At 34.9% G+C, this 58,641-nt stretch overlaps 2 protein-coding genes and 1 long non-coding RNA gene across 3 annotated transcripts in view; 1 reads left to right on the top strand and 2 right to left on the bottom strand.

Moving 5' to 3' along the window:
- Window positions 1-11,872: 11,872 nt before the first annotated feature.
- On the bottom strand, window positions 11,873-16,635 carry LOC125677749 (uncharacterized). The gene is made up of 6 exons (XM_048915924.2): window positions 16,512-16,635; window positions 14,959-15,049; window positions 13,918-14,114; window positions 12,754-12,911; window positions 12,464-12,651; window positions 11,873-11,956 (listed from the first exon to the last, which is right to left on the bottom strand). The coding sequence occupies exons 2-6, from the start codon at window positions 15,038-15,040 to the stop codon at window positions 11,910-11,912; spliced, it is 672 nt and encodes a 223-aa protein (XP_048771881.2). The 5' UTR covers window positions 15,041-15,049; window positions 16,512-16,635; the 3' UTR covers window positions 11,873-11,909.
- A 5,285-nt stretch (window positions 16,636-21,920) lies between these two features.
- On the bottom strand, window positions 21,921-28,571 carry LOC130052772 (uncharacterized). The gene is made up of 5 exons (XM_056158698.1): window positions 28,478-28,571; window positions 28,073-28,269; window positions 23,601-23,761; window positions 23,076-23,251; window positions 21,921-22,061 (listed from the first exon to the last, which is right to left on the bottom strand). The coding sequence occupies exons 1-5, from the start codon at window positions 28,557-28,559 to the stop codon at window positions 22,015-22,017; spliced, it is 663 nt and encodes a 220-aa protein (XP_056014673.1). The 5' UTR covers window positions 28,560-28,571; the 3' UTR covers window positions 21,921-22,014.
- Window positions 28,572-55,329: 26,758 nt separating this feature from the next.
- The window catches only part of LOC130052767 (uncharacterized), a 4,556-nt gene continuing 1,244 nt past the window's right edge, over window positions 55,330-58,641 (top strand). Inside the window, exon 1 of the long non-coding RNA XR_008801155.1 lies at window positions 55,330-56,211. This is a non-coding gene — a long non-coding RNA (uncharacterized LOC130052767). The remainder of the gene's footprint in view (window positions 56,212-58,641) is intronic.

The raw sequence follows: 58,641 nt of genomic DNA, 5'->3' as shown, positions 1-58,641 counted from the left end.
GTTTATCATGGAGGCGAGATGTATTGTTTGAAATGACGACGATTATCGTTGCTTTAGTGTGGAATTAAATGGTTTCAATTGTATTCCCTTGCAGAAAATTCATTCATGAATTGATTTATGTAAGTTTTCGAACGATTCACATCAAATGTAAGCTGAAATAAATTCAAACTGAAGCGCGACTGATTTCCCACATACTTTATGAAGGCTTGGACAGAAACGAGGGGGATAGGAAAGACCGAATATAAATAACCCTCTCGTTTCCACAAAAATTATGTGTCACCGTGTGCGTGGTTGTGCTTGCTTGTCTGTGATTTTCTTTGTCTGCCACTCACCTGTGAGAATATCGGATGCAGACTGATCTATAACTGCCGTTTTACTTCTAACGAATCGCCCATGTATATGTTTCTGGACTGCTTTAGAATAGACTAAATGCGACATCGTATGCAGTGTGCGTCTTCGAGCTCGAGTTTGTTTACAATCGTAACATCATCATGAATGTCGTAAAATGAGAAAATAAGTAAAAAATTGTCATGTTTTAATTAATTTTTGTTAGTTTATTAACATTACTTACAAACAAAACCAGATATTAATGTTCTTTTGTGCATACGAAATAAAACACACGCATCCCCATAGTTACGACTTTAAAAAGTATGGAGACTCACTCGCGGTAAAATTACCACGAGAGTACATCCTTAAGTCATATAATTACTCAATATTGCTTTAGGAAATATTAGACATGGAGAAAAGGAATGAAAGGAATATATGTTTAATGAACATTACAAATTGTTTTCTAAATTGTTAAATATTCTACATTTTTGGTTTTATTGACGATAAGAATTCAGTTTTGAGAAAAACTTTCTTCGTATTTATGATAGTAAAATTAAGATCAAGATACTTCTATTAGACATTTCCTGTATATGTAACGCACTGATTTTAACTGCTTGTTAATTCAAGTTCGAATACCAGTGTCTTTCGAGTGTGCTGAAATTGACGTTATTTGACGTTAACATTAATGGATTATGAAATATTGTAACGAATAAATAATGCACACTTTCTTTTTTCCGCTAGTATATATGTAAGTAAGGATTTATACACAACATGCAGTAGAGGTTAGAAGAAAAATTAATCACGAGGACATACAATGCCTACTTACATGTATACGTGCATCTATTTTCGTTTGTCCTGAGGAAGGGACAGGTAGTCCCTAGAATTCATCGAATTGCTCGTGTCGTTAGTCACATCGGGTTTTTTTAAAAAATATTTTAATGACCTTATGTTCATCCAATCCTTCTAGGTATTAATATTAGTGCTGTTTTGTATAATTATTAATCCACTGCATCATCTTGATCCGCATGCATGTATACCTATTTTATTGTTTGTTTCATAGTTTTTCTCAACTAATCTTCCTCCACTTCATTTGTTTGCCATTATTGTTTCCGTACGGAAGCCGATTGGTGCCAGGGTATAGAATCAATATTTATTTAACTGGCGGCCGCCACTTAATTTATGTGGCGGCCGCCACTTAATTTAACTGGCGGCCGCCACTTTTTTACTGGCGGTCGCTATACTTATTATCTGGCGGCCGCCATATATTATCTGGCGGCCACCATATAAATTAACTGGCGGCCGCCACTTAATTTATCTGGCGGCCGCCGCTTAATTTATCTGTCGGCCGCCACTTAATTTATGTGGCAGCCGCCACTTATTATCTGGCGGCCGCCAGTTAAATTAAGTTAACTGGCGGCCGCCATATAAATTAAGTGGCGGCCGACAGATAAATTATAACTGGCGGCCTACACTTAATTTATATGGCCACTCAATTTAAATCATTTATATGTATGGCTATTGCTAGTTATTCAACTCCTCTCTCTTTATCTCTCTCTCAAAATGAAAGAGGTGCAATCTCTCCCCAATGCTTAGTAATATGTATGTGATATATATATATATATATATATATATATATATATATATATATATATACACACACACACACACACACAATTAAGAGCATTAAATTATTGTTTTTCGGTTGTACTGTTAAATACGTAGAACCACGGGGCTGACCCTCCATTTTTTTGATAACGTTCAAATTCTGTTATTTTCACATGCAAACTTAAGTTAATTATTTTAACATGTGAAATAAGATTAATTGGCGGATTTTGGTGATAGTAATGAATGGTAAAAATGTAATAATGAATCAACTGATCAATTTAAGGATGAACGGAGCCCCCTCCCTCCAATTTAGGAGTACGAAGTTTGGGCAAAAGATACATTTTAGGCTTCTTTTCTGCTTGTCAACAATTGTAGAAGACAATTTCTCCTCCGACTGTCCCTATACACTTTGAAAAACGATGCTGCGTGTTTGCGTACTATTCTAAATCTTTCCAAAATAATCACTCAGCGATACGAATTGCATTGTATTTGCAATTGGGAGCCGCCATATATAAATTAAGTGGCGGCCGCCAGATAAAATAACTGGCGGCCGCCAGTTAATTTATATGGCGGCCGCCAGATAATAAGTGGCAGCCGCCAGTTAAATTAAGTGGCGGCCACCAGTTAAATTAAGTGGCGGCCGCCAGTTAAATAAATATTAATTATATACCCTGGCACCTATCGGCTTCCGTATTTCCGTGGGTGTGTCTTTGTCGTTTGACTGACTCATCCTATTTCATTTCCTAATGCATGGTTAAACGTACAATTTATCTTCTTTCGGCCTTGGATGTCGATCTTGAGTTTCCAAATTGTACCATCATTGTATTGTTCCACATTCTTCTAGGTAAATATATCTTCCAGAACAGTGTTTCAACGTGTAACTTAATTTACTTCGCGTCGGCCTGGAGTATCGGCATTGTGCTTCTAAATTGTACCATTTTTCACGTATTTTTGTCTTCTAAAATATCCATTCAAGCATAACTCGGTTAACTTCGTTTCGGTCTTGGGTTTTATATGCTGTCATGAAGCGTTGTACATACAGTTCAGACTTTCTATGTATTTTCAAAATTGAAATTATTTTTTTTTATATTGATAAGTTACATTCTACTTTCATTTATTTAGGGATTTTAGCCGCTAAAACAGACTTACTACATTTTATTAAAAGTCATATGCACATTATTCACATTTGCATAGCATTGATAAGGCAATGACAGTAAATAAAGATATTGAAGTCAAATGCATTGGAAATGTAAATATATAGAGATGTAGTCAGTTAAAGTAGCATGTTGAGCATGACAATAAATATATACAACAACGCTACACATTAATAGCACCGGTAAAAATATAATGGGTAGCATATATTTTTATTCAGTTTATCCAGTTTTTAGTATACATTCAAATATACAAACAGTATATATATGTAGGACTCCAAAGTGCGATGGGACTCCAAAGTGCGATGGTCACGCCAAAGTGCGATGGTCTGCGCCAAACCACGATGGTGTGACACGTCAAAGTGCGATGATCCACACTCATGCGCCAAAGTGCGATGGTCTGACACGCCAGAGTGCGATGGTGTGACACGCTGAAATCCATTCGTTTGTAAACGACACGGTGTTTTGGTACAGACTGAACTAACCGTGTGTTGTTTCACAAAATATCAGTGCAAAATCCATGTAAAAAAAAAAAAAAAGAATAAGAACTTATTTCATTACCATCTCGTTGTCGTGTTATTAAAATTTTCCAATGTGAAATCCTATAGAATGTTTTGTATCATAGCATACCCCCAGGAATCTTTAATGCGTGTACGTTAAAGTAATAAATGATCATGAATTAAAGAATGTTCGGGCGAAGTAGATAGTTCGACAACAAATGTACTTTGTCGTTCTCACTATCCTCAACAGTGTAAACCTTGCCGTTGCTGTTGTGCATGTTGCATTTTTTCGGTTTTATTTTGAAAGACGTTAAGAATGACGTCACAATGACGTGACGTCACAAACGTTACTGAACCCCGCACCATCGGACTTTGGCGTGACCATCGCACTTTGGCGTCCGTAACGTTAACAAACCATCGCACTTTGGCGCATACCATCGCACTTTGGCGTGACCATCGCACTTTGGAGCGATCATCGCACTTTAGAATCTTACATACATGTATATAACAAAACGACATATCACAGGATTTTGATGGGTAGAACATGTCTCCATTTACGTGGGTACATACAATGTATGTAGCAAGTCTAGAGGTAAAATAAGGAGGTGCCCCCTTTATACGGAAAACCAGCGTTGGGTGTCTACAGACCCGCACTTACGGTAGCCCTAGAAGGGCTCAATAAAACAGTCCAATATGCTACTCTGCCTAAAATCCAATACTCTTTAGAAAAAAATCAGTATTGCTCTATCTAGCTCTGTATAGGTTGCAGGACATGAATGCAGGACCACCTGCGGCGCATTAGGCGATTTTCTGTATTTGTGGTAGATACGGTAAATTGAAAAGCTTTTTCTGGCTCGTAAAGTTACATAATCGACTTGAAATTATGTTTACCACTTAGGTACATTATCGAGCAATGTAGTGGTGGGTAGAACACTTTTCTACATACCTGGGTAGTGACAGTACAAGGGAAATACGGAAGACTACCTTTATACGGAAAACCAGCCTTGGGTGTATTTAGAGTCGTCCTTCTTTTGACCCTGGAAAGGGTGAATAAAAAATCAAATATGTTAGCCTGCTTGATTTTTAATACTTTTTACAACGAAAATATCAGCATTGCTCTATCTACTTCTTTATAGGTTCAAGGACGCAAATACGGGACCACCTGCGGTGCATGAGGCGAATTCCCGTACTTGCGATAGAGACGGTAAATTGAAAGGCTTTTTCTGCCCCGGTGAGCTTAATGATGGACTACAAATCAGGTTTACTAAATAGATACATTATTTAACATTTAATGGGTAGCACATATTTCAATCTACCTGGGTAATAGATCAACCCCTAAAATACGGAAAGCTACCCCTTTTATACGGAAATCCGGCGTTGGGTGTCTATAGAGCCGCTCTTCCTGTGGTCCTAGAGAAGCTGAATAAAACGATCCAATATGCTACCCTCCTTAGAATTGAATGCTCTTTATACAAAAAATGCCAGCATTACTTTATCTACCTCTACATAAGTACCAGGACGCGAATGCGGAACCACCTGCGGCCCAGGAAGCGATTTTCCATATTCCCGGTAAACACGGCAAATTGAAAGGTTTTGTCTGTCTCATAGAGTTAAATAATTGACTTTGAATTATTTTTTTTCACATAGATACAGTATGTATAAATATTTTCATGGGTAGAACAGGTCTCTACCTACCTTGATAGTTGTGCTACATTTAACATACGGAGGGCTACCCATAAATATTATTCAAATTTCTCCTTATTTTGAACGGCGATGAAGATCTAATTTGTGATAATTACTCTCTGGAATTCTCCTAATTTGTAAAAATCTACCCCTTCTTTCCGACACTGTTTAAATGATTTGTGTGATTACATGACTTTGTTGTATACCTCACGTCAGACCTGCATTAAATATCCCTTTTTCCTGTGGTGTGTGAAGTTTTCCTTGGCACGTGCCCCTGTGTATTCGTAAATTGTTCAGTAGAATAAATTTTAGAACTGCTATATCGTCGTAAATCATATGCTCTTTCCATTAGAATTTTTAGAATAATGATTTTTTGATTGGTATTGGCACCAGTATGGATTAAATATGGCACTGTCCGGAAATTCCAGGGGTTTTCGATTTTTCGGTGTTTTTTTTCCTGTAATGAATTTCATTTTGTTCCTTTATTTCTTAATTTATTTCAAAAACAATAATATATTATTGGGTTACAATTGTATATAATGTGATTTTGAATTTGATGTCAAACATCGGACAGAGATCCGATTTATATAGGCCACCCCCTTTTTTCTAAAATTCCAATTTTCAATCCTTTATGAAATACATGTATTTATTTGCCATTGGAATTGTATAAACTTGGTGTCGAATTGTAGACATAGAACAAGGCTTTTACAATGATATTAGATTTAACAAAATTGAACCAGCAAAGGTCAAATTGTAGGCCGTCAAACGAAATACATATATGAAAATTGAGGGTACCAAGTATGTTATTTTAGCGACCGACAGGAAGATGTATGCGCGCCAATTTGGAAAATTGACGAAGAACTGCTTTCTCTATGGAAACGCGAAATCGCGTTATCTATGCATCGAAATCAACAAACACGATGTCAATCGATAGGTATTGAATTGATCAATATGATTATGAAAAAACAAATCGCAACATTTCACACGACAAGATAGTTAGGTTTGATCAAAAGACGAAAATATGGGAAACAAATGGGAGTAGGGGTAAAAACTTTTCGGCATAAGGTTGCGTCCAGTGGTTATGCAGCCTTCAAATTTCAACACAAATAATCCCAAGGATGTATCTGTACTGGGAAAAAGCAGTTTGGTTCCATCATATCGGAGTGCTGAGATACAGCCACAAAAAATCAAGAAACATAATCTTTCTCGGATATCGTTAAAATCTAGACTTATTGGTACTGTAACTTTCGCATTTATTAGTCGATCTTTACAAACTTGGTGTTGGTGGATAGGTATTTTAATTATCACCCTACGAAACTAAACCTTTATTGTATCATACCAGTTGACAAAGTTATTGGCTGTCAAACATGTTATTTTTTTTAAAGGGGGTTGATGTTAGAAATATATAGAAATCGCCCGCGTCCTACCATAAATGTTATTGGACTTACAACTAATACACAGCAAATACATTTACCGATATCTTAACACTAAGTTTGTTAAAATATGATGCGTAATGAAGTTTTTACGGCCGGTTGAAAATGGTAAATATTTGGCGAAAACCCGGAATTTTCAACAAAATTTGGACCCCAGGCGAAAAATTTGATTTTTTTTCTTTAAGTAAAATCGTTCTATGGGAGTTTAATTCGCCCGCAGACCAAACATATTAGGTTCGAAATCATCCGATTTCACCAGTCGTATTTTGTATTCCTTGTGGGAATTTTAAGATTAATCCCTGTTTGTTATCTTCGCCTTTCATACAGATAAAATCCCTTAATTTCTATAGTTCCCGCCCACTGACAAGTCATGACAAGTTACTGACTTCCATGGGGTACGAAACTTACATGATGATATAGTGTACATAGAAAATAAAGTTATCACAGAAAAGCAGGTAGAAATGTAAATATTTGTTTTTGTCGTGAATCATGTTAAAACTTAATGTATGCGGATATAGAATTTTCGATATGATTTTTGAAGATTGCAAAGAGGTCACGTAGAATGTTGCCATACGGAACGTTTGTTTCTGAATAATATTTTGGGCCAAGATGGAATAAATATGCAATTAAAATACAAAACAAAATGCAAGTGAACGTTTACCAGACACATGTTCTAAAATTCCATTAGTGGAATTTTTAAAGTGTTGTTTATAACCTAGAGTTCCAACAAAGATAAGGCACTTTCATTAAGTAAACATTTAGCTATCGATCTTAATTATAGTGTTTTATTTTGATAATTTTACAGATATAAGATATTGCGTCATATTGTCATTTAATTGTTTTTTATTTTTTCGTTACATTTCTCTTCTCGCCCTTGCAAAGCGCCTTTGGGTAATTTCTTTCATAGAAGGTGATAGATAAATTTTATTACTATTATTATCATCATTATTGTGAAGAACTAGAGAGTACATTTATGAATCTCCATTATATATACTAGCGGAAAAAAGAAACTGTGCATTATTTAATATATAAAAAAAAATAACAATGAACACATTTTATTTTTTGTAATACTGTTAACAAATGTATTCGTTAAAACATTTCATAATTGATTAATGTTAACATCGAATAATTTCAGCAGACTCGAAAGACACTGGTATTCGAATTTGCATTCATGCATGCTTGACAACGGCGCCTCATTGATGCCACTAACGTGTTCAGAAATGCTGGAGGGATATTGTTCCAAATGCTGGTTAAAGCCTGGCCTAAATCAACCAATGTCACTGGCTGATTTGGTAAACGGGGTAAATGTCGTTCCATTTCATCCCAGACGTGTTCGATCGGCGATAAATCGGGGAAAACAGCTGACCAAGGCAAGAAATCGACATTATGTTGAAAACAAACGTTCTTGACTACACGTGCAACATGCGGCCTTGCGTTGTCTTGTTGCGGAGTGATGTGATTTTGCTGTCTCTGTATGGAGGGTATCACATGGCGCTGAATAATTTCGTCTCGATAGCGTACGCTGGTGAGATTTCCATTGACAATTTGTAGAGGGGTCCTTCCACATACTGTTATTCCACCCCACACCTTAACGCTACCTCCACAGAATTGTCGACGTTGCACAACACAAGCGTCCTGGTAGCGCTCCCCAACGCGACGATACACTCTACAACGGCCGTCACTGCTATTCAAATGAAATCTGGATTCATCAGCGAACAGAATATTGGCCCACTCCTGTATTCTGAATCGCAGATGCCGTCTGCACCACGCTAGTCTAGCGATACGATGACGTTGAAGCAGTATTGGGCGCACCGCTGGACGTCTTGGTCTGATACTGTGCTCGCGCAGACGATTACGCACAGTTCTTGGACTGATTGGCCGAAGTCCAGAATGCTACGAGCAGTCAAACTTGCTGTCTGGAAACGATTTCTCAAGTGCACAAGTTTAATGTGGTTGTCCTGTCGGCGTGACGTCACACGAGGAAGCCCAGAACGTGGTCAATCCCGAGTGTTAACAGATTGTTGGAAACGTCTCCATAATGACTGGATGGTGTCCCGATGAACTCCAAAGTGTCTTGCTATGATATGTTGTGCCATTCCAGCTTGAAGCATCCAACAGCACGATTACGTTGGTTTTCGCTGAGTCGTGGCATGCCAGAAGGGTAGTGCTTTCTTTAACGAATAGTGTCAAAACCAACCTTTTACACTTCTTACTCCAAACAGTATTGACCAGTAAAACTCGTGCGTACGAACACTTCAATAAACAACATGTGTTCATTAACCATGAAAAAGTCCGTGCATCTGAGTCGGGTACTATCCGATATTGTTCACAAACATCACTTTATCGATTGTTTGTATTTTATAAATATCAACAATAAATATAGAAAAATTATACTAAATTTCATAATGGACAGTTTCTTTTTTCCGCTAGTATACATGAAGGGTATACATGTATATCATTTTCAAAAAAATGCTACTGTTTATGTCTTATGTTATAATAGGTTGTTTTTTTTCACATTCAGTAATAATAGATAATTTAAAAAATACGACGATACTAGTTCGTGTTGACCGAAGAGACAGAGTTTGACCGATCTCACGCTGCTGCATATAAGAATTTGGGTCGGATGATGGTTGGTTGAATATTGTTTAACGTCTCTCTCGAGAATGTTTCACTCATATGGAGACGTTATTACTGCCGGTGAAGGGCTGCAAAACTTAGCCCTATGTTCGGCGCTAACGACCCTTGAGCTGGGAAGGATCTTTATTGTGCAACACCTGTTATGACACGGGACCTTAGATTCTACGGCTTTATCCGAAGAACAGCCCAATTTAGCCGCCTCTTGCGACAAGGAAGGGATACTAAAGACCTAACTTAACCCTAATCCCCACGGGATTCGGTCGAAAGTCGAAGGCCGAGGTCAGTATACCGATACATAGACTAAGCATTTCCGTGGAACCCGATCGATATATACATGTAGTTACATGTAGATAGCTTCGCTCACGTATAGACTTCTACTGAATGCATTCTATCAGCTATGCAATGCAATACATCGCGATGACAATACAATACAATACATGTAACCTAAAGTACGCCCAAATGAGGCAAACCTATACACATCGCACTTGTTAGCTTTAGCTAAGGGTATGTAGTGGTAGTGGAACAAATTATATAGCAATTTTCACTAAAAATATTTTCCAAATATGTATGGACATTATCTATTTATCGATGTCCCTTTTACAGCCACTTATCAGATAAAATGGTTCCAGTATTGGGGTATGCATGTATTTTCACTAAGCAATTACAGATGTATGATTAGTTGCTTATCTGATTCATAACTCTTTGTTGTTAAATGTTTGGAAGCCGACACGTATCAAACATTCATGTCATAAAGAGGATCTAATGCGGCATAAGCAAAATAATATTTTATCTGTGGTACAATCGAACATAAAAGTATTTAGCAGGTATACAGGTGAAGTCAAATCTTACTTCATTATACCATAGCAGCACTCATAAGACAATAATCGGATAATTTAAACCTAGCATTGTATAATCTAGCATCAGCAAGTCTGCTAAGTTTGCAAAACAGGAAGTGTTGATCAAAAGGGGGGAGGGGACTGAATACTTTATATACTTTCAGAATACTTTTAAAACAGAGACATTTGTCACCCAAATTCCTTATTTAAGTAGACCCAACTCTAACCACTACCTAGATTGAGTTAGAAAAAGAACCAAGGGAAACATTTGTGTTTCGTGTTTATATTTCTATCTTGACAATTTACGCTCAAAATACAAAGGCAAAGGAAATCCAGGCTGAAATGTTTCAAATATGTGTTCATGCTATCTAAAATATTTTCAAATATGTATCACTAGTAGTAATATCAATATCTAAACGCTAAATTTTAATTGACAGGTCTGAAATCCTCCACACCAGTCTGAATGTCGATGCTGTCACAGCCGAGAAACCATCCGGTGACCTGGACCGGTAAATGTCCTAGTAAAAATAAACAACTGAAATTGAGAAAACAATGACGTATATCTCTGTTATTTGAAGAACCTGTGGCTTGAAATTTGGCATGCAGGTTGTTAAAACATTAATATATGCACAGAAAACGTCAGATTACGCATACCACACCTATCTTTTGATGTATTCATTTTTTTTTTGGCATTTCAAGTGAGTATGTAGTTTTTTATGTGGGTCAGAGTTAGACCCCTTTTCTATATTTATGATACATGTATCACATATTTCGGACCCAAATCGGGATTTAGACCCTGTGGTATCTAGGGATTTGTGCTTGCCCTACTCTACTTTTGTATTTTTTATAGTTTATTGTTATGATTACCTTATTAGTAATGGCTGTTTCTTATTAGACAAAATCTTGTTTGACGTGTTCTGTACATATTATTATACCTTCCAATTCATACTCATTTTGACGGTTGTCTTCGTTTACTAAGACAATGAGTTCACAGCTTGTGTTTTTGTCAAAGAGTGATATTTATTCCTCCTAGACACGTGATCCCACCCATTTACAGGGAACAAAGTTTGTATTGCTTTCAATTTCATAAAGATTGTGGTAATTACTGATCGAATTAATTTTTGTTTTCTGCACTTGTTTTAGCTTTTTACATTACCATTGTCACACTGATTTTGACTACGGATAAGTCCGTTTACCAGATCAAGATATGGGGCTCACGGTGGGTGTGACCGGTCGACAGGGGATGCTTTCTCCTCCTAGGCATCTGATCCCACCTCTGGTGTGTCCAGGGATCCGTGTTTGCCCAACTATCTATTTTGTATTGCTTATAGGAGTTATGAGATTGATCACTGTTTGTTATCTTCACCTTTCATCCATAAAAAATGTAAAACCAGTGTCAATTGTTGTAATTCAATAATTAATAGTTTATCACCATTGATTAAACGTAATGGACCTAAATGAAAATGTGTTGCATATAAAGCACATATAAGTATATCTGAACACTCGTTTTCATCCACGTCAGTGGTTAAACTTGGGATCTGTGGAATCGAAGCTTCGAGTAGCATTTAACCAGCAAGCTAGATTGTTTGACCATCTAGGAAAGTTATCAAAACGGGCGTTCGATGACATTTAAATTAGCCAATGCAAACACACACTATACGACGAGTTACAAAACGAAAGAGCATAATAAGTAAAACACATTACATTTGAAACATATTTATTGCAATTTTCTCTTCACTACAGTGCTTGGATATATACGTTCATCACATCGGCAACTCCTGGACCTGAAAAAAAAGCAAATTAAATAAAGTTATACTGTTACATTGTGTGCGAAAATATATTAAGACATGATAGTACCGTCAATACCAATTCGAAATACAAAGGGATGCTGGGGTTTGAATAGAACTACATTATAACGTAATGAAATAGAGAAACGAACGGTAATCAGTATCAAAATTCCTATATACCAAATTATCGGCAACAGTAATCCAACATACCAAATTATTGATAAAACTTACTTGATTCCTAATCATGGCTGTGTATTTTTGAATATTGACAGTATTCTTTGGTTTTATTATTATCCTTTAATCATCATGTTCATTGATATTGTAATTGATCAGAAACACTAATTCGAATGATCAACAGAATAAAATCCTGATATCCGAGGAAATAAAAAGACGTATTACACCACGAATCCACGAATATAACAACGGCTGTTCCTCTTTGATACATTCACAAAAGTTAACAGCAATGGAATTTAATGAAACCATAATATTTGAAGAATCACTTACTTTGGTTCCAATTTGCAACTTGTGAGCCCTTGCTATACAAAAACGCTGGTGCTTTTCCTTTCTTTGCCCATGAACATACTTCATTGGTTCTGTCTAATACTACAAACCATCCAAAATCATTGGGACATCCGGCATAACGTTGGTTAACAAAGAAATGCCTTTTTAGAGGATTTATATCTCTTTCGTCGCTAAAAAGAGAAATGATAAAATCATGAATGACTGTAGTGAAAGGTACAGCACATAATGAAAACACACGAACAATTTGACGAAGTGTATACAGTATCAAGTACCCTTTTATAGAAAAGAGGTTTGTGTTGGCGGTTTTGAGATCGGCCCAACTACTGTGGAGAAGTCTGGACTTGCTAAACCAGTCTTTGTCGTTGCTTCCGCTTCCATCAAATTCCAAGAATGCTAATGTTTTCCCCTGCCCACCAAGCTCCACTTTGATCTGAAATTACACTTACATGTAGCCTTTATATGGATTACGCAACACTTCGATCGAAACATGAAAGGCTGAAGAAAATAAACTCTATCTCATATTTTCTTGTCTGATACGAAACACATATTTTACAAACCAGAATGATTAATATATCGAACTTTTACAAAGAGCATGAAAATATCAGATTTGACACCTATATCCCTCAAAATAAAAATATGATAAATTCTCGAATATATCCATGGTAGCACATTGTTAATGTCACCTTCTTTTTATCACATTCAATGTTCTTAAATATATAAATAATAACGCGTGCTTAGAATGTAAATCCATCGTACATCGTAAATCGAAATCAGCTACTAAAAAATGGCCAAACCTTGGTTGGTTGTATTGGAAATCAGATAATAACAAAGACCATGGAATTTGCGAAATGATGATCTTAACAATACTCTTTCATCTCCAGTATCATCAATTTATTTGTCAGTAGCCTACCTTGATTTAGAAACTAATGAAAAAGAGAACATGCTAGCGTGTATCTAATCTGTGGATAGATTTAAACATGATTTGCAGGTGTGTATTTGTGGTATACTGCTACATAAACATGGGATGATGGCGATGGAGAAAGATAAATCATCCCGTTTGTCATAAAGTGGAGTTGTTAGGTTAACGTTAGCATCTATGCGCCATAGGATATCCACGTACATGTATAAAACAGTTTGTGGAAGACTGCTGGTGTTTTTATTTCGAGTTCAATGCATACATCGAATAAACATACGAGTAAAATGGAGTAGCATTAATCGATGAAAGGTCACTGATACGCCTAACTGTCGCGTTGAAGACCACAGAAAGATGTTGTTTCTTTTCATGTTGAAGCTTTTGAACACATGTTGCCTCATAAGAATACTAAACGGGCCAGCTTTCAAAGCTATATAATTTGAACCCATAGGAATTCCAACCGACTGTCGGGGCACTTGATTTCCGAAGATGCGTGCATATTGCCATGACAATGACTAAATACCTTCCTAATACTGAGTGACTCCCACTGATCAATAAGAGGACTTCGTAGATGTTTTGCATTATCCCTCCAGTGATCCAGCTTAAAACCCGGAGGAAGGCAGCCATTGTTAGGAGTACATTGGGATGGTGCCTTTGTGTTCCAGGCGTTGAGGACAGATTCACCATTACCTTTAACTGCATGAAATACTAGTTGCCAATCTGGAAGAAATTGATGATGATTATATAACTTTTATATATATTTGTGCTTACTTAACTTAAAAAGACAATTTTGTGAATTGAAGATCCATTTAACTCACAACAGTGTAAAGATAAAGGTCATTTTATTCTGATGAATGAAGTGGGAAACGGCTGTTTTCAAGAATTTATAAATCCCAATCGATTGAGGTGTAGAAATCATTAAGTATATACGTGTGACAGATTTGCTAATCATGTAACTTAAATAATAGGGTCACTGAATGGTAGAATATGTAGATACGCAAAGTCTTTTATGTTGATCAAAACGTATTTTATTGACCAATGCCAAATCTATTCCAACAACAGGCTTCCAACAATGAGCGTAACATTCACTGGACCCACTGCAGTGAAAGAATGCATTTAGAATCAATATCATTTCAACATTTAAAGACCCTAGACATTTCAGATTTTTAAGACCGGAACATATATCTATCGCAAATATGGAAAGCCCCTCGAACAACAGATTTTCACAAAGTGTGCAGAACATTATTCATAAGCGAAGAATAGATGTACACTAATTTACGAAGGATATCTGATTTTTTGCTCTATAGTAATGTACCATTAACAATATCACCCAGCCGTATTTTTCTACCATTATACCTGGCAACATATATATTGAACAAATACAGGAAGTTGTGTGATTGAAAGTCTGTGATTTACAATTAAATTATATTATTGTATGTGAAAGTCATTGCCACATTTCCCACATTCAGCAATTTCCTATCGGGAAAAACCTGATTGTCCTGTTCACATTTCTCTGATAGAATATGACGGCTTGGTAAATATGTTGCATATAATCCCAACTTACTATCTTCATGTCCATATCCGATATCTGTAGTCAAAACTGCAACCAGACCCAGCGAAATCAACACACCGGAAATACACGACATTTTCAATATCTGAAAAAGGTATGATAATAAACAATGGTCAATCTCATAACCCCTATATGGAATACAAATTTAAGAGTTGGGCAAACACGGACCCCTAGATATACCAGATATAGGATGAAAAGCCTACGAGGAGTAAGCATCCCGTGTGAAACGGTAAAATCCGCCGTGGGTCCTATATATTGATCACGTAAATGGAATAATTCGTAGTGAAATTCAATCTAAAGAACGGCTTGACAATTGGCATGAGACATATTAGAGAGCATTTGACACAATGATAGGTTATATTGGCAAATTGGATCGTTATAGCGACCATGCATTTTGCGAAATATTGACTGTAAACGAGGTTGTTGAAATCCCTGTAACATCAACTTGTTTGTCACGAGCCCGTCTCGTTTTAAAACACGACCATACGGAGAACAGGCTCTTGTGTTTCGTGCCAGTTGAAAGACATGGGCACAATATGCAGTTGATAATGCATTAATGTTACCTAATGTGTAAAGTTAACGATGGAGAAGCTAAGTTCACATATACTGTCATAAAGTTGAGTTGTTGGTTTGCCGTTAATATCTATGTATGATAATAGATTTTCAAAAACTAAAAAAAACGCTTTGATTAAAGAAAGGTGAAGATAATGAACAGTGACCATCTCATAACTCCTATAAGCAATACCAAATAGAGAGTTGGGTAAACATGGACCCCTGGATATACCAGAGTTGGGATCAGGTGCCAAGGAGGAGTAAGTATTTCATTACCAGTGATCTCTAAACATACTATACTATTGCCGTTTAGTTTCAAAAGATGACTTCAATATTTTAAAAAAAATCTAAAATAAAAATCATTACAATCATGAATTAAAATTAAAAACATTATCCAATCTAAGATAGATTTGGAGTAAAATAGATTAATAAAAATGACACACAGCATCTTTATTTCATATCTTACCTTATGTAAAACGTATACGGTACCAATTTTGATGCATCAGATGCGCATTTCGACAAATTATGTCTCTTCACTGATGCTCAACCGAAAATTTGAAATCCGATATAACAATGAAGTTTTAGAGCTATTATAGGCAAAAACAGTGTGCCAAAAAGTGGAGACAAATTCGTTTAAGTATAAGAGCTATGCGTGAAGGAGATAATCCTTAATTTTGAAATGCATTTCTAAATTTTATAACAGCAATTAAATATACATCCGTATTTTCAAGCTAGTAACGAAATACTTAGCTACTGGGCTGTACAGACCCTCAGGGACTAACAGTCCACCAGCAGAGGCCTCGACCCAGGGGTCATAATGTAAAACTTAATACGGTACCAATTTAGATGCACCAGATACGCAAATTATGTCTCTTCAGTGATTTATAACTTATATAACTTTAATGTGAAATCTAAGAGAGATAACAATAGTATAAATCTTATATAGATATATTTAGTCAGCACCTAATATTTTAGTACAAAAATATAACTGTTACCTTGTGGTATACGAAATTCCATTAGTTTGTTAAAAGTGAGCTAAAGCTATTTATATAGACACCATTGCAAATTGACCCCGCCTTCCTGGAATATCCTTCCTATTTCAAAAAATCATGTATAATTTCGTTGTTTACAAATTGCTAAGATTATTTCTTTAATATAGCGTTTGTAATAGTAACCATGTGTGTTTTCAATTAATTAAGCGTGACGTAATTAGTACATTTCAAAATGTTGTCGCATGAGTAATGAAAGTTGTCACTCGGCCTATTAAAAAATAGGTGAACTGTCATTATCAATCTATCAGCATTAGGCAATACCTTGTTTGTGACAATCTTATGAATTATAGGATTAGTGTAAAAAACAATTCTCCTATGCCATTTTCCGATTTTTACAAATACAATGTATCGCGCATACAACTTTCTATAATGAAGTTGATGGGATAAACTAACAGGCTATGAAGATTTTATGCAAAAGAAAACCAAACGAATTGTTTTGTTCCACACCATTAATAGAACTTGAAAAGTATACACTTAGTGCGTTTATGTTATTGTGTATCTTTCATTTTTTAGAATCTAAATATATATATATGAAAATCCTCCTTTTGAATTTATACTTATATTAATTTTGTTATTCATTTCAATTGTCAATGTATGCTAATGTTTTGTTTTGCTCGTAAAAGATGGTTATTTACACTTACGATGACCTGATTTAATATGACAATCCTCTTTATGTCGTGGTAGTTGTACTGAATAAACAGTTGTATTTGCTAAACATGTTTTGATAATATCATTCGTCCTTTACATATTGGTGTTGATAAACTTTATACCAGATAAACTGATTATTCTCAATACTAGATCATGGTAACAAACATAATAGCCTAACTCTATAAAACGTGGATTTGATATGTATGTGTATATTCACTTAGAAATGAAACATGTACAACTCTTAACAGATTAATGTTCAAAACTTGTTAACAGTATTATATCTATGCTTGAAAAACAAAATAATACAATGCAGGTATGTAATTGGAGTTCGGGATATCACATTCATATTTACAAATACTAATATTCCCAGATAGATAAAACAATCCGAAACATAATTAAATCTCATTTTTACAACACAGTGCTTACATCTTAATCTGTAAAACATCCCAAATGTCCTCCCTATATTTAAACATTTTTTTCTCACTTGATTTTACCATCTTTTCCTCTAGAATTAGTCAATGAGAGTTTACTTCACATTTCACATGTATGTCAGATACATTAAGATATTCTATATGATAAAATTATATACTAGTACTATACATGATATAATTATTGGATTGTATTTTTATGTATTAGAAGAAACTTTTATCTTATATGAATAAATCATCATTGAATATAAACTGGTTTACATTAATGGCCTCGTACCGTTTCCATTCCTTAAAAGCAATCTTCATTACTTTTAACGAATTGAGGGGTAGTCGGATGTTAACCTATTCGGAATTCATGAAGTATGAATAATACTTATAGGTTATAGACTTTGTATGGGAAAACATGACGACCGAGTTTTTTGGCACGTACACGGACCGAGCTTGCGAGGTCCGTTCGCGACAAAAAACTCGGTCGTCATATTTCCCATACAAAGTGTATAACATTTTTATTATATACTTTCAATTTCATTTAGAAACTAACAATAATTTTATTTCTAACAATAGCTTTATAGGTTTAACTGAGTAAAAGATGAAAAACAAGAAAAAATTGAAAATTAACGGCGTAGAAATTTGATTGTGACGTAATGTTTGCGGGCCGGAATATTTCCGGGCATATATCGTGTGATATATGCCCGCAAACTTTTAAAGAAAAAAGAAGAGATGAAATTGAAAGTATATAATAAATCAAATCATGTCATCTATGCCCAAAGGAAAAAACTGGTTTTGAATGAAGTCGTATTTTGGTTTTTTGCAGACACAATCTGAAAAGATATGACTGACAAAAGTTGAGAACCGATGTGACGGCATTTCTTAAGGTGGTAATTGAAATTAATGAAGACGACAAATACTACAGATACGGATTTTGTTATCCACCTGAAAAATATCCTTCCCTACAAAACGTATGTGGCTTATTACACTCTGTAAGAGACTTTCGTAACATTATTACATTGCAAAACATAGCAAAATAGCAATATGGATGGAAAGGTCTGTGTTAAGGTAAGTGGTTTTACTCTGTTGGCTTCTATCGAAAATATGAACAAAACTGTAAAATATCAACACTCGGTAACTCTAGAAATGATGGGACATTTGTACGTGTATCTAGGTTACTGACAAACAAGTTGATGTTACATGGGATTTCAACAGTCTCGTTTTAAGTCAACATTTCTCAAATTATATGGTCGTTATAATGATCTATCTACACTAGATACAAATTATATCACATTGTCATAAATAAATCTAAACTAAAATAAATTCAAATGTGTTTCATTTTGATGGTATTTCGCGATTGAAAATGTCAGGTTAGTATCGTTGATTGCGAGTACAATACCCAACCCACACTCCTGAGTAGATATGTCCAACACATACGCCTTCTTCACCACAAACCCATCACATTTTCTTGACTGATTTTTCAGGAGAATCTAGGGTATAATGCAAGTATAAGTATTTAGGAACATTTTTGATTAAAGCAAAGCTCAATCACTAAACTAAAGAAGACAGTGTGTGTGGCAATGATTTTTATTGAAATTTCAAATCATGAAAAATGTTCAAATCATTTTAGCGAAGTATGGACATTTCAAAATTTCCAATAATAATGATATGATAATAATAAAGCCTTATTTATCCAGGATTACATATTTAACGATAACGCTAATATTCAATATGGTCAATGCATTGGAATGGTACAGAATCTTGCTCTTTGTAAGTATCCTGGTGTCCATAGAAGACTTACTCCACTACTGACACCTTATGATGAATTTGAGATGGAAATTAACTCATAGCTGATAAATTTCAAATATAATGCATTTATTTTGTGTACATTTCCAGTGTTTTCATGAACTCCTACGCTTCACACCAACGTATTTTTTCATGAAGCTTGCCTGTTTAAAGCGTTCTACATGTAGTTCATGCCCCCGTGTATTTTCAAAAAAAAAAATCTTTAGTTCTTAATTAGCTTTAATCATGTTGTTCAAAATTGCGTTTATATGCAGAAAGCAAAACCAAACGCAAAGTAGAGTTCCACGTCTCCCGGAAATATTTGGGACCCTTCCAACCAGATCTGAAAGTGGAAAAATATAGCGAGGTCGTTATTTCTCTTGCTCCAGTTCTGTGAATAGTGTAGAAGACGATATTCAGTTTGATCTATCGTTCACCTATTAATGCAGTATCTTTTCTACTAAAAGACAATGCGTTATAAAATCAATAAGATATATATCATTTAATGTTGTTAAGTAATAATATATTCCATCGAGCTCAAATTAAAAGAAACTATAGAGTCGTCCACTTCTGCTTCATGCTTAGATTATTTTATTGAATGTAGTTATTAATGGCAAACTACCAACTCAACATTATGACAAACGGGATGATTGCAGCTTCTCCATCGTCAACTTCCCGTATTTATGTAGCAACATTCCATTATCACCTGCACATGGTGTTTATATCTCTCAACTGATTTGATACACAAGAGATAGTTCTGCGTATGGTCAGTTTTTAAATCGAAGCCAGCTACTGACAAACAAGTTGATGGTACAGGGGTTTCAACAGTGTCGTTGAAATTCAGCATTTCGCAAATTCTATCATCGTTATAACGATTTAGTTTGCCAATACAACCTATCATTGAGTCAAATGCTGTCGGACGTGTTTCATACCGATTGTTAGACCGTTCGTGGCACACTGATTTTGACTACGGATAATTCCGTTTACCAGATCAAATATAGGGCTCACAGCGGGTGTGACCAGTCCAAACGGGGTGCTTACTCCTCCTAGGCACCTGATCCCACCTCTGGTGTATCCAGGGGTCCGTATTTGCCCAAATACCTATTTTGTATAGCGTATCTTATGAAATTGATCACTGTTCGTCATCTTCACTTTTCATACACACATCATATATATATATATATATATATATAGTGGAAAGACTTGCGCACTGTGATATAATGTACATATTTTGTTGAGTTGAACACTTGTCACGATTTCAATGATATTTACTTACCTATTCTACATTTAATAAGCTTTTGAGATGAGAGAAATACATGAAATTGAAAATCAACATTATTTACAAATGGCATGATGTTAATTAGTTACATGTTTCTGTTAAGAGAAATTCTTACAGTGACGGATCCATATCTTAAAAGCTCTCTCTATCTCTCACAAACTAGTAAAATGAGGAGGCTCTCTCATGCGTTCTTGTAAAATACATTTATGATATACTATTAGAAGTTACGTGCTATGGGATCAGTTAAATATTTATTTTATATTCACCACATTCTTCCGAAATGACTCAAACAGTTGATAAAACTGACAGATGTTGTCGACATTACGATTAAACCATTTAAATTTTACGAAAATATGAAGGATACATTCCAGATTGTTCGTAAGAAAAAACAATGAAAACATGGGGCGATTTCTGTTATCAGATTCACCGATTCTATAAACTTTAAAATGTTTGCATTATATGTTACAGTGCATAGACTGTTCTTCTGTTAATCCCCTGCAATTAGAGAGGGAAGTCACAGACCTTTCATAGGTGACCATTAGACGGTGGCCCTATTTCACGTTAGGCTTGCCCACGATCAAATACTCTTACTGCTACATTCAACAGCGCAATTCTTAAGTCAAAATCTGTGGCACTCCTCCCACAGCTACTGACGTCTGTGTGGGAGAAAATATTTGAATGGGACTAAGTTAACACACATAGAGTAATTTTATTGCCTAATACATTAGCATTGTTTGAAATAAAAGAATGTCTCGGAGAAACAATTTTAGATTTTTGAACAACTATTTCTTTTATCAAACAACACTCTAGATCTTTATGCCAGATCTTTTACTAAAAATCCATGTTGTCCTGTATTAATATAAAGTAGTGGAAATCCAATTGTCCTTGAATTTTATGGCAAAACTGTAAAGTGCCACCTCATTTGTCTATTTCATGATGTTTGTATTTAACAAGATTTATAAAATTAAAAAACAACATTAGGGGGATCCCAATGTCATTCTTGTTTAGTGTGTATTGTATGTTTATATACTAGGGGATATCCCTATTATAGAGGTTGTTAATCAGTTTGTAACTTTTACAATCGTCATTCAACATTCTTCAATATATAGTATATTTTTAATCACTGCAGAACAATATAAAACAAAGCTGTGAGAGTGAGAAAACCGGTTACCATATTATTATAAAAACGTAGAGCATAAAGTAAATTACTGTAAACAAACTACAGAGTTCAATCATCTTTATTGGCCAATTTTAATTTCTTTCATACGAAGAATTAAACAATTCTTTCCGACAAAAAGAGGCACAGCAGGCAGGAATCTTACACCGTCTGTATGTAAACGTTCATAACATCGGCAAAACCGGGACCTGAAAACAAAATACAGAATAATTTAAAAAACTGCATTATTTCCAATATAATGACAGCAAAGGTTAGCATATTCGCTTTGGAAAATATGACCACGGGGTGACACTATGCCATTCAGTAAACTTTAAAGGGGACTTAAAGTTTACTGAACGGTTACTGAAAGGTGACAGAACAGCTACTGAACGGCGAATAAAAGATGACTAAATGGCAGAATCTTAGTGGACTGAATGACACAGTTTCATACTTTGGATCATAGTATAATCACATGCAACAAAAAGAAAAAAAATATACCCATGTTTTCCAGAGAGAAAAATATTTCAATGATGCCAAATAGATACACGGAGAAAGAAAGAGAGAGAAAGAGAGAGAGAGAGAGAGAGAGAGAGAGAGAGAGAGAGAGAGAAGGGTAGATATACATAATCTAGATATACATATGTAGACGTAAAGCAAAACGTACAATAGTGAGGTTGATATGTTTTACGTTATTATACTTTGATGTAAAATACTCGAATCTGATTAGTCGAAAATCATTTGAAAAACATATTGTCACCCTCTGAGAACAGAAAGCACGCGCACCAGGATGATAGTATCTAGTAACGGGTGATAGTATTAAAAAATATCACATGCGTCAAATTTATATCCGTACAATTCGCTGTAGATTGTTAGACGACGTCGTTTGAGCGTTGTAATAAACGGGAATACCTGCATAGATATTCGAGATATCACATGACAGTGATTGATCAAATGTAAACAGACGTAAGTTTTTCAGCTTTGCTGTTTATATAACAATCAGTATAATAAAATAAATGTTGTATGTAGTTGAGGGTAACAATCGCCTCGGTTGACAATGGTTTCTCGGGCTGAAAATTTTCAATGTTACCCTCAACTGCATGCAATATTTATATATTATCATACTCGGTCTGAAATCACTGAAGCGCTTCAACTGGATTTCACAGCCATTGTATCATATAATCAGTTGGGGATATGAGGAATGTGTTTACTATAATGTCAATTACTTCGATTCCAGTTCGTCAGTCCTGACCCTTTACTGTACATGAACAACGGGAAGACTCCCTTATTGGCCCACCGGCAGACATCTTTCTTATCTATCACCACAAACCACCCCGCATCATTTGGACATCCGCCATAGTTTCTGTTGATGTAGAAGTGTCTTTTGACATGAGCGTGGTGCCTGAAAAGATAAAAATAGTCATAAATGTTGTAGATTTCTACGGAATAGATATATTGCATCTGATGACATCACTAAAAGTATTTTGTTACAAACAGTACGGCTATCGTAACGACTAGATTTTCTGATAGCCATGAAAATAGAATGTACATGCATAGATAAAAATCAATTTTGAATTTTGAACATTCATGAAGACGTGAACTGCAGCGCTTCACGTCTAAATACTTTTCAATAAGAGCTAGAATACACGCTTCCTGAAGTCTGCTGGCGTTTTAACGTCGCAGTTCATGCCCTAATATAAGAAAAGATTTGATAAAATAAAACTCCGCTAACATATATAACATATACGTACTCTGCGATGGAGAAAAAGTTTGTTCGTGAATTCGGTTTTAGGTCGTACCAACTGCTATGTAACAATCTCGATTTGCTGAACCAGTTGATGAAGCTACTCCCACTTCCATCAAATTCCAAGTAAGCCAGCGTTTTCCCTTGACCTCCAAGTACTACACGGATCTGAAAGGTATATTTACCATGGCTACAATCAAAATGGCTTGGAATCGTAAGAAGAATCAATTTTGTTTGTATCTGAATGCTGGAACACGTCCCGTGGAAGAAATGTTTTTCTCAAATAGAGATAAATGTGATAAATTTTGATATATGGCAACCAAGACTGGATCAATTATGATTTGTTATCGTGTTAACGCCTACCGTGCATCATGTACATTTAGTTGCGATGGCCGTATCATGTACCCTAGCGTTGCACTTCATCAACGTCATATCGGAAAGACTCGACACGTTTATATACAATTACATGTGTTAGACAAAGAAACAGTTACTACTTATGTTAAATGTCTTAGGTTGGAAGAAGTACCGTGATCGAGAATCGATGACTGGACTTCCTGATTGCAAAATGATCACCCTTAACACTAGACCACAGCGACCGGTAGAATAGGAATTGTAATATGTGTCCCGTAGCATATAAAGTGTATTTTACATCACCTAATTCATATGAAAGGGTAATTTATCCTTTTCTTTTAATCTTAAATGGTCAAAAATGAGCATGATACTAAGCAAATATATATTTATTTGGATTTATTCATTAAAATGTCTTACATTTACAAATAGTTCTATTTAAAAAACAAAAACATGATACATGTATTATTCTACCCTAGATGCACAAATATCTATTTTTTATGCATGAATTCTTAGCAAATAAATCGGCTATTTCATATGCCAATACGAAATCAATATAATCTCATATATCATCCCATTGTAACGGTGAAAATTTGGAGTAGTTTGGTTTATGTTCAGTGTATAAAATTGTCTGTTAGGTGGTCATTTGAACTATCAAAATTGAATTGTTTGTATGGGAGATGGAAATAACGAACATTGATCAATCTCATAAATTCCATAAACAATATAAAATAGAGAGTTAGGCAAACACTGATCCCTGGATACACCAGAGGTGGGATCATGTGTCTGGGAGGAGTAAGGATCCCGTGTTGACCGGTAGCATCCACCGTGAGCCCTTTATCGTGATCAGATAATCGGAGTTATCCATAGTAAAAGTCAGTGTGCCAAAAATGACTGGTATTGGCATGAAATATGTCAGACCGCATTTGACTCAATGATAGATTGTATTGGCAAAGTACATCGTTTTAATAATCATAGATTTTACGAAATTTTGCGACTTTAAACGAGATTGTTGGAAACTCTGTACCATCAACTTGTTTGTCAGTAACCTGCTTCGATTTAAAAAAAAAACTGACTATATGCAGAACAAACTCTTGCATATCGAATCATTTGAGAGATATAAACATAATATACAGTTGATAATAGAATGTTGCTACATGCATATTTCTAAATTTTACGAAACACGCTCTAACTGTAGCGAATCTGATGAAACCTGCAATCTAATAACTATTGTAAAGAATGTGAAATGAAGAGCATAGTAAACACGGACCCCTGGACATACCAGACAAGGTCAAACAATTGATATGAAACATGTATTTTGATACTTGTATCCTGCAATTATTGTAATAAACTGATCAAAAAATAGTGTATAAACTATAAACCTGGTTTTTGTAAATATCAAATCGGCAAGGGTGTTGGTAACTGCGATCTATGTCACGTCATTCCTTTGTTTAAGCGCCAAGTTATTTGTAAGGAATACAAAACTCCAGACAACTACTTCATTATATGTTGAGTAACCTGAGTTAAATATTTATCATTTTAATGTAAAATTTATATGGTACCAATTTTGATGCACCAGATGCGTATTTCGACAAATAATGTCTCTTCACTGATGCTCAACCGAAATGTTTGGTATCCGAAATAACTATGAAATTTTAGAGCTAAATATAGCCAAAAACAGCGTGCTAAAAAGTGGAGCCAGATTCGTCCAAGGATAAGAGCTATGCATGAGAGAGATAATCCTTAATTTTGAAATGAATTTCTACATTTTATAACAGGAATTAAATATACATCCGTATTTTCAAGCTAGTAACGAAGTACTTAGCTACTGGGCTGTAGAGACCCTCGGGGACTAACAGTCCACCAGCAGAGGCCTCGACCCAGGGGTCATAATGTAAAACTTATACGGTACCAATTTTGATGCACCAGATGCGCATTTCGACAAATAATGTCTCTTCACTGATGCTCAACCGAAATGTTTGGTATCCGAAATAACTATGACATTTTAGAGCTAAATATAGCCAAAAACAGCGTGCTAAAAAGTAGAGCCAGATTCGTCCAAGTATAAGAGCTATGCATGAGGGAGATAATCCTTAATTTTGAAATGAATTTCTACAATTTATAGCAGCAATTAAATATACATCCGTATTTTCAAGCTAGTAACGAAGTACTTAGCTACTGGGCTGTATAGACCCTCTGGGACAAACAGTCCACCAGCAGAGGCCTCGACCCAGGGGTCATAATGTAAAACTTATACGGTACCAATTTTGATGCACCAGATGCGCATTTCGACAAATAATGTCTCTTCACTGATGTTCAACCGAAATGTTTAAAATCCGAAATAACTATGAAGTTTTAGAGCTAAATATAGCCAAAAACAGCGTGCCAAAAAAGTGGAGCCAAATTCGTCCAAGGATAAGAGCTATGCATGAGGGAGATAATCCTTCATTTTGAAATGAATTTCTAAATTTTATAACAGCAATTAAATATACATCCGTATGCACAACTTCTCTATTAATACAGTTATTTCATTATAGAGCTTTTCAAAACTGTATCAAAAGGGTCTTGAAACTTTCGGAATTAAAATCCAAAGAGATAAACTGCCTCGAACCTAAGACATTTCGCATTCATGAAGGTCAGAAGCACTTTTCACTGAATTCACGTAGGCTGATGAGAAATGTTGTTAAAATTAAACAATGTTTTATATGACAAAACTCTATACTAATATTATATATGGGATATTTAATCGTTCTTATGATTTGTAAAGAATCAAATATCTTTCCAATACCAGTAAATCATCGTTAAATTTAGGCTGAGGTTGTATTGTAAGTAATTCAATATTCTCATGCCTCTCCATTCCTTAAAACAATAGACCACGGCCCACTTAAGGCCTCTGTTCCGTTACTTTTTTTAAGAAATGGAGAGGTATATGTACTTAGGCATTATCTTAAACATATCGATTGTTGAATTTTGTTTACAAGTAAATAAGATGAGTCCTTGTTAGGGATAAGTTGGTCAGGCACATTTTGTTCACATATAAGGTAAAATTGTGGGTTTTAAGCCATTCAAAGTTCCACTGCCATGTTGTAATAAACTATCCTCGCCCACCTTTTCCATCATCTATATAACTTGCGCATTTTCATAACTGTTCTTGATTTTTTTTTTCTTTTTAGTATAGATATTTCAAAGATAATGATTATCCAATTTCCAGAAGCTTGAGAATAATTGCATATTTGAACGTATCATTATTTAAAGCCTGTAACACTCATGTATTCGAGCTCGCCCTATGTATATACACGTAGTGTTTTATTCTATAGATAATTTATGTTCAGTTGAACAGGAAAAGCAAAACATGTGAAATATATCCACTAACCACATCACCTTGTGTATCAATGTTCTACGGTGAAAATCAACGCTTCTGTTATTTTGTCGTTTAATTCATGTCCGGTGTTACTAAAATACCGATTAAGAGGCAGATCGGAGAAATATTAAGGCAAGTTCGAGCCTCAAAGATATTAATTAATCTACTCGGTTGCATTTTGGAGAACAGTTATTACGAAGGGAGTTATTATCCTCGTAGGTTTTCAAACAAATAAAAACCTTGATGTTGACCAACAGTAACAGTGGTAGATATACACGGAAGTATTCACACCATATGTTCAGTTTAACTAAAAGGTGGTACGTTGTAGAACGAGACTGGCGGCGAGGTTTGCCCCAAAACTGAATTGTATAACTTTGAAACGACTAACAAAGTTAGAAGAACGTCAAATCTTAGATTTGTTCATGGTGTGTGGGGATAACATTGGTTAACCACAGCAAATATAATGTACAAGGTACTGTTAGGACGCAAGAGGACAATAATGTGCACCCCATGTTAACGTTCGAACTTCCACACATCTCATAATAAAATTTTACACTTACACACAACTTGAATATTCCACCCAGATGTTTTTGAAGATATATAGATTAACACAATGCATTAATCTTTAATTGTAATCGAGCTTATGGTTTTCTATAGTGTTATCTGTAATGATTTCTACTATACGTGTAAGTTTAATTCTTTTCCAAGGGTGAAATTATGAATAATGCAAATTGTTCTACATGGTATTCCAAAACTGTGCAAGTGCGTACCTTCAGAATGCTGAGAGATCTCCATTGATCAATCAGAGGACTTCGAAGATGCTTTTTAGTATCTCTCCAATTATCGAGATCAAAACCGTCCGGAATACAACCAACTGCTGGTGTGCATCTTGAAGGTGATCTCTTGTACCATGCATCACGAACATCCTGTTTGTTACCTTTGACAGCATGGAAAACTAGCTGCCAGTCTGAAATGGATGTAAATGTCAATTTATGTTATCGGATTAGTAAGATACATATATTACTTTTGAGAGTCGAACAATTAATTTATTGTTTAGAAAAACTTAGTAAGTAAAGTATGGAAATATTAGCATTTCATAGAACATTTGACACTACAAAAATAACACATTATTTCACAAACAGAAATTGGAAACCTTTTGATCAACTACAACTTACCATCTTCTTGAGATAGGCCATAACTACCGAATAAATCATGTGCCAAGAGTACGCAAACCAACATCCATGAAAACCTGATCATGTCGATTCAACCCTATAACAACAATATTTAAAAAGAGTGAACAATCTTTTAAATCATATAATGAACACTTAATCAAAAGTAGGGCAAACATGGACCCCTGGAAATACCAGAAGTCAAATTAGGTGCCATTGAAGAGAAATCATCCCCTCCGACCGACCACCTGCCGCGAGACCCACACATTAATATAATTTTTTGATATAACACTATCTAAGTATATCAAATTAAATGAAAATGACATTGTCAGAAACCTTCCACATATGAGATCACATTATCAAAAATTACAACCATATCACTTGCCTAGTATGTTCAGAAGACTCCTCTGTCAACTGTTAATTCGAGTAACTCAAAATGATTTCTTATATACAAAACAAAGTATCTATGACACTTTTCATTATTTAAAACACATTTCATAGTTTCAATATTTCGATTATCATGAGCGTCTTATAGAATTGTGTAAAACAGGTCCGATTTCATGAACATTACATGCTGTGACACAATTGTTTCTGAAGATAAAAGCGGATGCACCAAACTTCTCAAAGCGACTTCTACACAATCTAATCAACGAGTAACAAAGTGTTTTCAAATATCTTAAACAAGCTGTCACATATAGCATGTTCTCGGATCAATCAACAATCGACGGCACCGATAAATCTATTAATGGTGTTCATGCTTGGATTTTTCAAAACCGGAATACAGCCTGCATTCTGTGATTGTGGACGTTCCGCATACCATATCCTCTTTAAAGCAAATAAAAATCCTTCCAAATGCTGTTGTCAGTTCCTTAAAATTACCTCTACTAACACAGAGATTATATGCAGTCAGAATAAGCAACATTTTAGGTCATACCTTTTTTTATCTTCTATTCATTTCATCATATTTCTAGTTCTCGTTTACATCATGTATACATAAATGTATTACATAGTATACTAGCAGTAAAAGAAAACGTAATATTTTTGTAATATGATATTCAGACACGAAGACAAAATTTCATTAAATGTGACACCGAGTTATATCCATGTACTCTGAAAATGTTACTTAGTTGAAATTCAGCCGACCGTGACCCCACTCAAAGTTGTGTGCAATCAGCAGATTTTTCAAGAAAGCGTACATACGGGGTACTCTTTCACCATTAAGTACTGGTAAATCATTACAAATCGAACCACTGGAATAGATCAGCTACATAACATGTCTTTTCTAAGCGGTTGTTGAGCGAAATACCGAGACTGAATGAAGTCGATTTGGGGATGAGCCATTGCTCTGATAATGCAGGGACATTTGCAACGTCATGTAGCACAGCAATGCAGTGCACATTCGAAAACACTATCCTGTTTAGTTGGGCGTCTCAGAGCCACAGGGACATTGGGTGACCGTCCCAAGAGCGAACGCCCGCGCGTTACGTCACGATGCGAAGATAGAAGCACCTGTCTCTAACACCTCCTTAACGCTTCGGGACGGCCTGTCCCTTAAAATCCTCAGAATGATAGAATATTTACAAAGAAAAGAAAACTAAATAGAAAAAGAAACTAACACTACAACTAAACTATAAAAGTTGATAACAAACGGAGCATTTTGTAATATGTTGCAATAGAAAAGTATGTTCTTATTGAGCGTCAAGTATGAGCTGGACTAAGCAGTCTAACGCTGAATTAAGTAAAAAAAAAAAAAAACAGTTATATATACCGTGCATCTAGTGTATTCTTATAAATTATGATCTGTACTTTCCATTATTGCTTTACAGCTCTCACTTGTGTCAATTACTCGATATTAAATCATGTATTGAGAAAATACCTTGTACTTGTAATCTTGGACGGTTACTAGATTGAATTTAGATGTTTTACTATCAATTCTTCGTTTCAAATGTTGATGTTGTTTGTGCAAATAAATGTACGCCCTTTTCATTCATTTGTAATCAAAACCAAATTTTTGTAGTTATTAGAGGTTTGAAATCCAATCATCAAGAAAGAGACAAAGTATTGTGAATTGAATTATTTGTCATAAAAACTAACAAACACAAAATTAAATTCACACGCGTAATTTAATTTCATCCAATACGGTAATTTGGTAAATAGCAAGGGTAGAATTGAAATAATTCTTAATTTATCAATGTTAATGAAACATGCATCCACACACACACACGTTTGTATGCATTCATATATATATATATATATATATATATATATATATATATATATATATATATGTGTGTGTGTGTGTGTGTGTGTGTGTGTGTGTGTGTGTGTGTGTGTGTGTGTGTAAAACTTATACGGTACTAATTTTGATGCACCAGATGCGCATTTCGACAAATAATGTTTCTTCAGTGATGCTCAACTGAAATGTTTGACATCCGAAATAACAATGAAGTTTTGGAGCTATTATAGCCAAAAACAGCGTGCCAAAAAAGTGGAGTCAAATTCGTCTAAGAATAAGAGCTATGCATGAGGGAAATTATCCTTAATTTTGAAATGAATTTCTACATTTTATAACAGCGATTAAATATACATCCGTATTTTCAAGCTAGTAACGAAGTATTTAGCTACTGGGCTGTAGAGACCCTAGAGGACTAACAGTCCACCAGCAAAGGCCTCGACCCAGGGGTCATAATGTAAAACTTATACGGTACCTGAGGATACATGTTAAAATCCAAAAAGCGCTAGTGATTTGAATATATTTTGGAACTGCATATTTTCCTACTTTTCTGGTAAATATTTGAATTAGTTTTAACACAATTTAAAAGTGGCAAGATGTAACCGTGATCCATTTGTCTCTCTTGTTCCCATTCCCATATATTTTATCTATATCTCAGTGATATGATTATATCAAGATGAATTTCACATGATGCGTTGTAGTAATGATAAGAAAATAAAACAGAGCGTACCCATACTTACAGCTTCTAGGTGCACCACACAGTGGAACTGCGCAGACCAGAGGGTAATGATACCCCTTCAGCTGTTACCACCCCTAATTTTTGTGTTCACACGCGATATCGTCATTACTATTTCACGAAGAACTGCGCAAAATATTCACTTACCTAACCATTGATCAGTTCGTTGTTCTGTAAAGAAAATAATGCGTATTTGTTTGTCTGTTCATTCATCTCTTGTTATAGAAAATGTCATTATTCATGAATACTGAAAATTATATCTCACAAATCTTCTCGGAAGCAGTTAGTTTAAAAGTTACACAGACAATTCAACTTTGATATAAAGTGTTAATTACTTTACCATGGTCAAAAGTGAAGTGGTTATACGTTTTTAGCTGATGTTTATTTTTTAATTCAATAACAAGATGAAAATGTGCCCCAATACAAAGATTCCCTTCACCTTCATTATGCAATATGCCCATTTCTTTAAATTCAATCAACGCCTTTCAAAAAAGAACTTTGAACATTATTATACCTCAGTATGAGAATTCTATGCAACGAGTAATATGATTGGTTTAGACAGTCACGTGCCAGGGGTGATAATACATCATACATTTATATATCCATCTCAAACTTCATATCAGCTAACATCATATCACACCATCATATTTCACCCTTGAGCAGCCTCGTGCATTTTCCATAAATGTAACATCAAGGCAAACGAAGTTTATTGTGAAGTCACAATAAGTCCGAGTCATTGTTCTTTCATAGTCTGTAAGGCACAGCATATACGGGCCTCTGATATACAGTGAATTCGCCAGGTTTTTGGTTGATAAAAAAACAGGCAAGTAAATCAGCCTTCGTGGATAATGGAAATACAAAAACTGGGCATTGTGTCACTGTATTTTGTTGTTTGTACCTTCTAAATATTACGTTGACGGCGCGGTGTTAGCGTTAGGGCAATCTTAGCTACATGCAATGTATAGATGAGTGGACTACGGTTTCAAATGCATTTTTGTAGTTTTGCTTTATTTCGGTATAATAAACAATTTATTGCATTAATATTTGGTAGATATGAATATTTATTCACCAAAGAACAATTGCCTTCGGGGAATATGATTTTCGTTGGGTGAATAAATCTTCATATCTCCCTCACTATCATGCAATAAATGTATAGCATCAAATGTTTTGTATCAGTTGCAAACCAAAATACGATATTTTATTTTTTTTCAAACCACTGCTAAATCATTTCACTTAAGTCATATACATTACTCAATATAATGTTTTAGGAAATATTAGACATGGATAAAATGAACATTACCAATTATTTTCTAAATTGTTAAATAGTCTACATTTTTAGTTTTATTGACGATAAGAGTTCAGTTTTGAGAAAAATTTTCTTCTTATCTATGATAGCAAAATTAATATCAAGATTCCTCTATTAGACATTTCCTATATATGTAAAGCACTGATTTTAACTGCAACCAGTTGTTGGATGATGTGGTTCTTGTAAGTAAGGACTTATACACAGCGTACAGTAGAGGTTAGAAGAAATATTAACCACGAGGACATACAATGCCTACTTATACATGCATACTTTTTCGTTTGTCCTGAGAAAGGGGGGAGGGGTAGTCCCTAGAATTCGTCGAATTGGTCGTGTCGTTAGTCACATCGTTTTTTAAAAAAATTAATGACCTAATGTCGATCCAACCCTTCTAGGTATTAATTTAAGTGCTGTTTTTTATCCTTATTAATCCACTACATCATCTTGATCCTCATGTATACCTATTTTATTCTTTGTTTCATGCAGTAGAGGTTAGAAGAAAAATTAACCACGAAGACATACGGTGACTACTTATACATGCATACTTTTTCGTTTGTCCTAAGGAAGGGACAGGTAGTCCATAAAATTCATCGCGTTGGTCGTGTCGTTGGTCACATCGGTTTTTTAACTAAAATATTTTTAATGACCTTATGTGGATCCAACCCTTCAAGGTGTCAATTTTAGTGTTGTTTTGTATCATTATATATCCACTGCATCATCTTGATCCGCATATTACCTATTTTATTGTTTGTTTCATATTTTTTCTCAACTAATCCCCCGTTCACTTCATTTGTTTCCCATTAATGTTTTCGTGAGTGTGGCTTTGTCGTTTGACTCGTATTTGTTGGTTGACTCGTCTTATTTCGTTTCCTAATGCCTGATTAAACGTACAATATATCTTCTGTCGTTTCGGCCTTGGATGTCGACCTTGAGTTTTCAAATTGTGCCATCTTTGTATTGTTCCACATTCTTCTAGGTAAATTTCTCTTCCCGAACAGTGTTTTAACGTTTAACTTAATTTACTTTGCGGCGGCCTTTAGTATCGACTCTGTTTCTAAATCGTATCATTTTCCACGTATTTTTGTCTTCTAAAATATCCATTCAAGCACAACTCGATTAACTTAATTTCGGTCTTGAGTTTTATATGCTGTCGTGAAGTGTTATAGTTCAGACTCTCTATGTATTTGTAAAATTAAAATTATTTCTTTATATTGATAAATTGCATTTTACTTTCATTTATTTCGGGAGTTTAGCCGCTAAAACAGACTTACTACATTTTATTAAAAGTCATATGCACATTATTCACATCTGCATAGCATTGATAAAGCAATGGCTCTAAATAAAGATATTGAAGTCAAATTCATTGGAAATGTAAATATATAGAGATGTAGTCAGTTAAGGTGTTGAGCATGACAATAAATATATACAACAGCGCTACACATTAATAATAAAAATAAAATGGGTAGCATACATTCTCATTCAGTTTATCCAGTTTATAGTATAAATTCAAACATACAATACAGTATATGTATAACAAAAAGACAGATCAAAGCATTTTGATGGGTAGAACATGTCTCCATTTACGTGGGTACAGGACCACCTGCGGCACATTAGGCGATTTTCTGTTTTTATGGTAGATACAGTAAATTCAAAGGCATTTGTATTGCCCCGTACAGCTACATAATCGACTTCAAATTATGTTTGTCACACAGGTACATTATCTAGCAATGTAATGGTAGGTAGAACATGTTTCTACATACCTGGGTAGTGACCGTACAGGGAAAATACGGAGGATTACCACCTCTTTACGGAAAAGCGGCCCTGGGTATCTTTAGAGTCGTCCTCCCTTCGACCCTGGAAGAGGTGAATAAAACAATCCAGTATGTTAGCCTGCTTGATTTTTAATACTTTTTACAACGAAAACATCAGCATTGCTCTATCTACTTCTTTATGGGTTCCAGGACGCGAATACAGGATCATCTGCGGCGCATGAGGCGAATTCCAGTACTTGCGGTATATACGGCAAATTAAAAGGCTTTTTCTGCCCCGAGGAGCTTAATAATCGACTATAAATCACGTTTAACAAATATATACATGATTTAGCATGTAATGGGTAGCATATATTTCCATCTATCAGGGCAATAAATCTATCGCTCAAATACGGAGGACTACCCCTTTTTACGGAAATCTGGCTTTGGGTGTCTATAGAGCCGCCCTTCCTGCGGCCCTAAAGAAGCTGAATAAAACAATTCAATATGCTACCCTGCTTAGAATTTAATGTTCTTCAGACCAAAATGCCATCATTCTTCTATTTACCTCCATATAAATACCAGGACGCGAATGCGGAACCGCCTGCGGCCCAGGAAGCGATAGTAGTATAACGCCTCCCGATAGGGGGTTCAACTGAGTGCACTTTTTATGCAAATGAGGTGAAGCAAGGGCGTCTTTTGATTGGTCAAGCGGTGTTGGGGTCAACGGAGTGGTTCAATATCTAGGACGGGGTCAACTTGCGGACCCCAGCAGGGGTTGTAGGCCGGGTGTCGGGTGAATAGGCTGGCCTATTGCCGCTGGTCTAATTTTAGCTCTATTATGCGGTACTTTCGCTTTGAGTTCCTGGAAAAGGAACCTGGAGGTATTTTTCTGAAAATCGGTATAAAATCCTGTGAAATCCTGTGTATTCCTGTGTATTTCTATGTATTCCTGTGTATTAAATCTAAAGAATAACACAAGGTTTTAAGTTGACATGTTTATTAAATAAACAATTTAATTAATTTAGAGTGTTATTGACGTTGTAGAAAAACCTGCTTTTCTATGACGTCACAATAAGTATATAAACGCAATACACAATTCGCGTTTTCACTTTCATCACCATGTCTGAGCGAATACCTAACGACTTACGGAATAGCAGAAATGGGCTCCCACTAAAGAAGAACAGTGGTTGAAAGTTTACACATTTATTAAATGAACACACATTTATCAAATCAACAATTTATAAAGTCCCTAGAAACACAGCACTTTCGTTTTCATTTCTCGGAAACGCGGCTATTTTCTGAAAATCGCTTTGACTTTGTTTTGTAAACAATGAGCTCAGCAATTCGGTAGTTCTATATAACATGCAAAGAGTTTATGGATATGTTCACTAAATTGTGTGGTTTGAGTCAGATCTTTCTGCATTAGGCCTTTATTTTGTATTGAATCTTATGTGATTGATTGATTTTTTATTGTTGAACTGGAGAATGTTTCACTCATAAGGAGACGTCATTACTGCCCGTGAAGGACTTCAAAATTTAGGCCTATGCTCGGCGCTTACGGCCTTTGAGCAGGGAGGGATCTCTATCGTGCCACACCTGCTGTGACACGGGACCTCGGTTTTTGCGATCTCAACCGAAAGACCGCCCCATTTAGTCGCCTCTTACGACAAGCAAGGGGAAGTGGGGACTTATTCGAACCCGGATCCCATATAGTTTTACGCTAAATATTTAAATATAATTCATTTTTACTCTAGAAGTACTTTGGACCTAAACTCTATTATGGATATAGCAGAAAACAGTGCGACATTTAACTCTGGACACGACAAAAGTCCGGAGTTTCGCCAACCCTTTTATTAAGGATACAAATAAACCCTTTACAAAAAAAGATGGGATTTTATGTCCACAAGACATGCACCAACATTTACACTTGTAACTATTGTAGTTTTTAAGATATTTCACCTGAAATCAAAAAATCCCATGGGATTTTGGAGGGATTTTTAATCCCACTTGGGGGATTTTCACTCCTACCAAAAATCCCATGGGAGAAAAAATATAATTTCTCCCATAGGATTTTAACTCCCATATTTAAATTCAAAATGGGATACAATGTCCCATAGGAGGAAATGTCCCATAATGAACATGAAATGGCAGTGAATATCCTATTTGAGCATGAATGGGAATAAATATCCCAAATAAAACACAGGATGGGGACTTTTATCCCATGAATATAGTAATAAAGCAGAAAATTGTATCTTAAAGAGTGTTGTTTGTCATGATTCTTAAGAATGTACTTGCAAGCTAAGGAATGACATTAACTTTATATCTAGTAATTACATTCCTAAATTATGTAGACCTATACATGTGTTAATGGATAAATGTCTAAACAACATGAGAAATTAAATTATATTAGAGCTCTGCATTACTAAACTCTTTCCCATGCAATTTCAATTGTATACATATAACCCTATCACAAAAATATTAGAATAAAATTGAACGGTATTAAATTATGCAGTTAGAACACTAACTTATTTACATGCAGCTGTTCACATTCTCTATTTACAACCCTTTACAGGTCGTCAGGTGTGAATATTCACAGGAACCGGTATTTTGTCTGTAATAATAATAGTAGGCCCTATGGTACCATCCCCAATGAAAAAAATAACCCAAAAGGAATGGCACCATTTCTTACTCAAAACTTCGCTTCAAAATAATTCGAAAATTCTGCTTTTATCGTCCCCACCCCAATTGTCATTCTGATTCAGTAATCCCAGTGCTTTTATTAGGGGTGTGTGGTATATACCCCTACTCTTATCATTATGTACAGGCTAAATTACCGGTTCCTCTGATATGTTGTGGAATTTTGGAATAGCCTGGCTTACAGTTACAATTTGTTTACAATATATTAAAATTAGTGTTAATTAAGTGCTTACGGGGAAATCTGCTACTGCTAGATGATGCTAAGTTGTTTCGTGAACCGAATCAGACATCTCCAACAAGATTCTCGAAGATTTAACAACACAAGAATCATTTTACAAAATGCATGCTTCGGTCCATCATTCTCCCTCTGACAATCACATTCATTCTGAAGTCAAAGTACTTTCTCCTATACCTGAAGCGTCAAAAAGACTTTGACAGGTAAATACGAATAAACGGTTAACAGACATCTCGACCCTAAGAAAGTTCAGTCCTGGATGTTCTAGTCCAAAAAGAAGTATGATCCAATCTTATGCATTCATTTATTACATTTCCGGTTGAGCAACACCCAAATCCTCTAGAGACATTGTTTACAGTTATATGACATTACCTAAATGTGTGACACAATATTAATCCACCCCTGCTCAAAGGGGCATAAGCACCGAGCATAGACCTAAATGTTGCAGCCCTTCACTGGCAATGGTGACGTCTCCATACAAGTGAAAAATTCTCAAACAGGACGTTTACGTTTTTTTTGTTTTTTTTTTTTTAATTTTGTTTTCATTTTTTTAAATGTTAAACATGAAAAGTATAACTGAATCTGTGTTCACAGCCAAAATTTTAACCTTCTGGATGCAGGAATAAAAGCAATATTTTAGCCTTCATTCTGTGTTATGTAAACAAAGACTGGAGTCTTTTTATGTTTACATTTAAGGTGGCTCACTACACCGGGAAATAGTTTCTCAAATCAGTACAAATAGATTTAATATTTTAAAAAAGATCTGATGATATACAATAAGTGTGTATGCCAAAAACAGCAAAAAATGCAAATTTGGATAAAAACATGATTTTCAAAAATATTATTTCAACACATGAACAAAAGACTGGTGGATTTGAGCTCAAGATCTGTAGTTCACCAGCCCAATGCTCTCTCTCTCTCTCTCTCTCTCTCTCTCTCTCTCTCTCTCTCTCTCTCTCTTGCCCAATGCTTTATTAATTAACCACTTAGCTATGGTGTTATAGACGAATAAATCGATCAATACAAATACTTTCCCAAAACATTTAAATCGCCATCTTGTAACATAGTGTCATAAAGCTTTAGTGTAGTGAGTACCTTAACAAACCAGTGAAATGTTTAATTTTGTAATTAAATTTTCAAAGCATCTTTACTTTTGCACATGCAATTTTACAAAGATTATTCAATAAAGGGTAAAAAAAAAAAAAACACTTAAAATACTTGTTTTTGATCCACTGTAGATTTTAGGAAAATATTAGATTCCTGGGTCAGAGAAATCTAGACATCATTAAATGATAATGAAGTATTGTATAAAAAAAAAATTAAAAAAAAAAAAATTCAAGACTCTGCAATATGTTTGCAACTAGGAGAAATGGTCACAAGCTATTTTACACCCGCATCCCTCTTGGATCGAACCACTATAACTTTTAGGATAACAATAAATCCTCTCCCAACAATGTGCACATCTGCAAATGGCAATGAAGCATTGTACAAAGTTTCAAGTTTATCAGATAATCCATACAGGAGGAGAAGCATTTTAATGCACAATTTAAGACTTTGTGACAGACAGACTTACAGATATGGACAGAAAATACAAAAACCATATAATTATATGAAATGATTTTGCATGTAAAAAGTACATGAAGTGCACAATTATGATTTAAATGTAATTATCATTTTTATTAGGAATTTAGATGTCTCCTCTTTTTGCAAACAATTACACATCTATATATGAAGATGACATATATAGTGAGCATATAAAACACTCCTACCAAAAATGTAAACAAATATGTGCAATGCAAGTTTGAAAAATATGTATGTCTTAAAAAGTGATTGACTAGATATCAGGAAGCAAGCAAGCTCACTCCATGTTACTGTGCTACAACTAACTGAAATTCACTACATTATCCAAAATCCACCCAAAAAGAACCAAAACCTACCAACACTAAATACCAATATATATCCATGTGAGGTCAAGGTTTCAGGAGTGAAACAATGTGTTTTTTAAACTTTAAAATCATTATGTTTTACTTTTGTAGGATATTCATAATGTTGAAATTGATTTAAAGCAATCAATTTTCAATTGGAGATACAAGGTACATGTATGCACATAAATGTACCACCCTGAATCTCATATCATACCTTATTATAGCTGGCAAAATTATGAAATGAAATTTAATGTCACCACAGAATTTATAATTTCCGTTTCTTTCTCTCAATTCACATGGAGACCTCCTTTTTTAGAGTCTTATTTTCTTTTACTTGAATGTTCTAAATTGAAATCTAAGGAATAATAATCTTGGAAGAAAAATCTACATGAAAATATTTTCTACTTTGAGAAACAAAATGACAAACATAACTGTTTTAAATGTAAGTAAGAAATAGAAAAATAATTCAATTTAATGCACTTACATATGTAATTGAAAGAAAATTCCTTTGAGTACATGATTTTAGAATGAAAATAAGATTGATTAATATTCAATAAAGTATTTCAATTTCTTCAAAACTTCGATCTTCAGATGATTTTCCATCCATTGACACCCCAAATGTATGATCACACACATTTAGCAGGAACATATGTTCCTCAAATCTCCTTCACATAACACTTGACTACTTTTGAAATGCAATTTAAGTCTTTTTAGAAATTAACAAAGATGAGTGTACAGATTCATACCCTAGCTGTTGATGATTGCTAAAACTGATCACTACTCAAAACTCTGAAACAAATCTTTATGGATTTTTTTGTATTTCACACACACACGCACACATACACGTACATGCATACACACATCAAAAATATCAACAAGACACTGACCTTAACTAAATACCTGAGTTATTTAGTTAAAAGTATTACTAACCTCAATATGAATGAAATCTATATAATACAGTAACTTTTCTTGCTCTAGGCATGCATTTATATGCTAAATTCTAATATTCAGTAGAAGTATAATACATGTATAAGGTGTAATTCATTCCCCCAAAAGCGTCTATACTGATGAAACATTTTACAATTATAAACTTGATATACACTTTTAACACTATTTGGATCTGACCTTGAATCAGAACCCTGGAGTTGCAAGTGTCACAATTTTTGTACATCTTTCTGTTTTTCTTGACAATGCATCCATCATTTATAATATTCTAGTGTCAACAAAATTAAAGAAGGATTCTTTTAAATCATAAAGACATGTAATTACTATGACCATTTTTGGTTCCATCTATTTTAAAGCTAGTATCAAAACCTTTAGATTCTAACATGTATATATAAACTGTGTTTTTAATTATCAAATACCAAAAAAAAAAAACCACCCAAAAAACCAACCAACTTTTAGCCATTAGTGTTTTATTTTGATAATTTAATTTACAGATACATGTATAAGTTGTCATAATGTCATTTAATTCTATTTTATTGTTGCATTCCTCTTCTTGCCCTTGTAAAGCACAATCTCATTAAAATAAGATCTTTGATCCGCTCAGTTATTGTTATAAATAAGATCTTTGATCCTCTCCATAACAATAACGGAGCGGATCAAAGATCTTATTGAAACGACATAACAATAACGGAGCGGATCAAAGATCTTATTTTAATCAGATTGTGTAAAGCACCTTAGAGTAATAAACTGTTTTATATAAGGCTGCATGTATATAAATTTTATTATTATTATCACTGATAGAGGTCATGAAATTTACAATTACCTGTTCCTTCTTTACCTAAAAGTATCAATAGCATTAAGGAAGATGTTATCTAAATTTAAATGTTTTACACATAAACACTATGTATCAAGTTTGGTTCCTCCTGGAGTCAGAATTTCTACCCTAGGAATCATGATATTTTCAAGCTTGATGTTTTGTTTACTGTCACAACAGAAGCTGACCACTAGCAATAGGTCACATGAGAGAATCAATTGACCTAAAAATCTATTAATTAACATGATTGAAATGTTTTAATCTTTATATCCATGATAAGATATTCTTTATATATTTTATATTGAATTCAATTGGTACTTTGACCTCTTTATTTTCAAAATAATTGGAATTATGTCTATATACACACATGTGAGAGTTGGCCTCCATGTGTCCAATGAAGAAATTATGAATAATGGAATGACAAATTAATGATTGTCTAATGCTTACAGGGATGGATCCAGGAATTTTTGAGAGAGGGGAATTTTACCATTAATTTTGGTTATCAAGGGAGGGGGGTCCACCCTCAAAATGTGTTATTTTTACTTTATTTTAGCAAAATTTCCTGAACCAGCACCCCCTCTGGATCCACCACTAGGTTATCATTTACTCCTTCATTCTTGATTACAAACCTAAGGACAATAAATTGTAATTTCACATTTTTTTTTAATTTGACAATATTTCATTATCACACAACAGCAAAATTATGAAAGCATATACATGTACGTACAATAATAGCAAATTGATTGTTCTGACATATCATTTGATATACATATATATTCATAAGAAAATTTGAACTATCATGCATATTATAGATTATCAGTCATCAAGTTTTTTGTTGTGTTTTTTTTTTTTCAAAGTAATTTCACATTTTGAATCTTTCTTATTAATTGATATGTTGATATGGAATCAAATGACATGCATGTACGCAGAAGCTATGTGAAAAATGTCAGATCTTGTGTAGCAATTTGTAAACCCAATGATTACAAAGCCTATTAGTATTCTATATCAGTAAAAGAAAATCCTATTTTAATTCATATTTTGCAATAGATATGATAAAAGGAATAAGCATTTAATAATAATTATCAAAATCTATAGTATAAAATTGAAAAACAATCTCATAAAAATATAACATATATTTTACACATGCATTTTTGTAAACTTTACAAAAGGAACAGATTTCCCCCCTGAATTTATATAAAAATCAGTATTATGTCCTGTGACATTTTGTTATTATGCTTTAATAAACTTCTAATATTGACTTTGTCCTTGCATGGTCATTTTGTCCATTTTTTTTTTATATCTGTACTCAGGTTTTGTCTGGTGAATTTTACCCCAACTAATCCCTTTGTGTATAATACACATGGGATGTTCTTTACAGCTCAGCAAGCCCCTGACTTTGTTTCTCATTGTTCCTTATCTACAATTACTGGGTGAATGACTTTGTGAGGTTGTAATTTGCCATCTAATACTTTTATAAGCATTTCATATCATGATCAACATATCATGCTATTTCAGTCAATATTATAAATAATTCATTTGATACATAATATGTAATATTGTAGGCTTATATGGTGATATTTGGAAAATAATGGCAAAGCAATTCTCAGCATGAACATTGAAAATTATGTTGCAATATACATCACCCAATACAAAGACAAAGGATACATTTTAATTTTTACGTTTAAATTCATATGAAATATTGTGAAATTCATAATCATGTGAATGCAATAGCTGCAGAACTGTAGCTCTCTGAGAAAATATTAATTGGTACAGATCTGTCCCAATATTTTCTCAGAGAGCTACAATTTTGCAGTTAGTGAATGTGGTTAACTTATACTACCATTAAGATATGTAATCTCTTTCTAATATTTGTTTAATTTGTACCTTTTTCATATTGTACAACAAAGTATAATTTAATGCACATTAATCCTCGGATTATAATAATTTTTTTAAATTATTTTTTTTAGGCTTAATTTTTTTTTTAATTTATTTGTACAAATAGAAATTAAGTGCATCATAATATATACTTTTAAAGGTAAGATGTACAATTGATATATAATCACTCATACCAACCATTCATACTCCACTCAAACATTTCAAAACTATGGATTATAAATTTTGATTAGTGCAAAATTTGTTAATTTCTATAAGGTCATCTCAAATCTTTTAAAATCATTTTTGTGACTTTTTGGGGGAAAACACCTGAAACACTTTTAAAGCCAATTTAAATGGTCCAGGTCAAGCATATTTTGCTTTTAGGCCAAATCTTTGTAAGATCATTTGTGCACTTTGACAATTATTTCTAAATATTCGGGCTAGTATAATGAAGAAGTATGGATGTTTCAATTTTCATTAACATTTAATACCAAAACCATATCTCCTTTGCTTGACCAAAAAAGCCCCCCCCCCCCTCCACACACACACAGTGAGGTCTAGATCCGCCACTGTTTAATCTGTGATTTTGGGGCGAAGTTGGATCAATTTCATTTTATAAACAAGTCCAGTGGTACGATGGATTTTTCATTTTCAAGACAAATTAATAGAAATATAAATTGTTAGCCAGTAAAAAGAAGTAATGATTTAAATCAGATACTTGGAACAGTGTTGATGTTAACAGGGACCTATATACTAGTTAGTATATAGGTCCCTGATGTTAACTTATGAAATTCTTATATTGTATACAAGATATTATCCAACTAACAGATAGACTTTTGCAATTATATCTTATGCATTATGAACTGTAGCTAAACAATATCACTATTAAAATCTTATGTCCATTTCCATGTAGTTGGGAATCAATTAAGCTTTCCTGGTTCCGATTTTGATTTAATTTTTATTTTGTGAATATAAATCAATATTTGTCTAATCACAGGAACCGGTAATTTTGTTTGTAATGATAATAATGAGAGTCTATACGATACCACCCCCCCACCCCCGTGTTTTTATTAGGAGGTGGTATTGAATACACCCGTAAATACAGGGCCGTAAATTACATGGAGGCGGAGGAGGCAGCTGCCTCCTCCAACTTTTGAGCCAAAAAAAATTAAAATTTAAAGTTCATTAGAATTTATGTTGTTTCCAATAACTAAGAACATGATACCTCCCTTAAAAAGCATTCCAAATCTTTCTTTTAGAATGAGTTAGTCAAGTAACATCTTAGAAGGCCCTAGAATCAAGGATTTTGCACGAAACGTGTTCAGTGTGCACAAAATGTGCTCAGCGTCTGGGGACCTCGGCGGCCCCCAGACCCCCGCCTAATTTCCTGCCTCCTCCAAATTGAAGGTTAATTTACGGCCCTGAAATATCATTACAGACAAAATGGTAATATATTTACAAGTGCACTTTACGTATTGTTCTCCACGGGCAAGGGCACAGGCACCGGAAGTATGGATACATGTATTTAGAGATTGGCCTTCTACTGGTATATAATAAAATGAATTTTATTATACCGGTAGAAGGCCAATCTCTATACCGGTAGAAGGACAATCTCTAAAGCTTACCAAAAAAAAAACGTGAAACGATTACATGAATCGAAGAGGGATGAAATAGACTACGAATTCATACACTTCAGAGAAATTATTCCCATAAAAAAAAATATGAAAAAAAGTTGAGGTGTAGTAATATCCATATTTAAGGTGCCTGTGGGCAAGGGCGCATCCAGGAATTGTTTAAAGGATGAGCGGATTGCGACCCAAGTTTGTGCCTATTCCGCCCCGGCCCCAAAGAGGGGTGAATATCGCAAACTGGTAAAATGACCAGTTTTGTTTAAAACTATGGAAGTAAAGTGGAGTGACTACAACCCTCTCGATCCGCCACTGATGAACAAGAACTACATTACGGGGATTAGGAAGCACAGGGTTCATTTAGAATAATTGTAATCTTTAAGGAAATCTTCGTGGAGCACATTATCGCAAATAGTTGCTGAAATTGAACCTTACCATAATTCCGCCGGCGAGGATTGCAGCTATTTTCACTTTCACATCGCAGGAGGTGCGTTTGATGAGCTATCAACTTATACAGACAGTATCTCCTCATATCTACATGTACAGGGGCGGATCCAGGAATTGTGGTTACGGGGCGCCACTTTATGAGGCAGTGGGTCCATGGCGAAGCCCTGGTTGGGGCCCAGGGGGCGAAGCCCCCGGAAACTCCTGGGTTTTACAAATTTTATGGGGCTTGAAATATTTCTCCTATTTAGTCATTTGTACTACATGTATTTTCTATCAATTTAATAAGGTGAAATTAATAAAATGACCCAAATTTTAAGGGTTTTTTTTTTGGGGGGGGGGGAAATATTAAGTTCTCCCAATAAAGTAATTAAAAAAATTAAAAGATTTTGTCATTTATTTCTCCGCCTACGCCCCCTCTAAATCCGCCACTGATGTATATTGCAATAATCTACCAGAATATACTGACACCTTATAGGTGATACTTCATTAGTACAAATGGACACCACCACCACCACCATCCCTCCAAAGGGAGGGGGTGAGACTAACAACGAAAGGGGAAAAACACATTCCGCAAATTATAATATACATGTAACAGGCTGTCTTTGCATTTAGTCCGAGTGTTTTCAGTTATCTTTTTAAAAATTCTATATATTGATTGCAACACAAACATCCTATTATAATTACATGGCGATGATAAAGTCTCAGTAAGTTTCCACAAAGCTGAAAATTGGTATACACCATATTGTACAAACTGATACAGAACTAAAATATTGCGGAAACTTATCAAAACTTTGCGGTAGACTATCAGTATAGCAATGTGCATGCTAAAACAGAACAGTTTCTGCAAACCGAAATTTGCGCAAACTTGATCAGCTTTCAGCAAATTGTCGTTGCGGAAACTACTTGAAAACAACGTAGATATATCAAGTTTCAGCAGGACACACCAAGTTTTTGCAGGGAGAAAGCTATCAAGATGAAAAATGAGTGCGGAAACTTGACGAAAACCACTTGTACACCTAAGTCTATGTAGTGAAATTTGTATTTTTCATCCATTTGTAAATTCCATGTTTTTAATGAAAAGAACTTATAATAATTGACATTAGTAAATACTATGTAATATTGCAGGTAAATTTTGTAGGGTATATAAGCGAGTGGGGGGCGGGGATTCAGACCAGCTTTTAGTGTTAGGAATGGCATGCTTTAGTCCCAGTTGTGTTACTCTGAAGTGAAGTCCCAATTGGTTATTAAAATGCACGTACATAGATCTATACATTTCCATACACCTATATTCAGTGCAACCCCCCCCCCTAAAATTTTCAAATTTAAGGTAAATCGCGGTATCTTGTTTAGAAAAATGTACTAAACGATAAAAGAAGCAATAATTTCTTCCACTCCCGGAGAAATAAATGACAAAATCTTTTGATTTCTTGCATTACTTTATTGGGAGAACTTAATTTTGTTCTAAAACCCATAAAATTTGAGTCATTTTATTAATTTCACAAATGACTAAATAGAAGACATATTTCAAGCCCTGTAAAATCCCGGAGCTTCCAGGGGCTTCGCCCCCCTGAACTCCACCAGCGCTTTGCTCTGGATCCACTGTGGGCCTCAAGGCGGCCCCCAGACCCCCTGCCTCATAAAGTGGCGCCCCCTCCCTGTAACCGCATTTCCTGGACCCACCCCTAATATTACGACGTTCATACAGCCAGAATCATCGAAGCTTAGACTGGGTATTTTGAATTGAAGATTTCCATTTGTAAAGCATAAGATTCTCCCCCGCATAGACTTTCCCTCCGGAAAAACGGGCCCGGGATAGACATTCCCCCCGGAAAGATGGGCCTGGAATAGAATTTCCCCTTACGAAGAATTAACCCGGGTCCAACCCAACCCCCCTTGGAAAAACCGTCCCAATATAGAAATTCCCCCTAAATGACAGTACACCCCCATTCTTACATTTTAGCTATGTATCTGTTTCCATTTCTATTACTAGAATTCTCTTGCTTATTTAGACCCAGTAATTCTTCTGATTATTTTTGTGTGTGTGTATCGTGAACAATCATCATCTTATGATTTTTTTATAAAAAGGAAATTGCTCAAATCGTGTAATGGTATATCAAAATTCATTCAGACATCTTAAAAGTCTTTATCGTTATTTACTAGTATCTAACATTTGAATTAGTAAAGTTGGGAAGAACTTAAATGATTTTTTTAATTTAAATAAACGAGAAAATTTAATAACTTTTATTTATACAGTTCATCTATTTTACTTTTCAAATATTTTAATTATACATCTTATAGTCGATTTTTTACGAAAAATCCTACTTATATTGACCATCGTTAAAGTCTTTTGTTAAGCATATTGTATTTACAATATGCATTTCAAAGTTTTCAGCGTGTAAATCCAACTTCATCATGTCAACAACAAAAAATATTCGTTTGTTTTATGAATATCGTAATATTAATGAGCGCATATCTATTTCCTTAAACTATTATAACAAATGAAATCCGGAAACAGGGGGGGGGGGTGTTCTATATATACCAGGGTGATTTTTCCGCCAAAGGGGAGACTCTTTACTGACTTTGTACAATAGGGGGAAATTATATGTTGGGGCGCAATTCCGGGCCCGTTTTTCCGGGGGGGGGGGGGGGGTGGTCTATGATACAACACCGGATCCCCACGGGATAAAACATATCTGATATACATATTACATGTAAAAGCCCTACATTAACTGGATACTGGATATTGGACTACAGGGGCTTTGCAATTGAGGACTAACCAAATCACGGTTAGGGTGGTTCGGGAGGGGTTGTCCCCCTCCCTTACGGGAGAAAATATTGAAGCAGAGCAATTTCAAGCACATTAAATTCTTATCTTTGAAATGATGGGGGGGGGGGTGCGATCTCCACACCCCTTAATTCCGCAAGTGAGACTGTTAGTTAACTCTATGGTAAAATTTAGAAGATATAAAACAGAAAAAATTTTGATACAAGTAAAAGGTTTCATATATTTTTGGAAAATTATCTAGATGTGCAATATTTAGGATTAAGCTCAATAAAAATCCGAAGTATGTAACATTTGATAAGGGTAATTTTTGCATGGGGCGCCTCTATGCCGGCTTGATTAGATCGCGTCGTATACGTACATTTAATGACAGAGTGAAATTTCAGTGTTTTTATTGAAGAAAATATGTGGTTGTCATAGACAAAAAACTCCGCACTTTTATCGTGTCCAGAGTTAAATGTCGCACTTTTAAAGGTATTTTGTTGATTAGGAATATGCATTGATTGATCACTATTTTACGATCAAGTGTTGCATCTATATATTTTGGAAAATGAACTATACGTGATGGCTGGTCGAGGGGTTGGGGAAAGGGTGGGTGCTTTGATCAGTCCGCTACTAAAGTTTTCTTAGTAATGAAGACAGTATTAGTTCTTCATTGTAAAATCTATTTCCAATATCAACCGTAACTATTTCAACTCCAGTAAAGCTTCCACCAAAAATTACAACAAATCATCAATACATAAATGTTCGAGATTATGTCTCTAGGTAGTGTCAAAAACAACAACGAAATCTTTCTTTGGAAGCGGAAGACCATAATGATAACAGAGATAACAATGAGGTCTTCAGTTGGAAGCGGAGGACCTGAATTACAGTAATAAAAAAACCCATATATACTAGACTAGATAGGTTAGGGTCAATGACTTATGATCTCGTATCTGACGAAGCGTAACGTGTAGAATTTAATAGGGTAGTTTGTTAATTGGGAATACAAAATGACTGACTAGTGGGACCACTATTTTTTTTAATTTTATTATTATTATTTAAGTAGTGTCAAGAACAACGGAATCTTCCGTTGGAAACAGAAGACCTTAATGATATCTTATTCAGGTTTCCATTTGGGAGCAGAAGACCTTAATTACAAGACTTGTTCGGTTAGGGTCAATCTGTTATGTTGTCGTGTCTGACGAAGCGTAACGACTAGGATTTAAAAGGATAGTTTGTTAATTGAGAATACACAATGACTGACCAGTTGGGCCACTCTATTTTTTTTTTTTATATCCGTGTGATTATTTCCTGTACATATAGTATTGAAATTGTACATTGTATAGAATATCAGAGACTAAGTAGAGTGATTGATCAGTATTTTCCGTTCAAGTGCCATTTCTATTTGGTCAAAACGAGCCTTTTGTCAATTTTGGACAATAAATCCTGCAGGAGGAGGGGTGGCTTCTGCTCCTCCGCCGCTAAAGTGTTTTTTTTTTAAATTTCAAAATATTCAAAAATAAACACGATTATCTATTCTAAATATTTAAATTATTCAAAATGTTAACGTTGTCTATTTCAACTTCCAATATAGTTAGGAAGCTAAGTGAATAACGCTGAATATTACCGCAGATATACATTGACTTCATTTACCTAATTATTATAGATCAACACAATTATATTTATACATTTACTTAAAAAAGTGGCGGATCCAGGGGGTTAAATTGCAATATGAATACTTTACTTTTGAAGAAGAAGAAAATAGAAAACCCAAACAAATAGAAACTCCAAATAAACAATGAAACATACTAGTAAAGATCACAGGAATTTATCACGTACAAAATCAGTATCTAGGTAGTATTAGTGGGTTAGTGTCTGACGAAGAGTAACGGTTAGGACTCAATGGTGAAGTTCGTTAATTGGAATTACACAATGACTGTCCAGTGCTTTACGTTCAAGGGTAAAAATGGGCCACTTGTCAATTCTAGAAATTGAATTGTGCGAGGGAGAGGGGGATGTTCGCTCTCAGTCATCCACCACTAAAGTTAATAAACATCATATGATGAATTCCTTAACATGTATATATGTAAAGTATTCAAAATGTTAACATTATATCTACTTGTATTTTAACTTCCAATAATGTTACAATGATAGATGAGTACCGCTGTTATAGGCATCACCAAAATTATCTAGCTAGTGGCGGATCCAGAGGGGTAAGAAGTAGGCATAAAATCGTGATAACAGTACTTTGCTTTTGGAATAATGATAAATAAACCCTGACAAGACAACCCTGATATATATATAAATGTCCGTGATCATAGAAATGTATCACATAAAAAATCGATGACTAAGTGGAATAACAATTAATTGTCAATGATAACAGGTTTTCATTGCGAAGCAGACCTTAATTACAATAAACAAGTACATCCATACATACAAGACTAGTTCGGATATGTTGTCATGTCTGACGAACCGTAACGAGTAGGATTTAAAAGGGTAGTTTGTTAATTGGGAATACACAATGACTGACCAGTGTCCCCACTACATTTTTTTTTTATTTCCGAACTAAACATCGTGTGACTGTTTATACCATACAGATATGAAATATTCAAATTGTACATTGTAGAATACCAGGGACTAAGTAGAGTTACAATGGGAGTAGTTTTTTTAATTGGAAGTACACAATGACTGACCAATATTTTCCGTTTGAAAGTGCCATTTCTATCTGGTCAAAACGAGCCTTTTGTCAATTTTGGACCATAAATCCTGCAGGAAGAGGGATGGCTTCCGCTCCTCCGCCCCCAAAGTTGTTTTTCTAATTTCAAAATATTAAAAAATAATCCTCGTATGATTATGTATCCTAGATATTTAAAGTATTCGAAATGTTAACGTTGTTTATTTCAACTTTCAATATAGTTAGGAAGCTAATATTAAGTGAATAACGCTAAATATTACCGCAGATATCCATTGACTTCATTTACCTAATTAGTAGATCAACACAATACGTCTACCTAATAACTGGCGGTTCCAGGGGGTTAAACTGCAATATCAATACTTTGCTCTTGAAGAAGAAGAAGAAGGGGGAAAAACCAAACAAATAAAAACTCCAAATAAGCAATGAAACATACGAGTAAAGATCATAGGAATCTATCACCTACAAAATCAACTCACGACTAAGTAGTGTCAGTGGCAACATAACGGTCTGTATTCAATGATGAAGTTTGTTTATTAGAAATACACAATGACTGACCAGTGTTTTACGTTCAAGGGTAATGTCTATCTGGTCAAAATGGGCCGCTTGTCCATATTAGAAATTGAATTGTGCGAAGTAGGGGTGGGGTGTCGTTCTCGGTTATCCACCACTAAAGTTAATAAACATCATAACATCATATGATGAAGGCATGCCTTCATCTTATGATATATATATATATATATATATATATAGTATTCAAAATGTTTACATTATATCTACATTTATTTCAACTTTCAATAAGTTAGAATGATAGGTGAGTACATGTACGTACCGCTGTTATAGGCATCACCAGAATTAATTTAGCTAGTGGCGGATCCAGGGGGTTATTATAAGAAGTAGGTATAAAATCGTTGTAACGGTACATGTACTTTGCTTTTTGAACACTGATAAATAAATCAGATAATCCTGATATATAAATGTCCGAAATCATAGAAATGTATCACAATACAAAATCGTTGACTAAGTAGTGTCAATGGATTGATTTAAGGTTTCATGTCCAACGAAGCGTAACGATTATGATTTACGAGGGTAAATTGTTAATTAATTGGGAGTACACAATGACTGAAAAGTGCTTTACATTCAATAGTCGTGTATATCTGGTCATTAAGTGGCTGGGGAAATAATTAGTATTATGCGTGAGGGATGGGAATGGGACGGGGGATCCGCCCATTCGCCACTGAAGTTATAATTTGAAAAATAAACATCGTATAGTTAAACTCTTTTGCGTATACAAGGTATTCAAAATATTAACGTCATCTATTTTATCATCCAATGAAATTAAAATGATAAGTGAAGACTGTTGTAACCACACAACTTGTGTAACTAATTAGTGGCGGATCTCGGGGTTAATACATTTGTAAGTAGACCTAAAAATTTGCGATAACATTGCTTTGCTTTATAAGTAAAAAAGTCTACAATATTCATAAAACATTGATACACAAATGTCGAAAATCATAGAAGTTTATCACTATAAAATCGCTCGAGATGTTTAGAACACTTAGAGCCGAACTTCCCTAGAGTCGAGACGTCTGTTAACCGTTTATTCTGACACGCCTGTCAAAGTCTTTTCGACGCTTAAGGTAATGGTAGCAATCGGAGAAAGTACTTTGACTTGAGAATGAATACGATTGTAGAAGGGAGGGAAAGATGGACCGAAGCATGCATTTTGTAAAACGATTCTTGTGTTGTTAAATAATCGAGAATCTTATTTGAGATGTCTGATTCGGTTCACTAAACAACTTAGCATCACCTAGCAGAGTTAATCTTTCACCGTAAGCACTTAACACTAATTTTAGAATATGTAAACAAGTTGTAAGTTGGGCCTATTCCGTAATTCAACAACATATCACAGGAACTGGTAATTTAATATGTAGTAATAATACTGCTACCCTTTATAAAACCACAAGGATGGTGGGTGACGATAATTTTAAGAACTATTTTGAAACGAAGTTTTGAGTGAAGTATCAGCCCTTGTAGCCCCCCCCCCCTCTCCCCCCCAATAGCAGCTGATTAGGGGATGGTACGGTATATGGTATACCCACACTATTATTAATACACTGACAAATTACCGGTTCCTGTGAACATATTTTAACACCTGACGACATATGAAGGGTTGTGAATAGTGAATGTGAGCAACTGCATGTGAATGCACGGGCAATGGAAGTTGATGTAAATAGATACATGTAGTATGTGCATGTATATATATTTATACATGCACATACTATATATTTACATTAACTTACAGTGCCCGTGTGTGAATGAGTATTTCATAGTGTTCTTGTCTGCTTGTTGCAATAATATAGTCCCGTCCAATTTTATATGGAGATTTTTGTGCAAGGTTATATGTATATAATTAAAATTGCATGGGGAAAAGTTTAGTAATGCAGAGCTCTAATATCCTTTATTATCTCTCATGTTTTTTAGACATTTATTCACAAACACATAGGCCGACACATAAGAGTTTATAATTACTATATATATTTAAAAATTAATGTCATGCCTTGGCTTTTAAGTATATTTTAAGAATCATGACAAACAACACTTTTTAAGATACAATTTTCTGTTTTATTGTTATATTCATGGAATAAAAATCCCATCCTGTGCTTTATTTGGGATATCTATTCCCATTCATGCTCAAATAGGATATTTACTGCCATTTCATGTTCATTATGGGACATTTCCTCCTATGGGACATTGTATCCCATAATAAGTTTAAATATGGGAGTTAAAATCCTATGGGAGAAATTATATTTTTTCTCCCACAGGATTTTTGGTGGGAGTGAAAATCCCCCAAGTGGGATTAAAAATCCCTCCAAAATCCCATGGGATTTTTTGATTTCAGGTGAAATATCTAAAAAACTACAATAGTTACAAGTGTAAATGTTGGTGCATGTCTTGTGGACATAAAATCCCATCTTTTTTTGTAAAGGGTTTATTTGTATCCTTAATAAAAGGGTTGGCGAAACTCCGGACTTTTGTCGTGTCCAGAGTTAAATGTCGCACTGTTAGAACAGTTTTATAGTTATGAAAACAACTATCTGTGCACTTCGCACCCTATGAGATTACAACGAAAAAGTACGTCACGACGTACATCTTACAATTCATGTCTATATGTTGTCGTTATATTGACAGGTGTTATCAAGTGATAAGCCGTATACGTGAAAAAAAATTCTTGTCAAATAATATATTATTTCAATTTCGTATCAAATCGCTCAACATTTTTATATTTGCGCGAAGGTCATAATTCATATTGTGACCTTGAAATCGCCCCTCTATTTTCTCCCGATCATCACTACGTTATGTAAGGAAATCTAATTTACATAATTATTGCGAGCAGTGTGTAAAGGGGTAACGATATACGGTGTATGGTGGTGTATAAAGTGTATATATTTATATTCCTGTTACCAAAGGAAGGGTTAGGCCAAACTTCTGACACCTAAAGAAACCCCCCTTTCCCCATCTGATTATGTCTTACATACTCTTGAAAATGAAAAAGAGTATCCTACATTAGATGCATTTTAAACTTCCTTTTATCGGAGCACTTGCTCTCTCTATAGATCTGGGTTTTTACTATATCAATTATCTTCTTCTTTTTTTAAATATAGGAAGTCTCATAATTGTTCATGAAAAAGTGAAGATAATGAACAATCTTATAATGATTACACAATTGAGAGTAGGGTAAACACGGATCCTTGTTAAAGTAAATATGAGTGGTGGCAACTGCGGTGCCAGTAGTCGTGTTCATGAGAATGTGAGGGGTGGTATGTGGTACATAATTGGTGGTATATGATGTTAACGAAAATTTGAGTGGTGTTATGGTGGTGAAACATGCAAACTAATAACGCTAAATCAATCTCTAATTAATATTATGGAAAGAAATGCAAAATTAAGGACCTACATAGGTGATAGTGTGAGTAGTGTTAAAGAAACCCTAAGTCATGGGAACTGGTGTGGCAATAGTGGGGAGTAGGTGTTATTTACCGTATAAGTGGTAGTGTGTGGTGTACAAGTGGTGGTATGTGGTGTTAATAAAATGTGGGTGTTAGTATGGTGGTGACACACGCAAACTAATAACGGTAGATCGATCTCTTTCATCAATATTGTTATGCAAGGAAATGCATAACTTTGGACCTATATGGGTAGTGATGTGAGTTATGTTAAAGAAGATGTAAGTGATGGTATCTGGTGTGCCAGTAGTGGTGTACAGTTGGTGGTATGGGGTGTATAGGTGGTGTGTAAGTGGTGAATAGGTGGTGGTATAGGTGGTGGTATGTGGTGTTAATGGAAATGTGAGTGATAGTATGGTGGTGATATATGCAAACTAAAAACGGTAGATCAATCTGTCATGCTAAGAAATGCAAAACTATATAGGTAGTGTTGTGAGTAATGTTAAAGAAGATGTAAGTGATGGCATCTGGTGTGGCAGTAGTGGTGTACAGGTGGTGGTATGGGGTGTATAGGTGGTGTTTGAGTGGTGTATGGGTGGTGATATGTGGTGTTAATGGAAATGTGAGTGGTAGTATGGTGGTGTTAATGGAAATGTACGTGGTAGTATGATGGTAATACATGCAAACTAACAACGGTATATCTATCTCTTTCGTTGATATTGATATGTAAAACTATCAATTCTCAGACCTGTATAGGTAGTGATGTGAGTAATGTTAAAGAAGATGTAAGTGATGATATCTGATGTGTCAGTAGTGGTGTACAAGTGGTGGTAAGTGGTGGTATGTGGTGTATGGGTGGTGTTAATGGAAATGTGAGTGGTAGTATGGTGGTATTAATGGAAATGTGCGTGGTAGTATGATGGTGATACAATGTACATGCAAACTAATAACGGTAGATCTACCTCTTTCGTTGATATTGATATGTAAAACTATCAATTCTCTGACCTGTATAGGTAGTGGTGTGATTGGTGTAAAAACAAAAACAAAAAACCGGTGTTAAAACACATGTGTTAGCATCCGATGTGCCATTAGCTGTGTGTAAATGGTGTTTATGGAAATGTGAATGGTGGTACGTGGTGTATAAATGGTGGTATGTGGTGTTAATGAAAATAAGGGTTGTGGTATGTGGTGTTAACGAACGTGTAGGTAGAGTGTGTGCGATGTTAACGAAAGTATGAATGGTAGTAGTTGGCTGGTTATTTCACAATTTTCACCCTTATTATACACCACTTGTGGATGAAGTACTATGATTAATGGTTATTACCCCCTAGTAGCGAGGGCTCTTTAGCGTGCAAACGCCTACCGCCATAGGGCCTTCCGAAAGACCCGTAAATGCAGTGCATTTGGAGGGCCAATCACTACCAATGTTTACGTCTTAGGTTGGCGATGGCATGAGGAGGATTCGAATTCATGAGCTTCCGGTTAGGAAGCAAACGCTCTACCATTGAGCAATGCGACCGGTAATTGCGTGGTGGTGGTGGTGGTGGAAGTATATAAAGAACCTAAAAGCCAGGAATTATTCGTTTACTTGCATGACAATCTGAGCAGTGTTTATATACTTCCACCTGAAGTGTGTCACAGTCTGTATAATGGAATGATAACGTGTTGTAAAGTTCTAACGAGATACAAATGGAGTTTATCATTTTGGTTCGTGGATTTATCAGAATAAAGAGAATCTTATATTTTCGGTAAGTGCACATCTCCGATACCTGCTGAGTAGACGTCCGTATTTGACACGTTTGTTTTTTTTGTTTTTGACGAATATGCCATGTGCATTACATATTATGCATATGCACTGGTCGAGTTCACCTAGAAAAATCACTCAGGTGTGACAATCACATTTGGGGTATACACGGGTAGAGTAAATTAGGCTACCTGAGAGAAATATGGCGGATAAGATGAGAAAGGTATATGTATTTATTAGTTCATGTCAACAGAATGAGAGAGTGGCGTAAAGACACGGCCCCTTGGACATACCAGAGGTGGTATCATGTGTCTAAGAGGAGCAAGCATTCCCTGTTGACCCGTTACACCCATCTTCGGCCCTGTAATTTTGATCAGGTAAACATAGTAATTTGTATTTAAAACCAAATAGCAATTTTAGACAAAGGACTAATACGGAAGTTCCGAGTTCCCCAAGAGTTATTTCCCTTTGTCGAACTCTTCCGTAAATTATGACGTAAAATATGATGACAGTGGGTACATTTGCTAATTACTATCGTTGTATTATTTCTTAAAAGATGTTATCCAGAGTTTCTGAGACCATCCTATCTCAGGGAAAAGGCAACTTTAGTGAGTTTATGAGTATTGGATAACAAAATGGCTCAAACAAATATTGTTAATTGCCATCTTTCTTTGATAAAAGCGTCACTCATGTAGAAGAGGAAACGAATAATGATTTAATAGCCAATTTGATGATCTTATTCAAACAAATTATGCTTGATATGGCCAGAATATGCATACCAGTGATTGATATAAACAAAAGTTACGCTTTTATTACATTAATCGTACGTAATCGTTATGTACAATGCCAGTCTACGATATAATGTATACATTGTGTACCCACCATACGTCATCAAATGCGAAAGAGTTCGCCAAAGGGAAATAACTTTTGGGTAACTCGGAACTTGCGTATTGGTATGAAGCATCTCACTTACTGACCTATGTATGGCTAAGGCTGGTAATGCCTTCCCGGATGCGGATGTTTTGTTCTTAAAAGTTTACCAGAATAACCTTTTACTTTATGAAGGAACAATTATCTCCCGTCTTGAATGCCTTAAAGCTGACATGAATTCTGAAATATATACACATTTGTCATCTTACCCACCATCTTTCGTTCAGATAGCCTATTTTATTCTACCCGTATTTACCCAAATGTGATTGTCACACCTGAGTGATTTTGTAGTTAGACTCGACGAGCAGCAATCGCAATTCAACAAACTGGGCGACACTGACACAGGAGGAGAATACCCTGCAGCATTCCAAAAAAAAAACAAAAAAAAAAAAAAAATCACGAAAAAGCAGAACTCGTTTGTTAAATACTTGTAGATCAGAATAGTAGTAGTTCAGTTCCCTTGCAAAGCCGGAAAGTTTAATAAAATTCAGATCAAGCGTTGTTTCTCCTTTGTGTCAACACATCGTTGATGGTCACATGGCTAAAATAAGCAACACTGATTTGTTCCAGACCGAATCTTAGAATAATTTAGAAGTAGTACTTAGAGAACAACATATATAATTGTCGCTGTAAAATAAATTACATGTAGCCATATAGGAATAATTGATCGAAGGAAAATGTATTGTTTCTGTAAAATGAGTAACATACAATTGTACAGAAAACAATCCACAGAAAATATGGCCCTCTAAGTAAAAGAAATCCTATAATATATCATATACTTTGTAACACAAAGGTTACTATTTGTATATAATACGTACATTTACATCTAATATAGGGAAATCTTTAAAACATTTCTTCTCAAAGACAATAGTCAGAAAAGTTCAATCTTACATGAAAGCTTCCTGACTTAGTGCAGATTCAGTTTGTTAGTGGAAACGCGCATCTGGTGCATCAAAATTGGTACCGTATAAGTTTTACATTAAATAGATAGGGATTATGAGATTGATCACTGTTCCTTGCATTAACCGGAACTAGTTATGAATTGTAGTTGTCTTATATTAACCGGAACTCGAAATGAATTGTAGATTCCTTACATTAAACGGAACTAGCAATGCTTTGTAATTTCCTTACATTCGCTGGAACTAGAAATTATTTGAAGTTTCTTTACATACCTTTGCGAATCTTGTTTAGTGCACAACACTATGAAAGGTGAAGATAACGAACAGTGATCAATCTCATAACTCCTACAAGCAATACAAAATAGAGAGTTGGGCAAACACGGACCCCTGGACACACCGGAGGTGGGGTCAGGTGCCTAGGAGAAGTAAGCGTTTGAAATATCAAGGAAATTATTTGACCTCACATTGAAAGCAGCGGGTTAAGTCGAATACTATTTGACCTTTGTCTATGTCACGACAAACGACCTTTTTTAAAACCAAAATGCTTGATTATAAATTGAGAAAAAAAATTAAAAACATTCTATGCATGTTTGAATTATTGAACT

The sequence above is a fragment of the Ostrea edulis genome, chromosome 3, assembly GCF_947568905.1.
Source record: "Ostrea edulis chromosome 3, xbOstEdul1.1, whole genome shotgun sequence".
Taxonomy (NCBI): domain Eukaryota; kingdom Metazoa; phylum Mollusca; class Bivalvia; order Ostreida; family Ostreidae; genus Ostrea; species Ostrea edulis.
The sequence above is the reverse complement of the archived record's forward strand: the minus strand, read 5'-3'. Positions and strand labels throughout refer to the sequence as shown.

Bases quoted from the DNA above. Each gene is read 5' to 3' on its own strand.
- LOC125677749 (XM_048915924.2), bottom strand. From the start codon at position 15,040: ATGTCGTGTATTTCCGGTGTGTTGATTTCGCTGGGTCTGGTTGCAGTT. The intron at 12,912-13,917 runs GTATTTAGTCAT...GTGTAATTTCAG, and splicing joins AGTCACTCAGTATTAGGAAG to ATCAAAGTGGAGCTTGGTGG. The intron at 12,652-12,753 runs GTACTTGATACT...TTCTCTTTTTAG, and splicing joins AACCTCTTTTCTATAAAAGG to CGACGAAAGAGATATAAATC.
- LOC130052772 (XM_056158698.1), bottom strand. From the start codon at position 28,559: ATGATCAGGTTTTCATGGATGTTGGTTTGCGTACTCTTGGCACATGAT. The intron at 23,762-28,072 runs GTACGCACTTGC...TATACCTTTCAG, and splicing joins GATCTCTCAGCATTCTGAAG to ATCCGTGTAGTACTTGGAGG. The intron at 22,062-23,075 runs GTAATTGACATT...TTTTGTTTTCAG, and splicing joins ACTGACGAACTGGAATCGAA to GTCCCGGTTTTGCCGATGTT.